Source organism: Lycium barbarum, chromosome 6 (assembly GCF_019175385.1).
Source record: "Lycium barbarum isolate Lr01 chromosome 6, ASM1917538v2, whole genome shotgun sequence".
Classification (NCBI taxonomy): Eukaryota; Viridiplantae; Streptophyta; class Magnoliopsida; order Solanales; family Solanaceae; genus Lycium; species Lycium barbarum.
Window position 1 is genome coordinate 58,391,438 of NC_083342.1, and position 72,089 is coordinate 58,463,526.

Below are 72,089 nucleotides of genomic sequence, written 5' to 3' on the forward strand. Positions count from 1 at the left end.
GAGGAAAATGTTTAAGAATTAGTGGTCCCACTAAGTGTCAGTTGGTAGGGAGGTTGAGGTCTGTCCTTCATATATTGTCGGGTTAAATTGGTCCAGGGGTCTGTTGTCACGACCCAACCCCGTGGGCCGCGACTGGCACCCTAGCTGGGTACCCGTACATACCTACCTGACCGAATTTCGTATCGTACAGATTTTTTTTTTCAAACGGATATTACACAAGTAGGCCGATACAGATACGGCACGCGCGCAAACATATATATATATATACCTGAACATGCAGACTTTTACATATAAGCCGATAAGGCTAACATACAGACGAAACCCGTAACCCACACATCTATCTACAGGCCTCTACAGACATACAAAATCATATGACGGGACAGGGCCCCGCCGTACCCAGAATATCCATACATACAGAGTATACAGAAGACAGAAGATATATACCAAAAGTATACGCTCCGGATCAAAGGAGCTCTTCAAACAGCAGAATTAGAACCCTACGCTGGCGGCGTATCACCTGGTGCGTCTGTACCTGCGGGCATGTAGCGCAGCCCCCGAAGAACGGGGGTCAGTACGGAAAATGTACCGAGTATGTAAAGCAGAAACATAACAGATACAATCATAGTCCGAACCGGAGTCACAGAAACATAACGGACAGAACCATAAATCAGACGGACGGACAGAGTCATGATCCAGACAGACATACAGAATCGTGGTCCATACAGATAAACAGAATTATGGTTCGGACAAACAGACGGAATCATAATCCGGACAGACGAGCAGAATCAGTATCCATACAGACGTACAGAATCGGAACCCATACGGACGTACCAAATCATAATCCATACGGACATACAGAGTCAGAATCCATACGGACATACAGACATAGTCGTAGTTCAGACGGACAGAGAGAAGTATACCTGACAGAATTATGCATGCAGAGTAGTGCAGAGTCATACTGAATCATACAGAATCATAAAGAGGCATGTGCTTATATACATACTGATGGCACATGCATACAGACATACAGATCCTGGCCCTGTCTGGGGGCGTGGTAAACAGAACCCGGCCCTCTTAGTACGGGACGCGGTGGACAGACAGAATTAGATCAGATCAGATCATATCAGATGCCATCCTGGCCGCCATCCCCATACACAGATCAATATATCAAAATCATACAGATATAACAGATCCCGGCCCGTACGCCGAGGGACGCGGTGAACAATGCAGAGAAATATGCACGATAACAGAACCTGGCCCGGGACGCAGTGAAGGAATGCATTGAGACAGCCACGAACAGATCCATGAGTAACCACATACATACAGACTCACATACAGACTCAATCAGACTGAAGGGTGCCAAACGGCAAGTCAAAATCAGAGTATACGGATAGTATGCATAGTACGCGCCTATATCCTACTTGGGAAGGCACGACAGATTATTATCAGAATCAGATTCTCAGATGTTCAGAAATCATTTTGTAAGAATTTCATAAAAATAGTAGTATCATGATCAAAATAATAGTTCAGATGGTTTCTGAGAAAATCGGACAAAACGGAAGTATTTAAAGTATTACAGAAGATATCGGGCCTTGCGGGCCCGCCTCGGACCAACTCGAGGCAACATATGTAAATTATCGCTAATAGACCTTATGAGGTCATCCATAATCGTTTGGAAGTGTTCCGACTCCGTTTAGGGAAGTTTTGTCCAAAAATTCACTTTAAAGGCAATTTGTAAAAAAAATAGCTTCAATTGAATTGAAGGAATTGGAGCGGTTTTCCGTCTTGAATTCCGGGGAACGGAGTCGTAATTAAGGCTCGCGGTAGAGCCTATCACATCCAGAACATGCCTAGGAACAAAGGGAGATGCTTCACATACCTCGATAGCGCCTTACGCTCGCTTGGAGTCGACTTCAATTTCGTCCAAAATCTAGAAATGGTCAAGTTTACCATTTGTTAGTTTCAAACTTTTCAATAATCCAACTTAACACATACTTGCCTACCGAAATTTCGGCAGCATTTCCTCTGTATATAAGACCTCCCCGAGACTTAGCTCGGCTCAATTCATCAACACAAAAACCCAGAATGACATCAAAACAACAATAGACATTAAAACATACACTATGGCATCACTAGCCATCTTTCGACATAACGAAACATCTTTCGTTTCAAACTTACATTTCCAAACCAAACTTATCATTTTCATATTCATCATCCAACAAAACCATTACAACATACGTCGAAGGCATATCATACCATTTTAACACAATATACATAAGATATGGAAACATTCAAACTCTCCATTAAGCCACTACGTTTCCAATTTTTCCTAACCTTCAACATACAAGTTCATTATACATTTCCATCTTCCAAATTCATCAACAATAATCATAATTTGCCTCTTGATAAATTCATTTCCATTTTTACATAAATCATAACAAAGTTGCATACTTTCCTACAACAACTTGATAACCATTTTTCCAAGACAATAAAGATTGTTATCTTTCCATTCACTTCACCATAACATACTTAACATACAAACAAGATCAAATTCATACTCCATCAACACCTAACAATACCACACGGCCACTTCCTACATTCTTCAATTTTCACTAATTCATTCCACTTCCATTTCTAATACAATTTCCACCATACTACAACTAAATTACAACATGAATTCAAATCATCCAAGACATATAATACATGTACATGTATTCGGCCAACAAGCATACTTTTCAACACACAAAATTTCCATGTTTTTCATTCATTCACACATACTACAACATACATATACCTTCCATAACATATCAAAAGCATAAAATCCTTACCTTTCTTCAAGTTCTTCACTTGGCACTAAACTTGTCCTCTTGCCAAACTAATTGTACCAAGTTGTAGAAGACTTTGCACTTAGTAGTATTCCCACAAGAATTGAATTTTAAACTCAAGGATTAGGCTCCAAAATTTTTCTTTCTTTTCTTTCTTTTTCTCCTCTCAAACCCGAAATGGTCTTGTTCTCTTTTTCTTGATTTTTCTTGCTTTCTTGAACCTTCTATGGATATGTATAACCATATATAATATTACCTAATTAAATCATGGACTTGGGCCCTTTTTTTTTTTACATAGCATGGCTGGTTGGGCCTTCCCTTTTGGGCCTTGTTTTATTGTTTTTTTTAAGTCCAACTTGTTAGCTACATATTGCAATCCATAAGGCAAATTTCCAAAATTCCAATTTTTGCCCTTGGCCACCTTTCGTAATTCCACACCATTGTATTCATTACCTACACATTCATGCCAAGTAAGGTCCAATTGTGGCCTTATTCATTGCAAGTCAATTTACCTTGAATTTTCGAATAAGCAAAAATGTCGGATGTAACATCCTCCCCCCCTTTAAAAACATTCGTCCTCGAACGTTAAATCGACCTTATGGGGCGTCATACTACTTCGGGAGGGTTCTCTTTATAGTTGTCCTTTGTTGACCTTCCGACATGGCTTCTTCACCAACATTATGGGGTAATTGTTCACATCACTCATTCAAATGCCTTCATAATATATTTTCTCATACCCCACATAATCATCGAACTATAAGCTATATTCTTGTAATAGACGAACGCTTTCAAGACATCATAGTCAATATCATTTCTTGTTACACTGCTGAGTTCCCTACCACATTATCGTAATCCCTCTTCATACCAGACACTTCATACCAGTAGATTCAGAACTAGGACCGGACGCGTAGAAGAATATCAGACAGATTCGTAATCGGAGACAGACGTACTAAACCATGGCGGACAGATTCGTAGTCGAAGTCAGATGTACAGAAGTATGTCAGACAAATCTGAGATCGGAGTTAGACGTACAGAGAGGTATCAGACAGATTCGAAATCAGAATCAGACGTACAGAAATGTATCATACAGAGTCGTAATTAAAATCAGACATACGGAGATGTATCAGACAAACGCGTGATCAAGATCAGACGTACAGAGGCATATCAGACGGATTCATATCCAGAGTCAGACATACAGAGGTGTGTTAGGCAAATTCGCAATCAGAGTTAATCATACAGAGGTATGTCAACCAGAAACAGATTCAGAATCGGATGTGCGAAGATTTATCAGATGGGAACATAATCGAGTTCAGAAGTACAGAGGCGTAATAGGCGGAGCCTTGTCAGAATCGGAAGTGTAGAAGTATCACAGATAGAATCTGAATTAGAGTCAGATCACTCCTATTAAGGCTCCAGTGATTTATAAAAATTTTCCTTCACTGGAAACTTGTTTGCCAAGTTGTCATACAAATCGTCTTACGTGTCGCTTATCGACTCTTTCAGAGATTCCGCTTATTCACACTTTTTATCTTTCGTCTTTCCTACCATCCATACTCATTTTCTTTCTCGGACATCGTCATACCAGACTGAGTTATAATGGAATAGGGGTTTTTCTAGTCCTTGACAACATTTGTGTCCTCACCCCCGCTTCGTTTCATGTATTCGGTTTGGTAAAACCTTTCGTCTATCACAACGATAGTTGCCGGAACTGGCTCTTGACCCATATGGGCACCACACGAGATCTTATACATACACACACACATACACATACACACATACAGATACATTTACTAATATCTTACTGGCGAACGTCTCTGACTGTTATTCGAATTCGCCCAATTTCCCGAGCGGTATTGCTCCTTTTTACTTTCGCCCATTTAGTCCGCATCAGTCTGCGCGACTTCTGCAAGGGCACTAATTACTCCACACATTCTCTTTTCCTTTAGATTATCCCAAATTTCCATTTATATCTATCATACTTACACTTGTGCAAAACTTTGCATTACTTCCCAGGGGGTCACCCATCCCAGAATTGCTCTGGCTTGAGCACGCTTAACTCTGAAACTTTCATGCATTTTGACGCGTTAGGGCTAATATAATTTCGTCGATTGCCCCGCACGACCTTTGTCACGTAATTTTAGGGCAAATCGGGGTCTTAGCAAATTTTCGGAAATTTTTTTGTAGCGGGTCCCACCCCCGGCTAAGTCGTACAATTACCATGTCGCCTTTCTGAATCTCAAACATTCACTTTCATACACGTATACAGATGATTACGGATAACCCACGGATTTAAGTCTTCGTCCCACGAATTCCGCCTCCAAATAGTCGGTGGAATCTGATAAAATGTCACCGCAAGGTGTTCTCCGGCCACCGACAGAAGAAAACTAAAGTCCGACAAGTATCGCGGGACCTTTTTGTACTTAATCTACATGTTTTCCTCCATATTTCTGGAAAAATTTGGGCAGAGGTTCCTCTGTTTTTTCTTACTATCCAAAACCTGTACACCAGAAATACCAACCCTGTCGCACAGGGCCAACACATATACGCATATATATACATCATATCATGTCGTCTCGTAGCCACACGGGGCTAACAATTACAGATAAAATTATACAGATGTCGAGGCCTACCTCACATGCCCAACTCAAACAACATCGGAGGCTCCTTCCTGTTCACTTTTCTGTTCAATCTTCAACTTTATATTTCTACCACACTTCAAACAACTTCTCCGACACACAGCTTTCATATTACTGCTTACCTGAGTACTGTGCGGCCTCCAATATCATCAGCCATTGCCTTCTGTCGATGCCGTCCTTTGGCTGAAATTAAAAGTTAGTCGAAAGGAATTCATATCCTACAGCTGGCTCTATCGCATGATCTAAGATTCAAGGAAGGGTAACATCCTAGATGCCCTGTAGCTTCCTGTTTATAGATGTGGTGCACAACACATCGATAAACAAGACTCTACTAGACACGGCCTCTAGATATTCCGAGGACTAACCGCTCTGATACCACTTTTGTCACGACCCAACCCCGTGGGCCGCGACTGGCACTCTAGCTGGGTACCCGTACATACCTACCTGACCGAATTTCGTATCGTACAATTTTTTTTTTTCAAACTGATATTACAGAAGTAGGCCGATACAGATACGGCACGCGCGCAAACATATATATATATATACCTGAACATGCAGACTTTTACATATAAGCCGATAAGGCTAACATACAGACGAAACCCGTAACCCACACATCTATCTACAGGCCTCTACAGACATACAAAATCATATGACGGGACAGGGCCCCGCCGTACCCAGAATATCCATACATACAGAGTATACAGAAGACAGAAGATATATACCAAAAGTATACACTCCGGATCAAAGGAGCTCTTCAAACAGCAGAATTAGAACCCTACGCTGGCGGCGTATCACCTGGTGCGTCTGTACCTGCGGGCATGTAGCGCAGCCCCCGAAGAACGGGGGTCAGTACGGAAAATGTACCGAGTATGTAAAGCAGAAACATAACAGATACAATCATAGTCCGAACCGGAGTCACAGAAACATAACGGACAGAACCATAAATCAGACGGACGGACAGAGTCATGATCCAGACAGACATACAGAATCGTGGTCCATACAGATAAACAGAATTATGGTTCGGACAAACAGACGGAATCATAATCCGGACAGACGAGCAGAATCAGTATCCATACAGACGTACAGAATCGGAACCCATACGGACGTACCAAATCAGAATCCATACGGACATACAGAGTCAGAATCCATACGGACATACAGACATAGTCGTAGTTCAGACGGACAGAGAGAAGTATACCTGACAGAATTATGCATGCAGAGTAGTGCAGAGTCATACTGAATCATACAGAATCATAAAGAGGCATGTGCTTATATACATACTGATGGCACATGCATACAGACATACAGATCCTGGCCCTGTCTGGGGGCGTGGTAAACAGAACCCGGCCCTCTTAGTACGGGACGCGGTGGACAGACAGAATTAGATCAGATCAGATCATATCAGATGCCATCCTGGCCGCCATCCCCATACACAGATCAATATATCAAAATCATACAGATATAACAGATCCCGGCCCGTACGCCGAGGGACGCGGTGAACAATGCAGAGAAATATGCACGATAACAGAACCTGGCCCGGGACGCAGTGAAGGAATGCATTGAGACAGCCACGAACAGATCCATGAGTAACCACATACATACAGACTCACATACAGACTCAATCAGACTGAAGGGTGCCAAACGGCAAGTCAAAATCAGAGTATACGGATAGTATGCATAGTACGCGCCTATATCCTACTTGGGAAGGCACGACAGATTATTATCAGAATCAGATTCTCAGATGTTCAGAAATCATTTTGTAAGAATTTCATAAAAATAGTAGTATCATGATCAAAATAATAGTTCAGATGGTTTCTGAGAAAATCGGACAAAACGGAAGTATTTAAAGTATTACAGAAGATATCGGGCCTTGCGGGCCCGCCTCGGACCAACTCGAGGCAACATATGTAAATTATCGCTAATAGACCTTATGAGGTCATCCATAATCGTTTGGAAGTGTTCCGACTCCGTTTAGGGAAGTTTTGTCCAAAAATTCACTTTAAAGGCAATTTGTAAAAAAAATAGCTTCAATTGAATTGAAGGAATTGGAGCGGTTTTCCGGGGAACGGAGTCGTAATTAAGGCTCGCGGTCGAGCCTATCACATCCAGAACATGCCTAGGAACAAAGGGAGATGCTTCACATACCTCGATAGCGCCTTACGCTCGCTTGGCGTCGACTTCAATTTCGTCCAAAATCTAGAAATGGTCAAGTTTACCATTTGTTAGTTTCAAACTTTTCAATAATCCAACTTAACACATACTTGCCTACCGAAATTTCGGCAGCATTTCCTCTGTATATAAGACCTCCCCGAGACTTAGCTCGGCTCAATTCATCAACACAACAACCCAGAATGACATCAAAACAACAATAGACATTAAAACATACACTATGGCATCACAAGCCATCTTTCGACATAACGAAACATCTTTCGTTTCAAACTTACATTTCCAAACCAAACTTATCATTTTCATATTCATCATCCAACAAAACCATTACAACATACGTCGAAGGCATATCATACCATTTTAACACAATATACATAAGATATGGAAACATTCAAACTCTCCATTAAGCCACTACGTTTCCAATTTTTCCTAACCTTCAACATACAAGTTCATTATACATTTCCATCTTCCAAATTCATCAACAATAATCATAATTTGCCTCTTGATAAATTCATTTCCATTTTTACATAAATCATAACAAAGTTGCATACTTTCCTACAACAACTTGATAACCATTTTTCCAAGACAATAAAGATTGTTATCTTTCCATTCACTTCACCATAACATACTTAACATACAAACAAGATCAAATTCATACTCCATCAACACCTAACAATACCACACGGCCACTTCCTACATTCTTCAATTTTCACTAATTCATTCCACTTCCATTTCTAATACAATTTCCACCATACTACAACTAAATTACAACATGAATTCAAATCATCCAAGACATGTAATACATGTACATGTATTCGGCCAACAAGCATACTTTTCAACACACAAAATTTCCATGTTTTTCATTCATTCACACATACTACAACATACATATACCTTCCATAACATATCAAAAGCATAAAATCCTTACCTTTCTTCAAGTTCTTCACTTGGCACTAAACTTGTCCTCTTGCCAAACTAATTGTACCAAGTTGTAGAGGACTTTGCACTTAGTAGTATTCCCACAAGAATTGAATTTTAAACTCAAGGATTAGGCTCCAAAATTTTTCTTTCTTTTCTTTCTTTTTCTCCTCTCAAACCCGAAATGGTCTTGTTCTCTTTTTCTTGATTTTTCTTGCTTTCTTGAACCTTCTATGGATATGTATAACCATATATAATATTACCTAATTAAATCATGGACTTGGGCCCTTTTTTTTTTTACATAGCATGGCTGGTTGGGCCTTCCCTTTTGGGCCTTGTTTTATTGTTTTTTTTTTAAGTCCAACTTGTTAGCTACATATTGCAATCCATAAGGCAAATTTCCAAAATTCCAATTTTTGCCCTTGGCCACCTTTCGTAATTCCACACCATTGTATTCATTACCTACACATTCATGCCAAGTAAGGTCCAATTGTGGCCTTATTCATTGCAAGTCAATTTACCTTGAATTTTCGAATAAGCAAAAATGTCGGATGTAACATCTGTCCTGAATGTAAGTGTTGTTGTCTTTTGGTCCTTACTTCCTAGTGTTGCATTGACATGGTAATGAGATACGAGTATGTTCATGCCAAAACTGTTTAAGTATGGGTAGGACTTAAAAAGGTGTTACGACTGCACCCATTTATTTATTCTGTCTGATTTTATATCGCGTTGCTTGAACTAATCTTAGTCGGCCTATGATGCTTACCAGTACGAGTGGTGTACTGATACTACTTTTGCTACTTCCTTTTTGGGGTGTAGATGTTTTTCAGTTTATTGCTTGAAGGTCTCACTGAGTTGCAGCGGCGAAGATCTTCCTACAACTTCATTGTATCTCGCTCCAAGGCAGAAGTTGTGCCATTTTATTTTAAGTCTATTCCTTTGTATTGTAGAAGCTCTTGTACACGTCTAGACTAGGCCCTGGGAAGTTGTGATTTTCTAAACTTTTAAAGTAAGGCAATTATGTTTTATACTTACTATGTATTATTATCTGTTGTACTTTGTCAAATGATTTATTTAATCGGTTGGTTGGTAAGGGTTCGCTTACTAGGAGATAATCAGGTAGGTACCCGCACAATCCATATATTGGGTTGTGACAGTTTGTATCAGAGCCGAAGGTTACCGGTCTCACGTGTACAAGAGCAATGCCTAGTAAAGTCTCGTGGAGTGGTACGATAACGTTCATACCCATCCACGAGAGGCTATGGGGCATCTAGGAATCTTCCTTTCTTTCTTTCCCATCTTGCTATCTCAGTCAGTTTCATCTCTAAGTAAAATCCAATTGGTATCTACATGGTCCCAATTGGTATCTCGACGAGTCCAATTGGTATCTGTTCGATTCCAATTGGTATCTGGAGGTGTCATCCTATCGATGATCTCTGAATGATGAATATGTGATACGTTTGTATACAATAGTTTCCCATGTTGTACAATCCTGTTGGGCAGTAGAAAAACGCTCACTGACCCAGATCCTTCAGTGCAGCGGTGTACGTACCGTCGCAGCTGGTTCCCCGTAACAGGACTTAGTCCGCTACAACGGACCTTCACGTTTCCAAAATTCTCGCCGTCATGAAGGCTTCCTTGCTATAGCAAATCCGCTATAGCGGAATCCCACCACTCTAGCGGTCAGAAATTTCCAATGACCAGGTCCTCTGTTTTAGAATATCTCAACCTGTGCAATTCATCCAAAAACTCAAAGAAAAACCTGACATTCCAAACACAACAAATTTATAGAAGCACCTAGCCCAATGAGGGCAAGGGCCATTCAGTACCAAAACATAGTTGTCCAAAAACCAAATGCGGAAAAACAAAAGAAATTGTTTGAAACATACAACCAAAAATAACCCAAAATGAAATAAACAATTGTCTTAAACGAAAATCCCTACAAGGGCAAGCGAAATCATGCTGAATGGGGGAAGGGGGGTGTGGAAGAACACTAGGCCACTCCTCTGCTGGTGGCCCCGTCACCTCCGGTACTGGAACCGCTGGAGTCAACACTGTCAACCCTGGACCAGCTTAGAAAGGAGAATTATTGGGCATCATGATTGGTCACCGTAGGGAGTTTCCCACATGGGTTCAAGGTTTTTAGGAGACGTTTGATGCCATTCCACATCTTCGCAAACAACTTTTCCCGAGCTCGCCTCTTCTTCTTCTCCTTATCCAAATCCTCTCGGAACTCCACATGGGCTTGGGAGAGGGAACCATATACATCCGGTAAGGTGTCCACGGACTCCTGTAGCATAGTCTGCATCTCTATATATGCCTTCATCCTATCCTCGGTGAAATAACAAGCATCAGCACCAGCAGAGGTAGTAGACGAACCGACCTCCACGGAAGGTCATGCAAACCCCGCCACCATACTCCACATGGATGCCATGTCGGTCGCTATCTACTCCAAGGGGCCCACAGTGTCACACCCTAATCTTGATCAGGGTGTGATGGGCACCCGACCCTTACTCAGGGCCGAGCGAACCCTCAGACTCTTAGTGCACACATGATCTTCTTAGACTTTTTAAATCAAATAAAGATGGAATACATAGTACATTTTTTTTTCTTTTCAGAAACATTCTTTTTATTATTCCCAAATCAAACAAAATCTGTAATCACATGGCATTTATATCATAACACAAAATGACAGATCGACTGATGGAGCTGCTTACAGACTGACTTCCAAAACCCACTACTCTGTCTGCAAAGACTCTAACTGCGAACAAAACATCATAGCACATATACTCTGACTCGGCAACACTCCAGGAGAAAATGGAGCTTGCCATCTCCGCTGGAACATCTTCTATAACAGCTTCAACTCATCTGGGTGTACCTGCGTGGCATGAAACGCAGCCCCCGAAGAAAGGGGGTCAGTACGGAATATGTACTGAGCATGTAAGGCATGGCATACAGAAAACAGAACCATAACCGGAACCAGCAACACAAAAATAGGTACTTTACTCAGAATACCAAATGCTTACTTTCCAAACATAATTCTTGTATGCCGAAGTCATATGTCAGAGGAAATACAGAAGGTGAATAGCTTATCCAGAATATCAGAAGGCTTACTTTTGAAACACAAATGATGCACATTAGTATCATATAGCGTACCCGGCCCGTTATGGGACTCGGTGGATAAAATTATGTCATCATACTCTCATATCATCGTGCATGCATATACATATACATATATATAGCGTACCCGGCTCCCTCTAGTGAGGGACTCGGTGAATGAAGTCATACCGTACACGGCCCATTAAGGGACTCGGTAAATGAAATCATGTGCACATATACCGTACCCGGCCCATCATGGGACTCGGTGCCATAATCATATCATCATATATATATACTATACCCAGCTCGGTGAACAATGCAGAGGAATACGCACGATAACATATCCTGGCCCGGGCTCAGTGAAGGACATACTGAGGCTTGCACGAACAGAGTAGTGGGAAACCATATTCACGTAAATCAAGACTCGATAGACAAGTATACTTATCGACATCTGAAGGCTCAAAAACAAGTTTCGGGTCAATCCGATTTAGTATGCGAAAGTTATGAGCGTTTAAAGTACAGAACCTTCTACGAACGTTTCAGAAGCCATTTTTGGAAAACCAAAGCCATGATCATGTCAAGTATCTTTCGGGTATCGTTATGGATCAAATCAAATGGAGCTTTTGGGACCATGTATACATATCAAATTATATCAAAGACTCGATGGAATAATCGAACGAACTATTATTTGAGAATCAAGACATTTGTCGTACCGAATATCTTTCGAATGCCACTCAGAAACATATCAAACATCATAAGCACCTCAAGAGCCATAGGGATCATAGTCATATATCAAACCGATCCGAGACCATATACCAAAGTTAGGGACATTGATACTTACAGAATTCTTTTAGGAACAGAAACTCTTTGAACGCTTCAGAAGCTTTCTTTGGAGAATCAAAACAATAGTCATATCAGGAGCTTTTCGAATCTCATTATGGATCAAATCAGATAGGTCTTTTTGGAACCATACATATGTATCAAAACATAACAGACTGTTTTCAAAAGTCAAGCACATTAATTCTTACAGAACTCTTTTAAGAACATATCAAAAGTGCATACGAATCATAAACAAGCTCGGAATCCCAGAATAGAGTAACCCTAATGTGCATATCGACATCATACCTTACTTGGCTCTAGGACATGCCAAAGAAAGAAAGGGTAAGCCTTACATACCTGTTCCACGTCCAATTAACTACGCTTATTTGTCCAAACCTGCTAATCTACATTCAAGAGAATTGACATAATCATAATCATTAGACTCGTTGACATACACTTGTCTTAGTCTTTCAAATGAATTCATTTATAGTCTACCGAAATTTCAGCAGCACTTCCCCTGTAAATACACCATCCCCGAGAATCTAACTCGGCCAAAAATACAACAACAAATCCGAGAATTTAACTCGGCCAAAATATCAACAACACTACCAACAATCATTCTAACAATATCAACAATCAATTCAAAACGCATTCTAACATTAACAACTTCTTTCTACAAACTTCGACGACGTTCCATTTATGTTCAATTCACGATTGCTCACATATTCAAGTATTAATCCGAAACCATTCAAATAATATTTAAGAACACTTCAACAATCCACTCTACATTCCAAACGGCCAAACCAACATACTACCCGAAACCTTCCAAATTCAACAAGAACAATGACAATACATTTTCTTCTTCCAACGACATGAACTATACCAACAATTCACATGCTAGCAACATTGTTTTTCATAATTACAAGAAATAATACTATAGTCACATTGACTTCTATAACCACTCTCCAAAACTTACAACTTCAACTAGAATCACCAAACTTTCATTATCAACATGGAATCCATAACAACAACCAAAACACTAGGTAAAATTGGTCCCTTAATCCTACACAACACACACAGCCACAATACTATATTTTCGTCCACAACATAACATCCATGTTTTTCATGATTTTCATTCATTTCTACATACTACAACATACAATAACCATCCATAACATATAAAAGAAGATTAAATCCTACCTTTTCCACTTAGCTTCTCACTTTGCTAGATTTTGTAGCTTGCTAAATGTTCTACTTGCTCCAATGACCGCTTCATCTAGGGACCTCCCAATTAGTAGAAAGTAATTTTTGAGAAATTATTTTCCAAGGTTCTTGCTCTCCCAAGCTTGGCCGAATGGCCTTGTAGCTCTTTCTCCTCTCAAAGTTTCTTGAACCTTCTTGTGTTGAAAACAAGAATTATGATTAATTAATCATCTTTTAAACATCCATATGGGCTAAAGCGCACCTATGCTTGGCCGGCCACTTTGGCCCATTCATTAAGCCCACCTTTTTTTTTGAATCTAGTCTTGCAATTCATGAAAAATAATTTTCCAAAATTCTGAATTTGCCCGTAGCCTTCCATCCATATTTCCATGAGTCATCTTGCGTATTTTCCTCTCTATCCCTAGCCTTTCCTAGCCTTTACTTTAAGCTCACAAATCCGCTTCCTTTCTAAGTCATCCTTTTAGGAAAACACTTCCATGTCCGAGGAAATCATAGTAATGCGGCTGCACATTTATTCCTTTATATACCTTTCGAGGGTCTAAATCTCTTAACATTGTCACAAGGCTTTATCATTCTTTCTCTTTCTTCACGTTCCTTGTCATAGTCACTATTCTTTTAGCCCCACTTATTAAAATTGGTTCTCGAACCTCACACATTCCTCTTTTGTTCCATATTACCACACTTTTCCCTTTTCACGTGCCTATCCTCGAATTCTTATCCAAATGGTCTCATGCTTTGCCCGTCGTTCCTTTTGGAGGCTTTGCTCAATCGTGTTTCTTACTTTCCACTTTTTCTGACATCTTGATCTCCTTGCCTTCCATTTACTCACTCTTTTTCTCTTCCAAATATCGTCGTATTAGAATTCACCAATCATAACCTATAGGGAAAATAACATCAACTTACCTTGTGACACTTGTACCATATATTTTGTTGTCACTCGAACCTCAGTATCCTTACTTGATTAATTCCTTCTTCACCGTAACGCCGGTTGCTGGAACCCACATGTCCTCCGATACAATCACATATGAGATATCATACACATTCATTTATATATATATATATAATTATTATCAGCTAGCCCACAAAATACTTCCAAACGCTATTCAAGCCTATCCAAATTCCAGAACTGTGACGCACTTTCTGTCTCTTCTCCAGTCTAGCCTGTCTCGTCCTATGTGGCCTTTTATAGTCTCCAACCATCCCGTACACTCTAGTTTCACTTAGGCTACTCTAGCTTTTCATTTGTCTCTTATGTCTAAATCCATGGGATTTCTTGCACACTTCCCAAGGGGTCACCCATCCTAAGATTTCCCCCACCTTAGCACGCTTAACCTCGAAACTTTGACGGAATCCGGTGCCTTAATACTGATATAATCGCGTCCACTTCCTCGCATGACCTTTATTACATAATCTGGAGTAAGTCGAGGTCTTACAGACTCCGAGGCATTTTCGTAACACGTCCTTCTCCTTTACAATTACTACTTTACCCTTTTCAATTCCCAGTGTTCACCTTTTACCTTCGCGTATAACTACCTTTCGTCCTAGATTCCCAGATTCCCGATGGTAGTAAGTATACCTTCGTCGCCATTTCTTATGAGTACTTCGGGTATCAGCCTGTTCGGATTTCCACTCACCATTCTTATATCATAATCTACAGCAAAACGGCTTGTCAACTTTCTTTGAATCCTCCAACAAGCCTGGTTCCCCTTGTACTGTTCTTTCCTTTTAAAATCTTTACACAACAAATATCAACAATGTCTCACAAAGCATACGGCTATATATCACATTCTAGCCATCCGGAACTACAAATTTCAGGTAACCGAACAGGTATATCAGGACTTACCTTTAGGACTTTCCATATCATTACTTACCTCCTTCCGTCGTATGTAAGGCTTACATAAGGAATTTTATTTTCCAATGACTTGCTTCTATCGCACGATCTAAGACAGAAAGAAGGTCAACAATCCCTAGATGCCCTGTAGCCTCCTGTTTATAAATGTGGCACGCTTCACACCATAAAAAGGACTCTACCGGACACGACTTTGCAGACAACCCCTAGGCAAACCTGCTCTGATACCACTTTGTCACACCCTAATCTTGATCAGGGTGTGATGGGCACCCGACCCTTACTCAGGGCCGAGCGAACCCTCAGACTCTTAGTGCACACATGATCTTCTTAGACTTTTTAAATCAAATAATGATGGAATACATAGTACATTTTTTTTTCTTTTCAGAAACATTCTTTTTATTATTTCCAAATCAAACAAAATCTGTAATCACATGACATTTATATCATAACACAAAATGACACATCGGCTGATGAAGCCGCTTACAGACTGACTTCCAATACCCATTACTCTGTCTGCAAAGTCTCTAACTGCGAACAAAACATCATAGCACATATACTCTGACTCGGCAACACTCCAGGAGCAAATGGAGCTTGCCATCTCCGCTGCAACATCTTCTATAATAGCTTCAACTCATCTGGGTATACCTGTGTGGCATGAAACGCAGCCCCCGAAGAAAGGGGGTCAGTACGGAATATGTACTGAGCATGTAAGGCATGGCATACAGAAAACAGAACCATAACAGGAACCAGCAACACAAAAATAGGTACTTTACTCAGGATACCAAATGCTTACTTTCCAAACATAATTCTTGTATGCCGAAGTCATATGTCAGAGGAAATACAGAAGGTGAATAGCTTATCCAGAATATCAGAAGGCTTACTTTTGAAACACAAATGATGCACATTAGTATCATATAGCGTACCCGGCCCGTTATGGGACACGGTGGATAAAATCATATATATAGCGTACCCGGCCCTCTAGTGAGGGACTCGGTGAATGAAGTCATACCGTACACGGCCCATTAAGGGACTCGGTAAATGAAATCATGTGCACATATACCGTACCCGGCCCATCATGGGACTCGGTGCCATAATCATATCATCATATACATATACTATACCCGACCCTCTAACGAGGGACTCGGTGAACAATGCAGAGGAATACGCACGATAACATATCCTAGCCCGGGCTCAGTGAAGGACATACTGAGGCTTGCACGAACAGAGTATTTCGAAACCATATGCACGTAAATCAAGACTCGATAGACAAGTATACTTATCGTCATCTGAAGGCTCAAAAACAAGTTTCGGGTCAATCCGATTTAGTATGCGAAAGTTATGAGCGTTTAAAGTACAGAACCTTCTACGAACGTTTCAGAAGCCATTTTTGGAAAATCAAAGCCATGATCATGTCAAGTATCTTTCGGGTATCGTTATGGATCAAATCAAATGGAGCTTTTGGGACCATGTATACATATCAAATTATATCAAAGACTCGCTGGAATAATCGAACGAACTATTATTTGAGAATCAAGACATTTGTCGTACCGAATATCTTTTGAATGCCACTCAGAAACATATCAAACATCATAAGCACCTCAAGAGCCATAGGGATTGTTATATCCCGCGTTTTGTGCAATCGGACAATTCAAGACAATCGCGGGGAGACAACAAGCATAGCAATATTTTATGTGTTTGACACATGAGTTGTTTATGAAAAAACATTTAGAAGTAAAGACAATGAGAATGGTTAAGAGAATAAAGGGGAATTCACAAAATGACTTGTGGTAATAATGAGAAGAGTCGAGGGGCAAAATGGGAATTTCACAAAAGTTTCGAAAGTTTATAAAAATTTCCATGTTGGTTGTGTGGCATAAGTATATGCCCACATTGCTTTGGGGGCCAAAGTGTATCAATAAAAACATTTGGTCTTCTTTGACCAAATAAAACAATCCAAAAAAAAAGGGAAGAAAAATCAAGAAAATTGGGGAGTTTTCTAGAGAGGGGCATGTGCCCCTCACATGCTTGGGATATATATATATATATATATGTATGTATTATCTTCCAATTCAAGACAAGAAAAGGATAAAAACAAAAACAAAAGAATAGAAGAAAGAAAAAGAAGGAGGGGTTCGGCCAACCCTTGGAAATTCAAGATCAAATTGGAGCCATCAAAAAATTAGTTTCTTGGTGCAAACTTGCTAATTGAAAGGTTCTTGTTAACGTGGGAGTGTTGTTAGAAGCGTTGGATTGATCGTTTTCTCTATCTACCACTTTAGGCAAGTTGAGGAGTTGAAGAAGAAAGGTGAGTTTTAATCTTGTTTTATGTGTTATGGAGGTTTATATGTGTTGTAGTATGTTAAAATGAATGAAATTCATGAAGGAAATAAATATAGCATGTTGGCCGTGAGGTAGCATATATATGTATGTGTAGGAATCATATTTCAATCATGTTGTCTAGTGTTTGGTTGTGAATGATATGTAGAAAATGGAAATTGAATGAGTTTGGAGAAATTGTAGTGTACATGTATGTTGGAGCCGTGAGTATGCATGGTGTATATGGTATATGTAGCCGTGTATGGGTTGAATTGTTGAAGAATAACGAGCAAGTTATATTTAATGTTTTAGTCGTTGTGTTGTAGATTACATATCGCAAGTAAAGACTTGATAAGTTTTGCGAAGCATTGGTGATTGGAAGATTATGTAAATTAAATGTTATGTTCTTGCATGTATGAAGTATAATGATAGTAGAATGGTGTTGTTGGAATATGTCATAAGATTGCTATCGTGTTCATTGGAGTCGGAAGGTTTGAAGAAAATAGTAAATTGAAGTCGTGTGTCTTGATTGGAATGTGTGAATTCCTAGTATGATTGTGGAATTTTGTTAATAGTTTGGCCGGGTTAGAATTCCCGGATTGTGTTTGATGAGAATTTGGCCATGTTGAATGTCGAGGATGGTACATTTATAGAGGAAATGCTGCCGAAATTTCGGTAGCAAAGTGTTTCCTTAAGGTTCTAACTCAAAGTACACTAATGAAAGTTTTGGTAAAAATGACCAATTCGCAGATTTTGACGAGATTGCCACGCGAATTTGGAATAGCTAAAGGAGCGGAAAGAGGTATGTAAGGCTTCACCCTTCTTTCTATGGCATGTCTTAGATATAATAAGTCGGGTACGAACCTCGGGGACAACCCTAATCCCCGGAATCCGCACCTAAAGTTTTCAACTTTTCGTTCAATTGAATTGAAGTAGAAAGTGTGCAAAATGATGAAAAGACCTTCTAGACCCCTATAACTTGCCTAAGTGGGACCCGATCACCTTAAGACCCATACAAGTAACGCTATGACACGTAATATGGGTAAATTGTATACGCTACCTCGTCCGGCCCGAGGTGGGCCCGTTACTCTCAGATTTTCCTATAATCTTGGTTAACGTACTTGAAGTGAATCAAAAGGGGGCCTTTGATCCCGATTTCGTCACCAAGTGATAAGTACTATGACTACTCCAGCGGGAGTGTTTCTAAGATGATAATGATAATGACAATGTCGGACAAGAGAATGTAGCTATGATAAGTACGACCGGAACGACTCTACGGCTAAGCCAAGTACCTAATATAAACATGAAAGCGATAAACTAATTTTTGAATCATATCTATATTTTCTAGTTATAACTTTATTTTCTAAGATTCCAAAACCTATGACTGTCATCTAAAATGCTTAAGATTTCGTTTTCGGTTACTGTAACACTATTCTCCGTTGATAGTCTCGCCTTAAAATACTTGTTCCTTCAAGGTGAGACGAAGCTATCACTAGCATTCCGTAATGTAATCGGAGGTCTCCGACCTTATGTCACTCCGAGGGATATATGATTTTCCTTGGCTCTCTTGTGTGCTTATATGATATAGGTACATAAAATGGGTATACGTGTATGGGTATGTATATATATATGGTAAAGTAAATGTATATAAGACATGTATATGCATAAAAGATGAGTATATGTATATGTATGTGTATGTGGGGAAAAAGGGAAGGGCCACTGTTATATCACCACCTGATTCAGCTGGATTCCATCCTGGACGCGGGATGCCCGGATGCGGGATATGGGATGAACCGTACGCGGCGTCTGTATATATATATATATATATATATATATATATATATATATATATATATATATATATATATATATATATATATATAATGTGTGATACATATGTGATGTAATATGTTGGGTCATCGTTGGGGAGGGGGTTGGCAGAGCCGATTGTATTCGGCGTCTGTAAATGTAAATGAAAGATACTGTCTACTGAATTGTACTGTTTTCTGTATACATGAATAAGGGACACCGAGGGGGTTGGGAGAGCCGATTGTATTCGGCGTCTGTAAATGTGAGCAAAAGATACCGATACTGAAATGTACTGTTTTCTGTACACGAGAATAAGTAATATAAAATTGTTGACTCCTATGCCTATGACAAGAAATGTTTCAAAGACGAAAAGGCAAGCCTATACGATAGCCAGCCTGAAAAGGGGCCTCCCTATGTACAGGTTACGTTCTTGCCTCGTTATACGCCCTATGGCTCCGTGATATTATTATTGATCGCACTCTATGTTACTGCTTGCATTGTTTTCCATGCGTTACATACTCGGTACATTATTCGTACTGACGTCCCTTCTTGTGGACGCTGCGTTCATGCCGCGCAGGTCAGCAGGTATACGGACCGGGTTTCTAGGGCTCTATCTGCAGCATTGGGCAGCGCTCCAGTCGTTCCGGAGCCTCGTACCATTGGTACTATTTTGTGTATGTATTTTCGGGCGCGACAGTACTCGGCCCTTTCTCTGTATTAATGTACTATGTCTAGAGGTTCGTAGACAGATATACACAGTCAGCTATGTACAGTTTAGTGTATTGTATTCTGATGGTTCGCATTCCGGTGTAACGCGATACTAGAAAGTTTACCGCTAATGTTAATGTGCAAAAAAAAAAAGATGGCACTGTTTATACAGGATAGCTAAGGGGTACTCGGTACAAGTATCGGGTACTCGTCACGGCCCCTAGTTGGGTCGTGACAGGGATCACAGTCATATATATCAAACCGATCCGAGACCATATACCAAAGTTAGGGACATTGATTCTTACGGAATTCTTTTAGGAACAGAAACTCTTTGAACGCTTCAGAAGATTTCTTTGGAGAATCAAAACAATAGTCATATCAGGAGACCATACATACGTATCAAAACATAACAGACTGTTTTCAAAAGTCGAGCACATTAATTCTTACAGAACTCTTTTAAGAACATATCAAAAGTGCATACGAATCATAAACAAGCTCGGAATCACAGAATAGAGTAACCCCAATATGCATATCGACATCATACCTTACTTGGCTCTAGGACATGCCAAAGAAAGAAAGGGTAAGCCTTACATACCTGTTCCACGTCCAATTAACTACGCTTATTTGTCCAAACCTGCTAATCTACATTCAAGAGAATTGACATAATCATAATCATTAGACTCGTTGACATACAGTTGTCTTAGTCTTTCAAATGAATTCATTTATAGTCTACCGAAATTTCAGCAGCACTTCCCCTGTAAATACACCATCCCCGAGAATCTAACTCGGCCAAAAATACAACAACAAATCCGAGAATTTAACTCGGCCAAAATATCAACAACACTACCAACAATCATTCTAACAATATCAACAATCAATTCAAAACGCATTCTTAACAATTTCTTTCTACAAACTTCGACGACGTTCCATTTATGTTCAATTCACGATTGCTCACATATTCAAGTATTAATCCGAAACCATTCAAATAATATTCAAGAACACTTCAACAATCCACTCTACATTCCAAACGGCCAAACCAACATACTACCCGAAACCTTCCAAATTCAACAAGAACAATGACAATACATTTTCTTCTTCCAACGACATGAACTATACCAACAATTCACATGCTAGCAACATTGTTTTTCATAATTACAAGAAATAATATTATAGTCACATTGACTTCTATAACCACTCTCCAAAACTTACAACTTCAACTAGAATCACCAAACTTTCATTATCAACATGGAATCCATAACAACAACCAAAACACTAAGTAAAATTGGTCCCTTAATCCTACACAACACACACAACCACAATACTATATTTTCGGCCACAACATAACATCCATGTTTTTCATGATTTTCATTCATTTCTACATACTACAACATACAATAACCATCCATAACATATAAAAGAAGATTAAATCTTACCTTTTCCACTTAGCTTCTCACTTTGCTAGATTTTGTAGCTTGCTAAATGTTCTACTTGCTCCAATGACCGCTTCATCTTGCTAGGGACCTCCCAATTAGTAGAAAGTAATTTTTGAGAAATTGTTTTCCAAGGTTCTTGCTCTCCCAAGCTTGGCCGAATGGCCTTGTAGCTCTTTCTCGTCTCAAAGTTTCTTGAACCTTCTTGTGTTGAAAATAAGAATTATGATTAATTAATCATCTTTTAAACATCCATATGGGCTAAAGCGCACCTATGCTTGGCCGGCCACTTTGGCCCATTCATTAAGCCCACCTTTTTTTTTTGAATCTAGTCTTGCAATTCCTGAAAAATAATTTTCCAAAATTCCGAATTTGCCCTTAGCCTTCCATCCATATTTCCATGAGTCATCTTGCGTATTTTCCTCTCTATCCCTAGTCTTTCCTAATATTTCCACTTCAAAAATTTTGTGAACCACCTATGTGCCAAACAAGATAAAAAATATAGGCTTGCTCTTAATTTCCCGCAATTATCTTAAATTATCCGAATACGCAAAATGCGGGATATAACATCCTCCTGCCCTTTAGAACATTCGTCCTCGAATGTTCAACTATCCTTATGGGGTGTCATGATACTTCGGGAGGGTCCCTTTTTATAGTTGTCCTTTGCTTCCTGCCCATTCCTTATCCTTCACCCTATTTCCTTTATAATCGAACTTCTTGGTCTTTACCAGAGTCTTCATTCCGTGTCATGGGTTTTCTAACCCACTACGCCAACTTATTATCCTGTTATTGTTTCGTCACAATACCTTAACAAAATCCATATCTTTTGTACGCAATCTTCACTTAATGATCCAATATAGTCACAGGCTGTTCCTTGCTCTCATTTGATCTACAGTATTACCGTCTCACTTATCATGCTATAATTATCCATCGGTCTTTTGGTGTTCCCTTTTCTTCGCCCCCTGTTTCTTTACGTCTTTTTCACTATCCCTTTTAATCTATCATTCCAAATATTCATCCAAAAATGTATGTACGAAATGTTTCCTTATTTATTATCCTTCGCAGTCCAGTTACATATATGGTAACTTATGATCCGAGTTCACTTAACTTCTTAATTCGCAACATCTCTAAGTTCTTATTACAACTTTTTCATTGCTTCCTTCCCTCACATTTCTCGACACGAGTATACTTGTCTTTGGTTCCTTTGTATTGGCGCTCATTTCATCCATCGTTATATTTTGTTGACTCTCCGGTGTGGATTCCTTACAAATGTGATCGCGCATCGCTTCGCCTCGACGGTTCATATGATTTCATAGCGTATATCTTCATGTTCTATATAATTAAAGGTCCATGATTTATTTTCTAGTATCCGGCGACCTCTTTTATTTCACTCACAGGCACCGCGTTCTTTCTTTCCTTCAGAAATTCCCAGATTACCAATTGTGGATACTCTCGTCATAGTCGTCGTTGCTGTCCGAAATATCTTTTGGATCTTATCATTTTCTCCCTTATTCTTTGTGCACTTAGCTTGTAGGCCTTTCTTGCTCTCTTTGTTACCCTTTAAAACACATCACTGCGTACTTAGGTACAATGCCAGTTTGCCCGGTAGGAAAGATTCAAATCACGGTCTAAACATATCATAATCCGAGTTGGCAAGAAGTATTCTCTTAAGGTGTCTTCCATCCTTTCCCTTCATGTCAATCTCATGGTACCCTCATCGTCAATTTGTTTCTACTTCTTCCATGTATCCTTTTGATATGCCGACATGTTTCGAACTCTGGTCCTGAGCTAATAAATTTCTTTTCTTGGCGCTTGAAAATGTTGTGATTCCCTTTAAGCCTAACATAATATGGTCTCCCCCCCCCCCCCCTTTAAGGGGCTCCCTATATGCCAACAATCCTTTTATGAAGTCTCCGTTCATATTGTCCTTCTCAATATTCCCATACCTTTAATTTTCAAATCAACAGTGTCGACCCATTATCCTTATTTTTCCTACTTTCATCCTTAACCTTCCTTAGGTTCCTTCCTCCTCGAACACTTTTCTCCTGTTGCCGTTTGTGGCATTGACTCTGAGGTTCGCGAAATATTTACTTTAAGCTCACAAATCCGCTTCCTTTCTAAGTCATCCTTTTAGGAAAACACTTCCATGTCCGAGGCAATCATAGTAATGCGGCTGCACATTTATTCCTTTATATACCTTTCGAGGGTCTAAATCTCTTAACATTGTCACAAGGCTTTATCATTCTTTCTCTTTTTCACGTTCCTTGTCATAGTCACTATTCTTTTAGCCCCACTTATTAAAATTGGTTCTCGAACCTCACACATTCCTCTTTTGTTCCATATTACCACACTTTACCCTTTTCACGTGCCTATCCTCGAATTCTTATCCAAATTGTCTCATGCTTTGCCCGTCGTTCCTTTTGGAGGCTTTGCTCAATCGTGTTTCTTACTTTCCACTTTTTCTGACATCTTGATCTCCTTGCCTTCCATTTACTCACTCTTTTTCTCTTCCAAATATCGTCGTATTAGAATTCACCAATCATAACCTATAGGGAAAATAACATCAACTTACCTTGTGACACTTGTACCATATATTTTGTTGTCACTCGAACCTCAGTATCCTTACTTGATTAATTCCTTCTTCACCGTAACGCCAGTTGCTGGGACCCACATGTCCTCCGATACAATCACATATGAGATATCATACACATTCACGTATATATATATATATATATATATATATATATATATATATATATATATATATATAATTATTATCAGCTAGCCCACAAAATACTTCCAAACGCTATTCAAGCCTATCCAAATTCCAGAACTGTGACGCACTTTCTGTCTCTTCTCCAGTCTAGCCTGTCTCGTCCTATGTGGCCTTTTATAGTCTCCAACCATCCCGTACACTCTAGTTTCACTTAGGCTACTCTAGCTTTTCATTTGTCTCTTATGTCTAAATCCATGGGATTTCTTGCACACTTCCCAAGGGGTCACCCATCCTAAGATTTCCCCCACCTTAGCACGCTTAACCTCGAAACTTTGACGGAATCCGGTGCCTTAATACTGATATAATCGTGTCCACGTCCTCGCATGACCTTTATTACATAATCTGGAGTAAGTCGAGGTCTTACAGACTCCGAGGCATTTTCGTAACACGTCCTTCTCCTTTACAATTACTACTTTACCCTTTTCAATTCCCAGTGTTCACCTTTTACCTTCGCGTATAACTACCTTTCGTCCTAGATTCCCAGATTCCCGATGGTAGTAAGTATACCTTCGTCGCCATTTCTTATGAGTACTTCGGGTATCAGCCTGTTCAGATTTCCACTCACCATTCTTATATCATAATCTACAGCAAAACGACTTGTCAACTTTCTTTGAATCCTCCAACAAGCCTGGTTCCCCTTGTACTGTTCTTTCCTTTCAAAATCTTTACACAACAAATATCAACAATGTCTCACAAAGCATACGACTATATATCACATTCTAGCCATCCGGAACTACCAATTTTAGGTAACCGAATAGGTATATCAGGACTTACCTTTAGGACTTTCCATATCATCACTTACCTCCTTCCGTCGTATGTAAGGCTTACATAAGGAATTTTATTTTCCAATGACTTGCTTCTATCGCACGATCTAAGACAGAAAGAAGGTCAACAATCCCTAGATGCCCTGTAGCCTCCTGTTTATAAATGTGGCACGCTTCACACCATAAAAAGGACTCTACCGGACACGACTTTGCAGACAACCCCTAGGACAAACCTGCTCTGATACCACTTTGTCACACCCTAATCTTGATCAGGGTGTGATGGGCACCCGACCCTTACTCAGGGTCGAGCGAACCCTCAGACTCTTAGTGCACACATGATCTTCTTAGACTTTTTAAATCAAATAATGATGGAATACATAGTACATTTTTTTTTTCTTTTCAGAATCATTCTTTTTATTATTTCCAAATCAAACAAAATCTGTAAGCACATGGCATTTATATCATAACACAAAATGACACATCGGCTGATGAAGCCGCTTACAGACTGACTTCCAATACCCATTACTCTGTCTGCAAAGTCTCTAACTGCGAACAAAACATCATAGCACATATACTCTGACTCGGCAACACTCCAGGAGCAAATGGAGCTTGCCATCTCCGCTGCAACATCTTCTATAATAGCTTCAACTCATCTGGGTGTACCTGCGTGGCATGAAACGCAGCCCCCGAAGAAAGGGGGTCAGTACGGAATATGTACTGAGCATGTAAGGCATGGCATACAGAAAAACAGAACCATAACCGGAACCAGCAACACAAAAATAGGTACTTTACTCAGAATACCAAATGCTGACTTTCCAAACATAATTCTTGTATGCCGAAGTCATATGTCAGAGGAAATACAGAAGGTGAATAGCTTATCCAGAATATCAGAAGGCTTACTTTTGAAACACAAATGATGCACATTAGTATCATATAGCGTACCCGGCCCATTATGGGACTCGGTGGATAAAATCATGTCATCATACTCTCATATCATCGTACATGCATATACATATACATATATATAGCGTACCCGGCTCCCTCTAGTGAGGGACTCGGTGAATGAAGTCATACCTTACACAGCCCATTAAGGGACTCGGTAAATGAAATCATGTGCACATATACCGTACCCGGCCCATCATGGGACTCGGTGCCATAATCATATCATCATATATATATACTATACCCGACCCTCTAACGAGGGACTCGGTGAACAATGCAGAGGAATACGCACGATAACATATCCTGGCCCGGGCTCAGTGAAGGACATACTGAGGCTTGCACGAACAGAGTAGTGCGAAACCATATTCACGTAAATGAAGACTCGATAGACAAGTATACTTATCCTCATCTGAAGGCTCAAAAACAAGTTTCGGGTCAATCCGATTTAGTATGCGAAAGTTATGAGCGTTTAAAGTACAGAACCTTCTACGAACGTTTCAGAAGCCATTTTTGGAAAATCAAATCCATGATCATGTCAAGTATCTTTCGGGTATCGTTATGGATCAAATCAAATGGAGCTTTTGGGACCATGTATACATATCAAATTATATCAAAGACTCGATGGAATAATCGAACGAACTATTATTTGAGAATCAAGACATTTGTCGTACCAAATATCTTTTGAATGTCACTCAGAAACATATCAAACATCATAAGCACCTCAAGAGCCATAGGGATCATAGTCATATATATCAAACCGATCTGAGACCATATACCAAAGTTAGGGACATTGATTCTTACGGAATTCTTTTAGGAACAGAAACTCTTTGAACGCTTCAGAAGATTTCTTCTGAGAATCAAAACAATAGTCATATCAGGAGACCATACATACGTATCAAAACATAACAGACTGTTTTCAAAAGTCGAGCACATCCGAGAATTTAACTCGGCCAAAATATCAACAACAAATCCGAGAATTTAACTCGGCCAAAATATCAACAACACTACCAACAATCATTCTAACAATATCAACAATCAATTCAAAATGCATTCTAACATTAACAACTTCTTTCTACAAACTTCGACGACGTTCCATTTATGTTCAATTCACGATTGCTCACATATTCAAGTATTAATCCGAAACCATTCAAATAATATTCAAGAACACTTCAACAATCCGCTCTACATTCCAAACGGCCAAACCAACATACTACCCGAAACCTTCCAAATTCAACAAGAACAATGACAATACATTTTCTTCTTCCAACGACATGAACTATACCAACAATACACATACTAGCAACATTGTTTTTCATAATTACAAGAAATAATATTATAGTCACATTGACTTCTATAACCACTCTCCAACACTTACAACTTCAAATAGAGTCACCAAACATTCATTATCAACATGGTATCCATAACAACAACCAAAACACTAAGTAATATTGGTCCCTTAATCCTACACAACACACACAGCCACAATACTATATTTTCGGCCACAACATAACATCCATGTTTTTCATCATTTTCATTCATTTCTACATACTACAACATACAATAACCATCCATAACATATAAAAGAAGATTAAATCTTACCTTTTCCACTTAGCTTCTCACTTGGCTAGAATTTGTAGCTTGCTAAATGTTCTACTTGCTCCAATGACCGCTTCATCTTGCTAGGGACCTTCCAATTAGTAGAAAATAATTTTTGAGAAATTATTTTCCAAGGTTCTTGCTCTCCCAAGCTTGGCCGAATGGCCTTGTAGCTCTTTCTCCACTCAAAGTTTCTTGAACCTTCTTGTGTTGAAAATAAGAATTATGATGAATTAATCATCTTTTAAACATCCATGTGGGCTAAAGCCCACCTATGCTTGGCCGACCACTTTGGCCCATTCATTAAGCCCACCTTTTTTTTTGTATCTAGTCTTGCAATTCATGAAAAATAATTTTCCAAAATTCCAAATTTGCCCTTAGCCTTCCATCCATATTTCCATGAGTCATCTTGCGTATTTTCCTCTCTACCCCTAGCCTTTCCTAATATTTCCACTTCTAAAATTTTGTGAACCACCTATGTGCCAAACAAGATCAAAAATATAGGCTTGCTCTTAACTTCCTGCAATTATCTTAAATTATCCGAATACGCAAAATGCGGGATATAACACGCGGGTTGCGAAGGGCTAGCATAATCTCCTCCTCCTTTCTGTCCCACACTATCCTCATCATCTGAGTCTACCTTCCTCTTCTTGCTGCAAGTCCGCAAACCGTTTACCCTCAACGGGTCAAATTCCACATCACACTCAACCATCTGGTACACAGGCTCAGTAGGCACATTTTCCCGCCAGCACAAGGAAGTAATAAGGGAGGGGAACATCAAACTCGGGCCGCCCTTAATCGTAAAACCCCACCACTCCTCGATCACTTGCTTACCCACATTTACAGGCAAACCTTCCATTAGGCAAGTAATCACAAGGGCCCGGGGGTAGGTGACACTAGTAGTGTAACTCTAGGGGTGAACCCTCCAGGAAACTAGGTTCAGCCACATTCGAGCATCGGTAGTGATGTAGGTACTCTTGATCCTGGTCTGGCTAATAGCCCAACTGACCTTATGCTTCTTTTCTCCTTAACCAGTATATATACGAACCAAAGGCCATTACCACCTTGGCCCCTAGCAAACATATCATCCGCAGGAGGATTGGGCAGCCCATAAATTTCATTGATCACCTCCGCCCGGACCCTCACTTGGACGCCCCGAATCGTGATCTCCGGGTCCGTAAAGGACTAAACAACAGTGGGAAGCATGGCATAAAACTCCCTGACCCAGTTGGCATTGTAATTGTCGGAGTCCTGGACCAACCTATTCCACCCAATCTCCTACAAAAGGTTGTAGAATTTCGAGGCAAGCTCATCTACCTGATCCATAATAAAACCCCTCTCATGTAACAACCTCTTGCTTTGCTGCTTCATGTACCACCTTCTGCAATGAGGGCTGACGAACCCGGCATAGACGAGAGTTGCTTTTTGTTGTTGTTGTTGTCCAGCCATGACATAGTAAGACTGTGCACCTATAACGAGGATACCACGTTAGTGCAATGTTACACAAAGTTAAGTTAGCTATAAGGCATGTACAGCCAAGGAAGACCAGCAAAACTCAACCTGGATCAGAGATCGCTAATAATCAGGACTCTGCCCTGAGTAGCCTTCGCTACAACGGTTGTATAACCGCGGTAACGAGGTCGCGCCAGCGAAGCGGGATCCGCTGCATCTTCCCCAACGAGAAAACCCTTTTTCATCAAAAATAGTGGACTAAAAATTTGACCAAAGTTCTACAAAGACATAGATCGGGTAATATGTTTGCATGCATGTCGTTTACACCCCATGAAACACCTTTTTAACAACAAATAGACCGAAAATTCAAGCATTATCAAAAAAATACTTCTACCAAATACACCCACTACCCCAACAAGATTTCACCCCTATTTTCAAGCAGATCCTAAGTAATCAGTGGTGCTAAGACTTCTAAACGTTGAAATAACATGCCATAATTCGAAATCTCTTTTCCTCAAGGTATCAAGAACCCTTGTCCCAAAACCCTAACATTTTACACCATCTGACATTTAAGCAAGTAAAATTTTGAAATAAGAGGGCTAACAATGACATAGTGTAGCAGAAGAGTATTCAAACCCTAAGTTGGCCAAAGATTTGCAAGATTTTTGCTCCAGCAATCTGACCCTTGCTATTTCAACAAAATTTCTACCTTTTTCCTTTGTGTTTCGAAGTGTGTAGGGAGTTTAAAAGCGGAAGAGGGGGAATGTTAGGAGTCTAGGAGAGTGAATGAGGGGAGAAAAATTGTAGGGAATGGAGAGGATTTTCGATTAAGGGAGAGGTCTGGAAGTGGGAAGGTGAAATATCACCCTCCCTCATTTTTAATTCTGTTTGGGTAATCCTGTTGTAGTGGCCCTCAATCCACTGTAGTGGTACCGCTATAGCGGGGAATCCAACCGTTGTAGAGGCCCTTAATTTCTTTTCGTTCTCGAGCCGCAACAAGTCGTGGTTCCGCCCTTTCACGACCCAACCTAGGGCCATGACGAGTGACCGAGCTTATCCTGTCCGATAACCCAACTTATGTTACCTGTTCTCAAATATGGCATGCAACAGGTTTTTTTTTTAACTAAGTCCGAAAGCTGTAAATGGAATACCGAAGTCGACCTGTAACACAAACATCCCAAAACGTACTTATATATACATACATACATATGACAAGGTAAGGCAACGAGGCTACCAACACCTTTGTACAACAAAACAATGGCCGACAAGGCCAAACAGTAATCCCGACACCCACGCTGTTCGCAGACTTCTAAAGAGTATGACCCACAATATATATACACAAAATTATACAAAAATAGGAACAGTCTCCAAAGCAAGTGGAGCTGTCTAACTCCCAGTGCTGACTCCTCCTAGGTGGCTGGATTGCCGAGCCGCGTCCCTGAACCTACGGGCATGAAACGCAGCCCCCGAAGAAAGGGGGTAAGTACGGAATATGTAAAGCATTACTGAATCATAAACAAGAAGAAGCATAATAGTAAACAAGTTTAGAAGCAACCCGGGAGTAACCTGGAACGACATTTTAAATCGTGCCCTGTAGTGCCTTACACCACCTCCAGCATACGCAAAATAAATACGGCATACACAAATTCTAGAATACTCAATCTAAATTTAGTATCACAATAGTCCCTTCGGACGGCTGCTTCCGGCATAGTAATAATGATGGACCCTTCGGGCATGCTGCTTCCGGCATAGTAATAATGATGGCCCCTTCGGGCATGCTGCTTCCGGCATAATAATAATAGTCCTGGCCCCTTCGGGCATGCCGCTTCCAGCATAATAATAATGATGGCTCCTTCGGGCATGCCGCTTGAGACATTAATAATACTAGCCCTGGCCCCTTCGGGCATGCCGTTGCGACATTAACAATAATGATGGCCTCTTCGGGCATGCCGGTTCCGACATAATACTACCATGGCCCCTTCGGGCATGCCGGTTCTGACATAATACTACCCTGGCCCCTTCGGGCATGCCGGTCCCGACATAATAATAGTGATGGCCCCTTCGGGCATGCCGGTTCCGACATAATAATAATGATCCCATGGAATGTAAACATGAGTCGTATATAGAATAAAATAGTACAACCTCGCACCCCCTTCGGAGTGGTTTTGAAAATTTAATTAGTAAATCTCACCTTGTGTTTCCTTTAGTATAAAACAAATTTTCTCGAAATCGTTAGTAAAATCATATACATATAAATCAATTTTAAGACTCGATGGACAAGTATACTTATCGACACCTGAAGCTCAGAAAGAAGTTTCGGGTCAATCCGATTTAGTATAAGAAAGTTATGAGCGTTTGAAGTACAGGACCTTTTACGAACGTTTCAAAAGCCATTTTTGGAAAATCGAAGCAACAATCATGTTAGGAACGTCATTCATTATAGAAACCTCGACGAACATTTCTAAGACAATCCGAGACCATCTACAAAAGTTAGGGATGTTACTACTTACAGAACTTTAAAAAAAAAAACAAGAACTCTTTATGCTTTGCTTGTTATTTAATCGTACAATAAGCTCGACTATACTAAGTATACTCATATCAAGAAGTGAATAAGAATCATTAACAAGCTCGGAATCAAGAATGGAGTTACCCCGAGATACGTATCATAACTTACTTAGCTCTAGGACATGCCAAAGGAAAGAAAGGTTATTACATACCTTGTCTGCTTCCTAAGCTAGTTCGAACTTAAGTCTTGTCTTTCGTAAGATCTACAACAATGTCAAAAAATATCAAACATTAGCTATGGACACTTAAGAGTCCAATCCTAAACTAACATTTTGTTTACAGAAATTTCGGCAGCACCTCCCTTGTAAATACAACCAACCCCGAGAATTCAACTCGGCCAAACATACAACAACAAATCTGAGAATTTAACTCGGCCAACTTAGCAACAACAATGCCAACAGTTATTCCAACAATATCGACAATCAATTCAAAACACATTCCAACGTTAACAACTTCTTTCTACAAACTTCGACGGCGTTCCATTTATGTTATATTCATAATTGCTTACATATTTAAGCTCTAATCCGCAACCATTCAAACAATATTCAAGTATACTTTAAACAGTCCGTACAATATTCACAACAATCCAACCCATATGCTATGCCACCCGAAACCTTCCAAACGGAACAAGAACAATAACAACACATTTCCTTCCTTCAATTTCATGAACTTCACCAACAATTCACACACTAACAACATTATTTTCCATAATTACAAGAAGACCATATTCAAATCACGTTAACTTCTAAAACAACTCTCCAACCCTCACAACTTCACTAGAATCATTAGGCTTTCATTTTTCATCATAGATTCCATTACAACAACAATCAAAATACTAGATAAAATTAGTTCATCATCCCTACGCAATACAACACATACACGGCCACATACACGGCCACATACACACACTACATATACACGGCCACCACTCAACTTCCATATCTTCATGATTTTCATCCACTTTTACATACTACAACATACATAATCATCCATAACATATAAAAGAAGATTAATTCTTACCTTTTCGACTTATCTTCTTTCTTGGCTAAAGTTGCTCCTTGCAAGAATAGATGTTTTTCTGCTCCAATAATTTCTTCACTTTTCTAAGGACCTTGCAATTGGTAGCAAATAATTTTTGAGAAATTTTTTTCTAAGGTTCTTGTCCCACTAAGCTTGGCCGAATGGCCTCTTATCTTTTTCCTCTTCTCCAAATTTCTTGAATCTTCTTATGTGGAAGATGAAAATGATAATGGACCACACTTTTTATTCACTTGTATTAAGTCTCCATATGGGCCTTGGCCCATTTATTTTTTTGGACGGCCAAATGGCCCCTTAAGTTCGAGCCCACTTTTTTTTTGTTTTGTAATTCATGAAAAATTATTCTCCAAATTCCAATTTTGCCCTTAGCCTTCCTCCGTATTTCTATGAGTCATCTTGCGAATTTTCCTTTTTACCCCTAGCCTTTCTTAATATTTCCACATCAATAACTTTCATAAACAACTTGGGTGATAAACAAGATCAAAATATAGCATTACCCTTAACTTATCGCGATCACCTTAAAATATCCGAATATACAAATTACGGGATATAACATCCTCCCCCCCTTTAGAACATTCGTCCTCGAATGTTGAATTGGTCCCGCAAGGTTCTATCAAAGGTAGTCTTTTATTTGCTTATCCTAATTCAAATTTATAGCTATGGTCTTGCTATGCTATGGGCAGTTTCCCTCTTAATGTTTCAACTAAGTGTCTCACGAAATCTCTTGTCTCGATTTACCCTGTTAACCGCTATACTCGTATTCTCACGTATGTTGTGATACATCATGTCATAATGATAAGGGACGGTTCGGATGTAGTTTAAATTCACCAATAAATTATCTGAAGAAGGGTATACCTGATGGTGCATCCTGCGGTGTCTCTGGACCCGGTCTCCCACCTAGAGCGTAGATACGATATGGCCCCGCACTGGAACTAGATGCTCTACCTCCGCCCCTACCTCGGCCAGAAGAAGTCTGGACTCCTGTCTCGGGGGCTCTCACTGAGGGTGACGACGCTGCTACCGAATTCCCAGGAACAATACTACCCACTCTTTGTGGGCAATCTCTAGCATAGTGCCACGGGTCACCACAAGTATAGCATACACCCTGACGACATCGTCCTACATGACATCTCCCGCAAGACGCACATCGGGGAGGGGGCATCACCTCCTGCCCTGACCTCACCTGCTGCTGAGGTCCACGAAACTGCAAAGGTGCACTATACTAGGGTCTGCTCTCTCTAGTGGGACCCCTATTCTAAACCTCTGACCTGGCCCTCTTGGGCTGACTACTACTCTGCTCCGAGATAGCCTCTCATTGGTGCCTACAATCCTCTGACTCTTGAGCATACGCCTGAATACGAGCTATATTCATACCTGGCTGCATTGCTACTGCCATACAAGACTCCTGCAATCCTGGCTCTAATCCATCACATATCGGTGAACTCTATCTTCCATGTCCTGCACAATAGAAGGGGCATATCTGGCTAAAGAATCAAACTCCACACTATACTCTCTAACAGACATGCTACCTTACCGCAGGTTAAGGAACCTGTGAACCCTCGCCCGCCTCGATTCGGGTGGCATATAATGGCGCAAGAAGGCATCCAAAAATTCCTGCCAAGTCGGCGGAAGAGCGTCCCTACCCCTCGATAATCTCCATGACTGATACCAATTAATTGCTATACCCTGCAACCTATAAGCAGCTAACTCAATAGATTTTGTAGCTGACGCCTTCATTACATCTAAGGTATGCTGCATGCCGTTTATGAACTCCTGAGGGTCAGCATTAGGGTCCATGCCCTTAAATTCTGGAGGATTTAATGTAAGAAAATCTCAAGCCCTGGCACTAGCGGCCCTATCTGGATACTCATGACCCCTATCCTGCCGTCCAGCCTGGGTAGCAAGTATCTGAGTCAACAAATGTATAGCATCTTTCATCTCTCTTATCTCCTGTATCTGAGCATCCGGCTGAAGGACTGGTGGCACTGGTGTTGGTGTTGGTGCTGGAGCTGGATCAGGTGCCCCTCTGAGCTCCTCCGAAGATGGGGAAGTAGGAGGACTCTGGGACTGAATGTGTATTCCAGCGTAAGTCTGAGCTCTGGTAGACCTAGGGGCTCGGCTAACTGCCTCATCCACAACTGGTTTGCCCTTCTGGGCTGCTGTCGCTTTACCCTTCTTAGTCATCACTGAAATCATACAAGGTCATTAGATTAGGGACTTCATTTACGACACAGCTCTATTCGCACGATCTTCACCATGAAAGAGAGAATGACACCCTATTAATGTCTCGTAGCCTCCTGTTTATAGATGTGGTACACAACACACCGATAAACAAGACTCTACTAGACACCGTCTGCGAACATGCCGAAGATTGAACCGCTCTGATACCACTTTTGTCATGACCCAACCTAGGGCCATGACGAGTGACCGAGCTTATCCTGCCCGATAACCCAACTTATGTTACCTGTTCTCAAATATGGCATGCAACAGGTTTTTTTTTTCCTCTTTTTTTTTTTAACTAAGTCCGAAAGCTGTAAATGGAATACCGAAGTCGACCTGTAACTCAAACATCCCAAAGCATACTTATATATACATACATACATACATATGACAAGGTAAGCCAACGAGGCTACCAACACCTTTGTACAACAAAACAATGGCCGCCAAGGCCAAACAGTAATCCCGACACCCACGCTGTTCGCAGACTTCTAAAGAGTATGACCCACAATATATACACAAAATTATACCAAAACAGGAACAGTCCCCGAAGCAAGTGGAGCTGTCTGACTCCCAGTGCTGACTCTTCCTAGGTGGCTGGATTGCCGAGCCGTGTCCTTGAACCTGCGGGCATGAAACGCAGCCCCTGAAGAAAGGGGATCAGTACGGAATATGTACTGAATATGTAAAGCATTACTGAATCATAAACAAGAAGAAGCATAACAGAAAACAAGTTTAGAAGCAACCCGGGAGTAACCTGGAACAACATTTTAAATCGTGCCCTGTAGTGCCTTACACCACCTCCAGCATAGGCAATATAAATACGGCATACACAAATTCTAGAATACTCAATCTAAATTTAGTATCACAATAGTACCATCGGACGGCCGCTTCCGGCATAGTAAAAATGATGGGCCCTTCGAGCATGCTGCTTCCGGCATAATAATAATAGGCCTGGCCCCTTCGGGCATGCCGCTTCCAGCATAATAATAATGATAGCCCCTTCGGGCATGCCGCTTGCGACATTAATAATACTAGCCCTGGCCCCTTCGGGCATGCCGTTGCGACATTAACAATAATGATGGCCCCTTCGGGCATGCCGGTTCCGACATAATACTACCATGGCCCCTTCGGGCATGCCGGTTCTGACATAATACTACCCTGGCCCCTTCGGGCATGCCGGTCCCGACATTATAATAGTGATGGCACCTTCGGGCATGCTGGTTCCGACATAATACTACCCTGGCTCCTTCGGGCATGCCGGTCCCGACATAATAATAATGATGCCATGAAATGTAAACATGAGTCGTATATGGAATGAAATAGTACAACCTCGCACCCCCTTCGGAGTGGTTTTGAAAATTTAATTAGTAAATCTCACCTTGTGTTTCCTTTAGTATAAAACAAATTTTCTCGAAATCGTTAGTAAAATCATATACATATAAATCAATTTTAAGACTCAATGGACAAGTATACTTACCAACACCTGAAGGCTCAGAAACAAGTTTCGGGTCAATCCGATTTAGTATAAGAAAGTTATGAGCGTTTGAAGTACAAGACCTTTTACGAACGTTTTAGAAGCCATTTTTGGAAAATCGAAGCAACAATCATGTTAGGAACGTCATTCATTATAGAAACCTCTACGAACATTTCTAAGACAATCCGAGACCATCTACAAAAGTTAGGGACGTTACAACTTACAGAACTCTTTTTAAAAAAAACAAAAACTATTTATGCTTTGCTTGTTATTTAATCGTACAATAAGCTCGACTATACTATGTATACTCATATCAAGGAGTGAATAAGAATCATTAACAAGCTCGGAATCAAGAATGGAGTTACCCAAAGTTACGTATCATAACTTACTTAGCTCTAGGACATGCCAAAGGAAAGAAAGGTTAGGCTTTACATTGCTTGTCTGCTTCCTAAGCTAGTTCGAACTTAAGTCTCGTCTTTCGTAAGATCTACAACAATGTCAAAAGATATCAAACATTAGTTATGGACACTTAAGAGTCCAATCCTAAACTAACACTTTGTTTACAGAAATTTCGGTAGCACCTCCACTGTAAATACAACCAACCCCGAGAATTCAACTCGGCCAAACATACAACAACAAATCCGAGAATTTAACTCGGCCAACTTAGCAACAACAATGCCAACAGTTATTCCAACAATATCGACAATCAATTCAAAACACATTCCAACGTTAACAACTTCTTTCTACAAACTTCGACGACGTTCTATTTATGTTATATTAATAATTGCTTACATATTTAAGTTCTAATCCGCAAACATTCAAACAATATTCAAGAATACTTTAAACAGTCCATACAATATTCACAACAATCCAACCCATATGCTATGCCACCCGAAACCTTCCAAATGGAACAAGAACAATAACAACACATTTCCTTCCTTCAATTTCATGAACTTCACCAACAATTCACACACTAACAACATTATTTTCCATAATTACAACAAGACTATTCAAATCACGTTAACTTCTAAAACAACTCTCCAACCCTCACAACTTCACTAGAATCATTAGGCTTTCATAGCTATGGACACTTAAGAGTCCAATCCTAAACTAACACTTTGTTTACAGAAATTTTGGATAACACCTCCCCTGTAAATACAACCAACCCCGAGAATTCAACTTGGCCAAACATGCAACAACAAATCTGAGAATTTAACTCGGCCAACTTAGCAACAACAATGCCAACAGTTATTCCAACAATATCGACAATCAATTCAAAACACATTCCAATGTTAACAACTTCTTTCTACAAACTTCGACGGCGTTCCATTTATGTTATATTCAGAATTGCTTACATATTTAAGTTCTAATCCGCAACCATTCAAACAATATTCAAGAATACTTTAAACAGTCCGTACAGTATTCACAACAGTCCAACCTATATGCTATGCCACCCGAAACCTTCCAAATGGAACAAGAACAATAACAACACATTTCCTTCCTTCAATTTCATGAACTTCACCAACAATTCACACACTAACAACATTAATTTCCATAATTACAAGAATACTATATTCAAATCACGTTATCTTCTAAAACAACCCTCACAACTTCACTAAAATGATAATGGACCACCCTTTTTATTCACTTGTATTAAGTCTCCATATGGGCCTTGGCCCATTTATTTTTTTGGACGGCCAAATGGCCCCTTAAGTTCAAGCCCACTTTTTTTTTTTGTTTTGTAATTCATGAAAAATTATTCTCCAAATTCCAATTTTGCCCTTAGCCTTCCTCCGTATTTCTATGAGTCATCTTGTGAATTTCTCTTTTTACCCCTAGCCTTTCTTAATATTTCCACATCAATAACTTTCATAAACAACTTGGGTGATAAACAAGATCAAAATATAGCCTTACCCTTAACTTATCGCGATCACCTTGAAATATCCGAATATACAAAATACGGGATATAACACACCCATTCCATTCATAGGGATTTTAATCGCGTATGAGTCCTAGGTCCTCAGTTGTTCTGATTTCTGTCACGACCCGACTCGGGGCCGCGACGAGCACCCGGTGCTAACCCACCCGAGCACCCTCTTATCTTACTCTTATACTTACATCTAGGTGAGCCACATAATTATACATACATTTCCATTCATTCGTCAACTAGTCCCATTTGGACAACGGTACATTTATATCACCATAGGCATCTATGCCACATCAATGTACGTGGGCCAACGTGGCCGACAAAATGATATACAAAACATAGGCCGACAAGGCCGAACATGTCTAACCATATGCACATGACTACGAGCCTCTAGGAAGAGTATAACACATCACATGAGCGGGACAGGACCCCGCTATGCCCATAATTATACACAAAAGAATAAGTACCCAAAAGCTATGGCTCCAAAGGAAATAGAGCTCCGCTATGTAATCTCTGAATAAGCAGCTATGGATCAAGTCTGTCTCCCTATGCACCTGCGGGCATGACGCAACGTCCACAAATAAAAAGACGTCAGTACGAAGAATGTACTGAGTATGTAAAACATGATCAACATCAATGTAGAAGCATCATAGACAATATATGAAGTGGAATAGGAGGGAAAACAATAATATTATCATCATGGCACTTACCTGCCTTTCATAGGAACTTTTCATTTCTCATGCGTATTTCATAATAGGGCTCGTATTCGTATACATAGTCTTTTCACATTCATATTCATATTATATACATAGCCATACACTTATATACATACATAGCGTACCCGACCATAAGGTTCGGTGTTTCATACGTACTTGGCCAACCAAGGCTCAATGTTATTTCTACCTGGCCCTACCAAGGCTTCAGGGTTATCCATACCATCTGCAGATGTGTGTGCGCGTTACGTAATCATATACATACTTATATATATATATATACATCCATATACATATATTCTACCCGGCATTATAAGCTCGGGGTGTCATTATAGCCCTTCATAGGCACATGTGAATATAATAGCCCGTAGGCACCTTTAGCATCATTATTATCATCATCGTCATCATTATCATCATCGTTTTCGCTACATCTCTATCTTATTCTTACTCGTCAATGGGGTGCGTAGTACATTCGTAGCACGTATCGAGGGTCGTGAGCTTATGAGCCCGGAGTGTCAGTCACTTGAATACAACATACTCATATAGTGGATTTAAGAGTTTGGCCAAGGAACCATGCCTTATGAAAGAAGGGTTAGCCTTACATACCTTTTCGTCGGACTATTCTACACTTGCACGCTTCCTTCCAATGCTAGCGTCTATACCTTCATTAATATCATAACAATGGCCATTAGTCATTCACGTTATCCACATTATTTAGATCCCTTAATTTGCCTCTAATTCACCCATATTCATGGTCATAACATCCAACTTCGTCCATTCGTCTAAAGTGTCTAGTTCATGATCTTAATACCATTTATAATGCATTCATATCAGAACACAACAACATTCACGATTCAATTCAAACTATTCCTCAAAAAGCCACTATTCATCATTCATGACCTACTTGACCATATTTTCTACAATCCATGTATTTCAACTCTTTAATACCTTAAACATCATGTAAAATTCATAAATCTTACCTTAGAAGTTGTAGGAACAAGCTTTGATTGATAATACTTCACTTTGAGAAAAAACCTAGTTTTTCTCCATTTGCATTTCTTGACTTTAATGGTATTTAATGGCTTGCTTACACTTGATTCACTTGTTTATGTTGTTGGTGACTTATAATCCTTGAAAACTTATGAAATAAATGTAGAGAGATAATTCTAGAGAGAAGTGGTGTAATGTAGAAATGAAATAAACCAAGTCTTGGTCCTCATATTTAATGAATTGAAAATCTGTGCTGAGGTGAACAGTGGTCGTCCATGGAGGTTTACGGTCCGTATTCCAGTTTACGGACCGTCCCTTGTGGTCGTCTTTAACCTTAAGCAGAACCAGAAACTTTGGCTGCATGCATGGTGATTTACGACCATGGTTTAAGGGCCTTAAATCACTTTACGGTCCGTCCACCAGGTCATATTTTACCACTTCTCAACTGGGCAGAAAGTTGAAGCCTTGAATGGTAGTTTACGACCGCCAGTTTACGGACCGTATTCCATTTTATGGTCTGTATTTTGCACCTTACGACCACTGGGCAGTTTTGCCAACTTTCAACTTTTCACATTTCTCGACTTTTCATTCTAATCATTCTCGTCCATTTACGCACATTGCTCATGAAACATTATACACTCGCACTCCTCGTACACATCACTAGTTCGTTTACTTGCGTACCAACGGGAAATTTTTCCGAGGTGTAACATTCTTCCCCCCTTAGGAACATTCGTCCTCGAATGTTAAAGTCTCGGGGAATTCTACAAAATTTCGCCAGAGTTTCCTTTGTAATGTGGCATTACCATCCTGTCACAACAACCCACAATAGCAATGCCTCACAGGGAAACAACACAATAGCAAATAGAAATTTGGTCACACACGACCTAAATGCATAAAAAGGAATCATACATACCTCATGATCTCGACGTCTCAACATGGACTTCTCCCAATGGCTGAAATAAATGTGGGTATTTGGATCGCATATTCTCTTCCGCTTCCCATGTCATTTCCTCTCGATTGTTATTTCTCCACAGAACTTTAATTGAGGCCACTTCTTTGTTTCTAAGCCTCCGTACATGCCTATCTAATATGGCAATGGGTATTTCATCATAAGTTAACTTTTCTATCACTTGAATATCATTCACTGGGACGATCCTCGTAGGATCTCCAACACACTTCTGAAGCATCGAGACATTAAATACTGGATGGACTGACTCCAAATCTGGAGGTAAATCTAGGTCATAGGCCACTTTGCCTATTTTGCGCACAATCTCATAGGGTCCGATATACCGGGGACTGAGCTTCCCCTTTTTGACAAATCTCATAACACCTTTCATTGGCGACACTTTCAAGAATACCCAATCCTTAACTTGGAACTCTAAGTCCCTTCGACGATTATCCGCATAGGACTTCTGGCGACTTTGAGCCGCTAACAACCGATCTTGTATGAGCTTGACTTTCTCTATAGATTGCTGGACCAAATCTGGCCCTATCAACTTGGCCTCTCCAGTTTCAAACCACCCAATCGGGGATCTACACTTTCGCCCATATAAAGCCTCATACGGTGCCATTTGAATGCTAGAATGATAACTGTTATTGTAAGCAAACTCAATGAGTGGCAAATGGTCATCCCAATTTCCTCCAAAATCTATCATACATGCCCGTAACATATCTTCAAGAGTCTGAATAGTACGTTCAGCTTGCCCATCGGTCTGGGGGTGAAATGTCGTGCTAAGGCACACTTGGGTCCCTAAACCCTCTTGGAAAGACCTCCAAAATTTGGCTGTAAACTGAGTTCCCCTATCGGAGATAATAGATACTGGAACACCGTGGAGTCTCACTATCTCTTTAAGATAAAGCTTTGCGTAATATTCAGCCACATAGGTCGTCCTGACCGGTAAGAAATGAGCTGATTTAGTGAGTCTATCCACGATCACCCATATGGAATCATATTTACGTCGAGAACGGGGTAAGCCTGAAATGAAATCCATATTAATCACTCCCCACTTCCACGTCGGGATTTCTATAGCTTGCAATAATCCACCCGGCTTTTGGTGCTCGATTTTCACCTGTTGACAATTAGGACATTGAGCCACGAATTCCGCTATATCTTTCTTCATACCATTCCACCAATATACGGACTTAAGATCATGATACATTTTCGTCGCTCCAGGGTGAATGGAGTAACGGGAACAATGAGGTTCTCTCAAAATCTGGTGGCGTAGACCTGCCACATCGGGAACACATAATCTACCCCGGCATCGGAGAACTCCGTCTCCTGAAATATCAAACGATGACTCTTCTTTCTGAGGGAGTGCATCTCTGTACTGCATTAGCGTGGGATCCTCATACTGTCGCTCTTTTACTTCCGCTACTAGCGATGAAACTGCTGAATTATGAATAGCAGCTCCGCTGCTACCTGAGTCCACCACTTGGACTCCTAGGCTAGCTAACTGCTGAAGATCACGGGCCATCTCTTTCTTTTCTGGTCGTACATCACATAGACTTCCCATCGACCTACGGCTAAGAGCATCAGCCACAATATTTGCCTTTCCGGGGTGGTACAGGATTTCAACATCATAGTCTTTTAGCAACTCTAGCCATTGTCGTTGCCGCAAATTCAACTCTTTCTGCTTGAAGATGTACTGGAGACTCTTATGATCTGTATAAATATCCACGTGGACACCATATAAGTAATGTCTCCATATCTTTAATGCATGGACCACCGCAGCCAATTCTAAGTCATGGGTAGGATAATTCTCCTCATGTTTCCGTAACTGCCTGGAAGCATACGCAACCAACTTGCCATGTTGCATCAATACACAGCCTAGCCCAACACCTGAAGCATCGCAATAAACAACGTATCCTTCCAATCCCTCTGGAAGTGATAGAACTGGGGCACAAGTCAATCGACCCTTTAACTCTTGGAAACTACGTTCACAAGCGTCTGTCCATTGAAACTTGACTGACTTCTGAGTCAACTTTGTAAGCGGTGCAGAAATAGAAGAGAAACCCTCAACAAATCTTCTGTAATAACCTGCTAAGACCAAAAAGCTACGAACCTCCGTAGAGGTCGTGGGCCTTGGCCAAGTCTTCACTGCCTCAATCTTTTGGCTATCCACTCTAATACCGTCAGCTGCAACAATGTGGCACAGAAATGCCACTGAGTTCAACCAAAACTCGCATTTGGAAAACTTCGCGATTAACTCTCGAGTTCGAAGAACTCCAAGGACAATACGCAAGTGATCCGCATGTTCTGCCTCGGATCTAGAATACACTAGGATATCATCGATGAATACAATCACGAATAGATCCAGAAAAGGCCTGAATACATTGTTCATTAAGTCCCTAAACATTGCCGGTGCATTAGTTAACCCAAACGACATCACTCGGAACTCAAAATGACCGTATCTTGTTCTGAAAGTTGTCTTAGGGATATCTTTCTCCCTAACTCTTACTTGGTGATACCCGGACCTCAAATCGATCTTTGAAAACCACTTGGCACCTTGCAATTGATCAAATAGATCATCAATCCTCGGAAGAGGATATTTGTTCTTAATCGTCACCTTATTTAATTGTCGATAATCAATGCACATATCAAGGAGCCATCCTTCTTTCGGACAAACAATACAGGGGCTCCCCACGGGGATGAACTGGGCCTAATGAAACCTTTATCAAGCAAGTATTTCAATTGCTCCTTCAACTCTTTCAGTTCTGCGGGCGCCATTCTGTAGGGAGGAATAGATATGGGTTTAGTGTGTGGCAACACATCCATCACAAAATCAATCTCCCGCTTGGGAGGAAGGCCTGGAAGCTCTTCCGGGAACACATCCGGAAATTCATTCACTACTGGAACTGACTGAAGAGTCGGCGACTCAGCTTCAACATCTTGAACTCGCACTAAGTGATAGATACACCCTTTCGTGATCATCTTCCTTTCCTTTAGATAGGAAATAAACCTACCTTTTGGTGACGCCGTATTTCCTTTCAATTTTAAAACTAGTTCTCCCGGAAACTGGAAGCGAACCATTTTCATTCTACAATCGACATTGGCGTAGCAAGAAGCCAACCAATCCATGCCCATAATGACATCAAAATCTACCATCTTTAGGTCATGCAAGTCAGCTATAGTACGGCGGTCACATATCACGACTACACAATCTCTATACACTCGGCTAGCTATCACCGATTCGCCAACGGACGTAGACACTTCAAAAGGTTTGATCGACTCCGGCTCGACTATAAATCGACCCGCAATATATGGAGTAACATATGATAATGTGGAGCCCGGATCAATCAAAGCATATACATCATGAGAGAGTACCGATAATATACCAGTGACCACATCAGGAGAAGACTCAAGATCTTGGCGTCCAGCCAAAGCATAAATACGATGCTGAGGACCGCTAGTACTGGGAGCTCTGCCTCTACCTCTACCATGGCCGACTGGCGCATGTGAAACTGGCCCCGTAGGGCGTACAGATGCTGATGATCCGGCTGCTGACCCTGCTGGCTGGGGCCTACCTCTACCCTGTACTGAGGGGCAATCACGCATGATATGGCCTGGTTGACCACATGAATAGCAGCCATCCGAGCCCAATCGGCATCGACCCCAATGCAACTTCCCACACTGGGAACATCGTGGTACAGGTGGCCTTGAATGGCCTGAATCATCTCTAAACTGAGACCCCGAGTAACCCTGACTCGGCCCGGAAAGAGTAGATCTGTCAATTCTCTGCCCCGTAAACTGTGGAGGTGTACTGGTCGTAGGATAGCCTGAATGCCTGGGGAACTGTCACGACCCAGCTAGGGGTCACGACGGGTACCCGGAGCTAGTTACCGAGCACCGCTCATTCTACTGCTTATCTTTCTCATTTAATACTCTTTTATCAATTTTACATACCAATTGTAGGAAAATCATATTTAATCGAAACATAAATACTTTATATACATTTGCCTCTCGGCCATCAAAATAATACCCATACATATGAAAACATCTTATGAGACCATCTAACCCACACTGCGTATCTACAGGCCTCTACTAACATAATGAATACATGGACGGAACAAGACTCCTTCATGCCCAAAATATGCATATATGAATGTAGATCAAAAGAATAGTCATAAGCACCTCCGAACAATGGAGTGCTATCTATCAGCTGACAGCTACTGAGGACCTGGGCCAAGCTCTCCTCCCTGTCTACCTGTGGGCATGAACACAGCGTCCGCAGAAAGGACGTCAGTACTAATATTGTACCGAATATGAGAGGCATACATAATGAAAGGAGACATCAGTAATATGAGAATAACATCAACATGAGACATATGTATCTGACTGATAATCATAAATGAAGTAATGTATGCTATCTTACTCATACTCATTATCATAACATGTATGCATCATATGCAAGCTGCCCGTCCATGTCGGAACGGTGTGATAATCAATAATATTAGCCCGCGTCCGGGGTACCATCTCATGCCGCCCACTAGTGGTGTCTGCCCACGCCCGTAGGTCGTGGTGTATCCGTATCGCCGCCCGCTGAAGCGGTGTCTGCCCGGCCAACTAGGCCCGGTGTGAAATGCTCATGACATGCTCAATGTAAATGCTCATAGTAATATGCTTATCATAAAATACTTATCTTATCATAATGCGTATATTAGACTCATGATCAACTTTACTCTATCGGGGTGACGTAAGGTCGTGATTCCCCGATTACATTATGGAACAATTATGGACATTCTGCCTCACCTTGAAAGGACTAGTACATAAGGTGAGTGTAGGCAAGGAATAACATCATCATCATTCTAGTGTCATCATATTGTATAACTTATCTCATATAGACATTCATAGGTATAAGCTTTTAACTTCTTGGAATGCAAGAACTCATGAAGGGAATAGGGATTCAAGCTAAAAGATTCATGCCTTTAGAAAGAAGGACTAGCCTCACATACCTTGGTCGTTTAGCTAAGATATCGCTCACTTGTTCTCCGTTGATATCACGTCGTTACCTTCATAAGAGAATTCGTATCAACATTAGTAACTAACTATAAGAACGTGTCGCTAATTCTAGGAGAAGTCGGACAACGCTTCCTTCGCTCATACTACTTTTCTCACGTTCTATATCAACTCCCAATATTCATAATATTATTCGCAATATCATAATCGACAATCGTCATTTACGTGCGTTTGGCAAAATCCACCATTTTCCTCCAATTTTCCCTTATTTCTACTTCTAGCTCATCCTTGTGTTTTCATACATTTAATGCTTGTTTCATGATATAAACATCATTTATAACGTATTTGTATTCACAACACTTCAATATTCATAGTTCAATTCCACTATCATTCAATTATGTCACTATTCACTCAGTAATGACCCATTTCTATGTTCTTCTACATTTCAAGTGTCTAAGCTTTCCAATACTTCAAACTACATGGAATAATCATAAGACTTACCTTGGGTGATATTTGAACAATCCTTAAGTTGGAATACTTCAATTAGCCAAAACCCTAGTCCCACCTTCTTGGGAATTTCTTCACTTAGATGATCCTTTATTGAGTTCTTACCCTTGATTCCATGAAATTAGTGTTGTTGGTCTTGATATTCCCTTTAATTCTCTTGAATTCTTGTGGAGGAATTATTTGGAGAGTTCTAGAATGTCTCTTGAGGTGTATGGATGAAAATGAAGTGAAATGAAGCTTAAGTCCCTTTTAAAAATCACAAAATCTGATTTTTAATGAATTCATGTCGGGGTGAACAGTGGTCGTAAACCACCATATACGGACCGTATTTTGATTTACGGTCCGTCCACTGTGCGCGTTTTTAAGCATTCCAAAAACAGAAAGTTTGGCTGGTGGACATGGCAGTTTACGACCTAGTTTAAGGTCCGTAAACCAGTCTACGGGCCGTAAACTGGGTCGTATTTAACCATATTCAACATTTACAGAAAGTTGAGATTTTTGACAAGCTGGAGGACGACTGCACTATACGGTCCGTAAATCACTTTACGGACGGTATAGTTGTTATAGCCCGTATCTTGTGTGTTTGGAAATTCCAAAGTCATCGTGGAAAGTTAAGGGCGAGACCATTTTCAAAAATTATTTTAATGTACAAGTTGGTTATGGATATTATTTATGTATATTATTGTATGGAAATATTGAGAAAGGTTAAGGGTAAAAAGAGAAAGTCACAAAATGGTAAATGGTAATATCAAGGAAAGTCGGAGGGCAAGACGGGAATGTCACAAAAATTTCATGAAGGTTCTTGAAAGGCCATGTTGGCCGTGTGACTTGTGTGGAATATGTGCACATTTGTAATTAATTGGGACTAAGGTGTACACAAGAAGACACTTAGTCTTCTTTCTTTAATTTCAAGAAAAAGGTGGGAAAAGTCAAGAAATTTCTAGAGAGGGTCATGTGCCCCTCACATGCTTGGAGATATATATATATATATATATATGAGTTTACCTTCTAATTCAAGACAAAAAGAAGAACAAAAAAAAAATGAGGAGAGTGGAGAAAAAGAGAGGGTTTCGGCCATGGCTAGGGGATTTTGACCCCTTGAAATCTTGTTCCAAAAAATTATTTCTTCTAGTATTCCTACTAAGTTGAAGGGCCTCTTTAACATGGTGCAAGTGTTGGAGCAATAAATCCCCTCCTTGGTGCAAGTTCATAGCTATAGTCAAGTGGGAAGTTGAAGGAAAAAGGTAAGAACTAATCTTCCTTTATATGTTATGGATGCTTGGTACATGTTGTGATATGGATAAATGCATGAAAAACATGAAATCAATGATGTTGAAGTGTGGCCGTGCATGTATGGTATTGGCCGTGTGTTGTGTGGTGTTGTGTTGTGTTGGAATGATTTTATGTAGTATGTTGTTTGTTGTTATAATGTATAAAAAGGATGAGAATTCATAGAAATATGCATGAAGTGTATGTAGCATGTTGGTTGTCATTGGAATATTAAGAAATGAATGAAAAATTTATGGAAATATGCATGGAAGTGGTGATAGTAGAATGTGATGAATTAGTTTTATTTAGCAATTGGATTGTTATGGATTATGTGATATAGAATGAAGGTTGTTGTTAAAGTAAGTGCACATGAATTATGATGACGTGCATGGTTGTTGTTGAATTGGAAGGTTTCGGTAAAGTAATATGTTGATTGTGTTGTTGAAAGATTGTGTGAATTGAATTGGATTGAGTTGGATATTGAAATGTTGCTAGAAAAATTGTTGGTATTGTTGATTGTTTGGCCGGGTTGAATTCCCGGATTGTTGTTGATTGAAATTGGCCAAGATAGATTCTTGGGGACGATGTATTTACAGGGGAAATGCTGCCGAAATTTCGGTAGAAAAATGTTACTTTAAAATCCCACTTCTAAATGCTCTAATTAAGGTTTGGTAAATGTGACCAATTTGTAGATTTTGGTGAATTTGGAGCTTGAGTTTGGAGAAGCAAAAGGAGCGGAAAAGGTATGTAAGGCTTCACCCTTCCTTCTTTGGCATGTCTTAGACATAACAGGTCGAATACGAGCCTCGGGGACAACTCTATTCTCCGGAATCCGCGCCTAAAGTTTTCTCTTTTTCAATCAGTAGAATTGAACTAAAAAGTGTGCAAAAATGTTGGAAGAATTTCCTAAACCTCTAGAACTCGCATAAATAGGACCCGACTACCCTAAAACCCTCACAAGTAACGCCATGACATGTAACATATGTAAATTTGGTACGCCGCCTCATTTGACCCGAGGTGGGCCCATGGTCCCCGAATTTTCCTTATTGTTCCGTTTGATTTATTTTGAAGCAGAATCCAAAGAAACCCTTGATCCGTATTCCGTTCACCGAATGACAAGTACTGTAACTATGCTAACGAAGATACTCCTATGATGACAATGATAATGATGATGTTGAGAAAGAGAATATGCCTACGATAAGTACGACAAGAATGATTCCATGACTAAGAGTCTTGAGCTAAGAGTCCTATATGAATATGAAAGTGTTATACTAGTTCTTGAACCTCAATTCTATTCCTTAGCTATGACACTAGTTTCTAAAAGACTTCAAAGCATATTAGTTGGCGGTTATAATGTCTATGATTTCATTCTATGCTCTCTCTTAAAGCTATTTTCCGTTGGTAGTCTCGCCTTAAAATACTCGTTCCTTCAAGGTGAGACAAAGTGACCATGATTATTCCATAATGTAATCGGAGGTCACCGACCTTACGTCACTCCGATGGACACATGACCTTCTTTGGGCTCTCATGCATGCCAATTGTATGACATATGTATATGAATGTGAATATGTATATCTATATGTATATGAGGAAAAGGGGAAGGGCCACTGTTACATCACCACCTGATTCAGCTAGATTTCGTCCCGGACGCGGGATATGGGAGAGCCGGATACGGCGTCTGTATATGTTATATATATTTATATATGATATGTTGGGACACTGTTGGGGAGGGGGGTGGGAGAGCCGATGTACTCGGCGTCTGTAAATGTGAATAAAGGATACCGTTTTCTGAAACGTTCTGTTTTCTGTACATGTAAATAAGAAGTACTGTTTTCTGGAAAAAAAGACTAAGCATGCATGGCATCTGCCTGAAAGGCATTCATATGTACAGGTTATTTCTGTCCCAAGATAAGCTCCATATGTCTACTCCGTTATTATTCATACTGTATATTCCTTTATTATGTCACTATTCATGCCTTACATACTCAGTACATTACTCGTACTGACCCCCCTTCTTCGGGGGCTGCGTTCATGCCGCGCAGGTACACCAGCTGAGCCACAGTTATCATAGAAGATGTTCCAGCGGAGTTGGCGGGCTCCACTTGTTCTGGAGTGCTGCCGAGTCAGAGTATATGAGCTATGGTGTCTATTCAATGTTAGAGACTTTGCAGACAGAGTCATGAGTATAGAGTGTCAGCTTGGTAGACGGCTTCAACCGTCACAATGTTATTACGTTTCATGTCGCGGGTCCCATATGATGATAGACATTACTTATGAAAAACAAATATTGGAGGGCTTACCATGTATTTATTTCTTAATTGATACAAGAGTTTATCAATGTAATAAGAGTCAGCAGGTTCGCTCGGCTCCAGATATGGGGTCGGGTGCCCATCACACCCTAGTAAAGTCGGGGTGTGACAATAGTGCCATATACGACCATTGTGCTGAAAATTTTTCCGCGACTTTCTTATTTCCAAAAATTCTTAATTAGCCATTCCAGACTTAATAAAACATCATTCACTCAATTCTCATCAATCCACTCACCATACAAGTACGGAGAAATTTCCGAGGTGTAACATTCTTCCCCCCTTTTGGAACATTCGTCCTCGAATGATCGACACTAGGGGATTCTGGAAAAATTTTGCCAGAGTTTCCTTTGTAAGTTGGATACTACCTTTCCATTACAACACCCACAATATCTTTGCCTCACAAGGCTATATCACAATATCAACACATTTATGTCCACACACGGCCAAAAACACAAAACTAAAACATACGTACCTTACACCATCGACGTCTCGTCTTGAATCTCTTCTGGGGATGGGAACAAATGGGGGTACATAGATTTCATCTTCTCCTCCGCTTCCCAAGTCATTTCTTCCCTATTATTGTTCCGCCATAGAACTTTGACTGCAGCAACCTCTTTATTCCGAAGCCTTCGCTCTTGTCTATCCAAAATGGCAATGGGCATCTCCTCGTATGTTAGCTCCTCTGTTACTTGCACATCATCAATCGGGACTATTCTTGTTGGGTCTCCAATACACTTGCGGAGCATCGAAACATGGAATACTGGATGCACGAATTCGAGCTCTGAAAGGAAAGTCCAATTCGTAGGCTACTCGACCCACCTTGCGAATGATTTGGTAGGGTCCGATATATCTGGGACTTAGCTTTCCTTTCTTGCCAAATCTCGTCACTCCCTTCATCGGCGATATCTTCAGGAACACCCAATCGCCCACCTCAAATTCCAAATCTCGCCGGCGATTATCTGGATAAGACTTTTGGCGACTTTGAGCTGTTAACAGTCGGTCTCGAATCACTTTAACCTTTTCAACTGCTTGTTGGATCAAGTCGGGGCCTATCAATTGTACTTCTCCGGTTTCAAACCATCCAATTGGAGATCTGCATTTTCTTCCATATAAGGCTTCATACGGGGCCATTTAAATGCTGGAATGATAGCTGTTATTATAGGAAAATTAAATAAGAGGCAAATGCTCATCCCAACTACCGCCAAAGTCCAATACACATGCCCGTAGCATATCCTCTAAGGTCTGAATAGTGCGCTCGTCTTGTCCGTCAGTCTGCGGATGGAACGCCGTACTGAGCTTAACTTGGGTACCTAGACCTTCTTGAAAGGACTTCCAGAACTTGGCTGTGAACTGTGCCCCTCTGTCTGTGATAATGGCCAAAGGAATACCGTGAAGTCGTACAATCTCCTTGAGATACAATTTAGCATAATCTTCCGTTGAATATATGGTCCTAACAGGGAGAAAATGAGCTGCTTTCGTGAGTCTATCCACGATCACCCATATAGAATCATACTTCCCTCGCATACGGGGTAATCCTACCACAAAATCCATGTTAATTTCTTCCCATTTCCATGTAGGAATTTCCATTGCTTGCAATAACCCTCCTGGCTTTTGATGCTCGGCCTTCATTTGCTGGCAATTCGGACACTGTGCTACAAATTCTGCTATGTCTCGCTTCATGCCATCCCACCAGTATACCAATTTGAGATCGTGGTACATCTTGGTTGCACCTGGATGAATAGAATACCGGGAATAATGTGCTTCCTCTAAAATCCGTTGGCGCAAGTTTGCCACATTCGGTACACATAGCCGGCCTCGGTATCTAAGAACCCCTTCTACGGAAACTTCGAATGGAGACTCTTCCTTTTCCTGAGATAGATCTCGATAGTGGCTTAACTGAGGATCTTCATTTTGCCGTTCCTTCACTTCTAGATTCAAGGATGAAATTGTGGGGTCATTGATGGTAATACCTGCATTTCCTGAATCAATGGGCCGTACGCCGAGACTTGCTAACCGATGGACTTCACGAACCATTTCTCGCTTTTCCGAAGGAACTCCACATAAACTACCCATCGATCGGCGGCTAAGTGCATCTGCTACTACATTCGCCTTCCCTGGATGATATAGAATGTTCACATCATAATCCTTCAGTAATTCTAACCATCTCCTTTGCCGCAGGTTCAACTCCTTCTGTTTGAAAATATATTGAAGGCTTTTGTGATCCGTATAGATGTCCACATGCACACCATATAAGTAGTGTCTCCATATTTTCAATGCATGAATGACCGCAGCTAGCTTAAGATCATGAGTGGGGTAATTCTGTTCATGTTTTCGCAACTGTCTCGAAGCATAAGCAATAAATTTTCCATTCTGCATCAACACACATCCTAATCCCACACCGGAGGCGTCACAATATACTACATAGCCATCTGATCCTTCTGGAAGTGTTAGCACTGGCGCTGAGGTCAGCCTGTTTTTCAACTCTTGGAAGCTACACTTATAGGCATCACTCCACTGGAATTTAGCCGACTTTTGGGTTAACTTTGTCAATGGGGCTGAAATAGATGAGAAGCCCTCTACGAATTTTCGATAATAACCTGCCAAACCTAGAAAACTACGAACTTCTGTGGGCGTCGTAGGCCTTGGGAAAGTCTTCACAGCTTCTATTTTCTGAGTGTCAACTCGAACACCATCATCTGAAATAACATGACCCAGGAATGCAACAGAATTAAGCCAAAACTCGCACTTCGAAAACTTTGCATACAATTCTCGATCTCAAAGAACGCCAAGAACAATTCTTAGATGATCTGCATGTTCTGATTCTGTGCAAGAGTACACCAAAATATCGTCGATGAACACTATCACAAAAAGGTCCAAGAACGGCCTGAACACATTATTCATTAAATTCATGAACACCGCCGGGGCATTCGTCAACCCGAACGACATTTCTCGAAACTTGTAGTGACCATATCTTGTCCTGAAGGCGGTCTTGGGAATATCTGCTTCCCTAATTCTCACCTGATGATAACCCGGTCTCAGATCTATCTTGGAAAACCATTTAGCACCTTGCAACTGATCGAACAAGTCGTCAATTCTAGGAAGGGGATATCTATTCTTCACCGTCACTTTGTTCAACTGCCTGTAGTCGATGCACATTCGTAGCGATCCGTCTTTCTTCCTTACGAACAAGACTGGTGCTCCCCATGGCTAGGAACTAGGCCTTATAAACCCCTTCTCAAGTAAATCCTTTAGCTATGCTTTTAGCTCGTTCAGTTCTGCTGGAGCCATCCGATACGGAGGAATAGAAATAGGCTCGGTGTCTGGTAGTACATCAATAGAAAATTCGATCTCCCTTTCTGGAGGAAGGCCTGGTAACTCGTCGGGAAACACATCTGGGAATTCATTCACTACCGGGACAGACTGGAAAGTTGGCACTCCCGCTTCCGTGTCATGAACCCGAACTAGATGACAAATATAACCCTTGGCTATCATCTTCCTCGCCTTAAGGTAGGAAATAAACCTACCCTTTGGGGAAACGGTATTACCCTTCCACTCGAGTATGGGTTCTCCCGGAAATTGGAATCGAACTGCCTTTGTCCGGCAACAAACATTAGCATAGCATGATGCCAACCAGTCCATACCCATAATTACGTCAAAATCTATCATCTCAAGTTCAATTAGATCAGCCCTTGTCTGACGATCACCTATAGTGACTACACAGTTCTGATAAACTTGCCTCGCTATTACAGGATCACCAACCGGAGTGAATACCTCGAAAGGTTTAATTAGCTCAGGTCGTACCCCAACACAATCAGCGATATACGGAGTAATATATGAGAAGGTAGAACCTGGATCAATCAGAGCATATACGTCAGAGAAAAATATTGTCAAGGTACCTGTGACAACATCTGGGGAAGACTCAAGATCCTGTCGCCCAGCTAGAGCATACACACGGTGCTGAACAGCACCTGAAGTAGATGCTCCCCCTCTACCTCTGCCTCTACCTGCTGTAGTCTGAGGAGTTTGTGTTGTCGGGCGTGCTGAAGAAGAACCCGCTGCTGAACCTGTAGGCTGAGTCCCAGCTCTATCTCTTGCTGAGGGGCAATCTCTCATCATGTGACCGACTTGCCCGCAAGCATAACAAGCATCCGAACCCTGACGACACTGTCCGGAATGTAATTTGCCACACTGGCTACACCACGACACTGGAGGTCTCCCCTGGACTGCGAATCTGAGGCCCTCGAACTCTGCCCTTGGCCTGACTGAGTAGAACGATCAACCCTCCTATCTGAGAATCTAGGAGGTGCACTAGTCACTGACTGACCTGAGTGCCTAGAATATGTCTGTCTCGGTCCCCCTCGGTACTCACTGCTCTCCCCCAGAGATCTAGCCCTCTTACCTTGTCTTCTGTCACCCTCACGATCACTTCTCTACTGTCGTTGTCGTTCCTCGAGGTTCTGACCATGGGCCTGTATCCGAGAAATATCCATCCCGTCTTGCAAAGAGGCTGTCAGGCAATCTCTGAACAAGTGTGGTCCTAAACCACTCACAAATCTATAGACTCGGTCCCCCATGTCAGCCACCATAGTCGGAGCATACCGGGCCAATGAGTTGAATTTCATACTATACTCTCGGCCACTCATGCTTCCTTGTTTCAAATTCAAGAACCTGTCCGCTCGAGCTCGGCGGACTTTAGGTGGCACGTAATGACGAATAAAGGCATCTAAAAACTCTTGCCACACAGGAGGTGGTGCATTCTCCCCTCTTGTTATCACCCAATTCTTATACCATAGTACCGCCACGTCGCGAAGTCTATATGAGGCCAACTGTACAGATTCAGTCTCAGAAGCATGCATAAGTGTTAACGCCCTCAGCATTTCATCGATAAAACCTTGTGGGTCCTCATCCAGCTTCGACCCAAAAAATTCTGGAGGATTTAGAGTAAGGAAATCACGGGCTCTTGTACTAGCTGAACGATCACTTGAGCCCGCATTCTGTCGTTATGCCTGAGCGGCAACCAACTGCGTCAATAAATGTATAGCCTCGGACACTTGTTGACCCAAAGCACCCAGTGGAGGAATCGGAGCTGAGGCTCCTCCCTGCTCTTCTACATTAGGCACGGCCTCACTTTGCGATTCGCTTTCCTCTACCCCCGCCGGAGGCTCCCTTTCTGCACGCTTCTTCGTCGTAGCTTTGCCTTTCTGGGCAGCTGTAGCTTTTCCTTTCGGCGGTATTTTTCTGAAACCATAACGCACTTTTAGGAATGATATAATCCTAGACATGGCTCTATCACACGATTCATGAGAAGAAGGATGGTCATTTTCCTAAATGCCCTGTAGCCACTTGTTTATTAGTGTGGCGCGCAACACACCATAAACAAGACTCTACTAGACACGGATCGTAGACACTTCCTAGGGCGAACTGCTCTGATACCACTTCTGTCACGACCCAGCTAGGGGCCACGACGGGTACCCGGAGCTAGTTACCGAGCACCGCTCATTCTACTGCTTATCTTGCTCATTTAATACTCTTTTATCAATTTTACATACCAATTGTAGGAAAATCATATTTAATCGAAACATAAATACTTTATATACATTTGCCTCTCGGCCATCAAAATAATACCCATACATATGAAAACATCTTGTGAGACCATCTAACCCATACTGTGTATCTACGAGCCTCTACTAACATAGTGAATACATGGACGGAACAAGACTCCGTCATGCCCAAAATATGCATATATGAATGTACATCAAAAGAATAGTCATAAGAACCTCCGAACAATGGACTGCTATCTATCAGCTTATAACTACTGAGGACCTGGGCCAAGATCTCCTCCCTGTCTACCTGTGGGCATGAACACTACGTCCGCAGAAAGGACGTCAGTACGAATATTGTACCGAGTATGAGAGGCATACATAATGAAAGAAGACATCAGTAATATGGGAATAACATCAACATGAGACATATGGATCTGACTGATAATCATAAATGAAGTAATGCATGCTATCTTACTCATACTCATTATCATAACATGTATGCATCAAATGCAAGCTGCCCGTCCATGTCGGAACGGTGTGATAATCAATAATATTAGCCCGCGTCCAGGCCTCTCGCGTCCGGGGTACCATCTCATGCCGCCCACTCGTGGTGTCTGCCCAAGCCCGTAGGTCGTGGTGTATCCGTATCGCCGCCAGCCGAAGCAGTGTCTGCCCGGCCAACTAGGCCCGGTGTGAAATGGTCATGACATGCTCAATGTAAACGCTCATAGTAATATGCTTATCATAAAATACTTATCTTATCATAATGCGTATATTAGACTCATGATCAACTTTACTCTATCGGGGTGACATAAGGTCGTGATTCCCCGATTACATTATGGAACCATTATGGACATTCTGCCACACCTTGAAAGGACTAGTACATAGGGTGAGTGTAGGCAAGGAATAACATCATCATCATTCTAGTGTCATCATATTGTATAACTTATCTCATATAGACATTCATAAGTATAAGCTTTTAACTTCTTGGAATGCAAGAACTCATGAAGGGAATAGGGATTCAAGCTAAAAGATTCATGCCTTTAGAAAGAAGGACTAGCCTCACATACCTTGGTCGTTTAGCTAAGATATCGCTCACTTGTTCTCCGTTGATATCACGTCGTTACCTTCATAAGAGAATTCGTATCAACATTAGTAACTAACTATAAGAACGTGTCGCTAATTCTAGGAGAAGTCGGACAACGCTTCCTTCGCTCATACTACTTTTCTCACGTTCTATATCAACTCCCAATATTCATAATATTATTCGCAATATCATAATCGACAATCGTCATTTACGTGCGTTTGGCAAACTCCACCATTTTCCTCCAATTTTCCCTTATTTCTACTTCTAGCTCATCCTTGCGTTTTCATACATTTAATGCTTGTTTCATGATATAAACATCATTTATAACGTATTTGTATTCATAACACTTCAATATTCATAGTTCAATTCCACTATCATTCAATTATGTCACTATTCACTCAGTAATGACCCATTTCTATGTTCTTCTACATTTCAAGTGTCTAAGCTTTCCAATACTTCAAACTACATGGAATAATCATAAGACTTACCTTGGGTGATAGTTGAACAATCCTTAAGTTGGAATACTTCAATTAGCCAAAACCCTAGTCCCACCTTCTTGGGAAATTCTTCACTTAGATGATCCTTTATTGAGTTCTTACCCTTGATTCCATGAAATTAGTGTTGTTGGTCTTGATATTCCCTTTAATTCTCTTGAATTCTTGTGGAGGAATTATTTGGAGAGTTCTAGAATGTCTCTTGAGGTGTATGGATGAAAATGAAGTGAAATGAGGCTTAAGTCCCTTTTAAAAATCACAAAATCTGATTTTTAATGAATTCTTGTCGGGGTGAACAGTGGTCGTAAACCACCATATATGGACCGTATTTTGATTTACGGTCCGTCCACTGTGGTCGTTTTTAAGCATTCCAAAAACAGAAAGTTTGGCTGGTGGACATGGCAGTTTAGGACCTGGTTTACAGTCCGTAAACAAGTTTACGGGCCGTAAACTGGGTCGTATTTAACCATATTAAACATTTACAGAAAGTTGAGATTTTTGACAAGCTGGACGATGACTGCACTATACGTACGGTCCGTCCACTGTGGTCGTTTTTAAGCATTCCAAAAACAGAAAGTTTGGCTGGTGGACATGGCGGTTTAGGACCTGGTTTACGGTCCGTAAACAAGTTTACGGGCCGTAAACTGGGTCGTATTTAACCATATTCAACATTTACAGAAAGTTGAGATTTTTGACAAGCTGGACGATGACTGCACTATACGGTCCGTAAATCACTTTACGGGTCGTATAGTGCCATATACGACCATTGTGCTGAAAAATTTTCCGCGACTTTCTTATTTCCAAAAATTCTTAATTAGCCATTCCCGACTTAATAAAACATCATTCACTCAATTCTCATCATTCCACTCACCATACATGTACGGAGAAATTTCCGAGGTGTAACAGGAACTGTTGTCTGTGCCCGCCCCTGGACTCACTTATCGAACCCGAAGGTTTAGCCCTCTTGCTATGTCCCCTGTCTCGCTCACGTTCATTTCTCCGCTGCTGTAGGTGTTCCTCTAATTCCTGAGCATGTGCCTGAATGCGTGCAATATCCATGCCATCCTAAAGGGACGGAGTCAAGCATTTATCCATTAAGTGTGGCCCTAGGCCTTTCACGAACCGGTGCACCCGATCGCCCATATCCGCTACCATGGCCGAAGCATACCTGGCCAAGGAGTTGAAGCGGAGGCTATACTCTAGGGCACTCATACTACCTTGCCTCAAATTTAAGAATTTATCGGCCCTTGCTCGCCGAACTTATGGAGGAATATAGTGACGGAGGAAAGCATCGACAAACTCTTGCCATACCGGGGGAGGTGCATTTGCTCCCCGTGAAGCCATCCATACCATATACCACTGGATCGAGACATCTCTCAATCTATATGACGCTAGCTCTACCGACTCGGTATCTGAAGCATGTATTAACCGGAGCGTCCTTAGCATACCATCAATAAAGTCCTGGGGATCCTCCTTCGGCTTTGACCCAAAGAATTCCGGGGGGTTCAAAGTAATGAAATCATGGGCCCTTGCACTAACAACCCTATCACCATACCCTGAACCTTGCCTCTGAGCCTGGGCCGCAACCAACTGGGTCAACAAATGAATGGCCTCTTTCACATCTTGGCCCGAAGCATCTGGTGGAGGAGCTAGAGGTGCTGGAGCTGGGGCTGAGGCTCCCTTACGCTCCTCACTAATAGGCACTGTCTGGGAGGACTGAGATTGAGCCGCACTCTGGGACTCACCTTCCTCTACTACCGGTGGTGGTGCTTTCTTAGCCCGCTTCTCTGCCACCGTCTTGCCCTTTTGGGCTGCCGTAGGCTTTCCCTTTTTAGGCATCTCTGAAATACACAACACATGATTTAGGAGCAAGAAATTCCTACATCATAGCTCTATCGCACGATTCTTATGAAGAAAGAAGGTCATTTATTCCTAAAATGTCCGCAGCTTCTTGATTATAAGTGTGGCGCGCAACACACCCATAACCAAGACTCTACTAGACACGGCTCGTAGACACACCCTAGGACTGAACTGCTCTGATACCACTTTTGTCACGACCCGACTCGGGGCCGCGACGAGCACCCGGTGCTAACCCACCCGAGCACCCTCTTAGCTTACTCTTATACTTATATCTAGGTGAGCCACATAATTATACATACATTTCCATTCATTCGTCAACTAGTCCCATTTGGACAACGGTACATTTATATCACCATAGGCATCTATGCCACATCAATGTACGTGGGCCAACGTGGCCGACAAAATGATATACAAAACATAGGCCGGACATGTCTAGCCATATACACATGACTACGAGCCTCTAGGAAGAGTATAACACATCACATGAGCGGGACAGGACCCCGCTATGCCCATAATTATTCACAAAAGAATAAGTACCCAAAAGCTATGGCTCCGAAGGAAATGGAGCTCCGCTATGTAATCTCTGAACAAGCAGCTATGGACCAAGTCTGTCTCCCTGTGCACCTGCGGGCATGACGCAGCGCCCACAAATAAAAGGGTGTCAGTACGAAGAATGTACTGAGTATGTAAAACATGATCAACATCAATATAGAAGCATCATAGACAATATATGAAGTGGCATAGGAGGGAAGACAATAATATCATCATCATGGCACTTACCTGCCTTTCATAGGAACTTTCCATTTCTCATGCGTATTTCATAATAGGGCTCGTATTCGTATACATAGTCTTTTCACATTCATATTCATATTATATACATAGCCATACACTTATATACATACATAGTGTACCCGACCATAAGGTTCAGTGTTTCATACGTACTTGGCCAACCAAGGCTCAATGTTACTTCTACCTGGCCCTACCAAGGCTTCAGGGTTATCCGTACCATCTGCAGATGTGTGTGCGCGTTACGTAATCATATACATACATATATATATACATCCATATACATATATTCTACCCGGCATTATAAGCTCGGGGTGTCATTATAGCCCTTCATAGGCACATGTGAATATAATAGCCCGTAGGCACCTTTAGCATCATTATTATCATCATCGTCATCACTATCATCATCATTTTCGCTACATCTCTATCTTATGCTTACTCGTCAATGGGGTGCGTAGTACATTCGTAGCACGTATCGAGGGTCGTGAGCTTATGAGCCCGGAGTGTCAGTCACTTGAATACAACATACTCATATAGAGGATTTAAGAGTTTGGCCAAGGAACCATGCCTTATGAAAGAAGGGTTAGCCTTACATACCTTTTCGTCGGACTATTCTACACTTGCACGCTTCCTTCCAATGCTAGCGCCTATACCTTCATTAATATCATAACAATGGCCATTAGTCATTCACGTTATCCACATTATTTAGATCCCTTAATTTGTCTCTAATTCATCCATATTCATGGTCATAACATCCAACTTCGTCCATTCGTCTAAAGTGTCTAGTTCATGATCTTAATACCATTTATAATGCATTCATATCACAACACAACAACATTCATGATTCAATTCAAACTATTCCTCAAAATGCCACTATTTATCATTCATGACATACTTGACCATATTTTCTACAATCCATGTATTTCAACTCTTCAATACCTTAAACATCATGTAAAAATCATGAATCTTACCTTAGAAGTTGTAGGAACAAGCTTTGATTGATTATTTCACTTTGAGCAAAACCCTAGTTTTTCTCCATTTGCATTTCTTGACTTGAATGGTATTTAATGGCTTGCTTACACTTTATTCACTTGTTTATGTTGTTGGTGACATATAATCCTTGAAAACTTATGAAATAAATGTAGAGATATGATTCTAGAGAGAAGTGGTGTAATGTAGAAATGAAATAAACCAAGTCTTGGTCCTCATATTTAATGAATTAAAAATCTGTGCTGAGGTGAACAGTGGTCGTCCATGGAGGTTTACGGTCCGTATTTCAGTTTACGGACCGTCCCTCGTGGTCGTCTTTAACCTTAAGCAGAACTGGAAACTTTGGCTGCATGCATGGTGATTCACGACCATGGTTTACGGGCCGTAAATCACTTTACGACCGTCCACCAGGTCGTATTTTACCACTTCTCAACTGGGCAAAAAGTTGAAGCCTTGAATGGCAGTTTACGACTGCCAGTTTACGGACCGTATTCCATTTTACGGTCCGTATTTTGCACTTTACGACCACTGGGCAGTTTTGCCAACTTTCAACTTTTCACATTTCTCGACTTTTCATTCTAATCATTCTCGTCCATTTACGCAGATTGCTCTTGAAACATTATACACTCGCACTCCTCGCACACATCACTAGTTCGTTTACTTGCGTACCAACGGGAAATTTTTCCGAGGTGTAACAATTTCGCAGACTAAGGTTTTCAAAGTACGGTGCCTTGTCCCTTCGTTAGTACGGCCGTTCTAATGACGTGTGTTCCATATGGTAGAGTTATTGATACCCAGCGGCAAGTGAGATCGCGTTAGGAGTTAAAACTTGCGATTTGGTATGAGGTGCGTAAATTTATAACGTCCAGTATAATATAACCTTGCGACCCATCTCCGCCCTATATTGTTTGGAGACGAACGGTTGTTTAATTGGTATCTGATGTAATGACCCGCCTGGTCGTTATTGGACCTTCTGCCGCCCGTGTATGAAAACCAAGTGTATCATCATAAGATTGGTCCACGGGGGATTTTTAAGTGTAATATTTAATCGTAATTGAATTAGATGAGAGTTAAAGATTTGTGGGCCCGGGAAGGATGTCTTCGCCGCAGCGGGTGAACGACCGCTATAGCGAGCCCACTGTAGCGAATGAGCAGTCCGTTGCAGCGGTATATGCGGACCAATACCCACGTTTAATGACTTTATTACGGGATTTGACCCTTTTTATCCACAAAGCCCCTCTTTTAAGTTGTTATTAGGGTATTCCCAGAGTAAAACACTTTTTGAATAGGGAAAGGTAGCCCTCCAAACATCATTCGCGTTGTCTTCCTTAAAGATTTCTCTATCACGGCTTCCGGCTCAAAGACTGGATGGTGGATATTCTATGAGCGTTCGTGATTGCTGCTCGACAACGAAGTAGGTTATGTTTTACATGAGTTAGACTTTCATTAGTAAATCGTATATATGTTATAGAATTTACAGGAGAAAGCATGGTTAGGTCTTCAGACATGGAGTTCGATTGAATATTGTTTAGGTTAAGATAAATGCTGATTTTTGTGGGCATCATGCCATTAAGTGAATAAGTGAACCAAGATGCATAGTTGATAGGCCAAAAAAGGGAAGCAAAGTAGTGAATATGGTTTTTTTCATTGATCTAATTAGCATGGTGGGGTATGTGCAATTACAGAGTTGTCCATAATAGAGTCTTGTTGTACCATTGGTAGGGGGCAACCTATTGCGAAATTATAGGTGTCCTCGTTGGGTATTCATGTTGTTGTTATTCAATGTACTGAGCTTGTGGGAAATGTTAGTATTTACATCCTTGTTGATTCAGAGTGATTCCTTATTCATGTTACGGACGAGTCAAGTCTAGGTATTGGTATAGCTATTGTATGATGACTTGTATTCTTATTGTATGTATCTTCGTGGAGTATCAACATATTTTGGGGGTTGATTTCTTAAGTCTTGTTGTGACTCGTAACATGGTGACTTGTATTCTTGAGATTGATACATTGGTCGTTCATGATCCTTATTGCTTGTCGGAACAGAAATACATTGATATGTGAAAAAACATATATATAAATACGAAAAGGCACATTTGACAGGGGGTGAGGATGTGGCCTAGTTATGGCTCGAGGTCCAAGGATAGTTCCGGAGCGAGTGCTACATGGACACCATGGGTCCTCTGCAGGTCATGGCTATTTGGGTAAAAATTACCATTTAGCATGTGTACGGATGTGATACTAACATTGATTACATTGTACTTGTGTGTTCACAATTGTGACGGTGGCAGAGATGATTCCGATTGGTTGACATATAGTCATGGTTCATTATGGTAAGTTAAATTTGATTCCCTAACGATTGTGGAGATGAGGCATTTACAACTAACCTCGCAATCCGTTGATAAATAAAGAAAGGTAGGTTGAGTTGATCCCATTAGTTTGGCTAAGTGTTTGGGAGTACGTTGATTTGTTATCATTGACTGCATTGCTTTACTTATTCTTACTTGATACTTGATAGGTGGTTTGAGCCGGGTGCCCATTACGGGTTGTGTGTTGATTGATTCTAATCGTCAAATTACAAGTATGTTAATGTAAGGAGGAAAAAGGGTAAGAATTAGTGGTCCCACTGAGAGTCAGTTGGTAGGGAGGTTGAGGTCTGTTATTCATAAATTGTCGGGTTCAATTGGTCTAGGGGTCTGTCCTGAATGTAACTACTATTATCTTTTGATCCTTACATCCTAGTGTTGCATTGAGATGGTAATGGGATACGAGTATGTTCATGCCAGAACTGTTTAAGTATAGGTAGGACTAAAAAAGGTGTTACAACTGCACCCATCTGTTTATTCTGTTTGATTTTATATCGTGTTGCATGAACTAATCTTAGTCGGCCTATGATACTTACCAGTACCTATGGTGTACTGATACTACTCTTGCTACATTCCTTTTTGAGGTGTAGATGTGTTTCAGGTTATTGTTTCGAGGTCTCACTTAGTTGAAGTGGCGAAGATCTTCCTACAGCTTCTGTGTATCGGGCTCCAAGGCAGAAGTTGTATCATTTTATTTTAAGCCTATTCCTCTGTATTGTAGAAGATCTTGTACACATCTAGACTAGGTCCCGGGAAGTTGTAATTTTCTAAACTTTTAAAGAAAGGCAGCTATGTTTTACACGTACTACGTATTACTGTATGTTGCACTTTGTCACACGATTCTTTTAATGGGTTGGTTGGTAAAGTTTCGCCTACTAGGAGATAATTAGGTAGGTGCCCGTACGATCCATAATTTGGGTCATGACAACACTAGTATCCCGAACATAAGACAAATACACTAAACACCCCATCTCGACCATCCAATGTGCCTTAAGGAACAATATTACTTTCTTCGGCGCACGATTGGAATCGCCCTTCCATTCCAACCTAGGGATTCCTGGCATAGCTAAGGTAATTGTCTTGGCATGACAATCCAAGATCGAATGGTATGGAGACAACCAGCTCATACCAAGAATAATATCAAAATCTACCATGTCTATGATCATCAAATCAACCCAAGTATCATACACCAGCAAAGTCACAAAACAAGATCGGTACACCCGATCCGCCACTACGGAATCCCCAACAGGAGTAGAAACACGAACAGGGAAATCAAGCGACTCACACATCATATCCAAACCCGAATCAAAATAAATAGGCACATAGGAATATGTAGAGCCTAGATCAAATAATGCCTTAACTAACCGGCGAAAAACAAAAATAGTACAAGTAATGACTGCATTAGAATCCTCCGCCTCTAGTCTACCTGGAAATGCATAGCAATGAGCACGACCACCCTCGACCTCAGAACCTCCATCACCACTACTACGTCCTGTCTGAGAACCATATCTACTAGAAGAACCACCACGACCACTATGTGCACAACCTCTAGAACCGAAGTGTGGGCCACCCTGCCTAAGTCTAGGGTAATCCCTCACGAGATGCCTAAATTCCTCACACTCATAACTCCCACGGCAATTTATCAGCTACTGAGAGAAACGGGAATAACCTGAATGACCACTTCCACCTTTGGGTTAGGAATAAGAACCATGGGAACCATATGCCAAACTATGAGCACTGCGACCTCAAGACCCAGCAGTAGAAGTCTGAATTGCTGCTTGAACTGGCCTGCTGAACTGGGGGCGATTATCACACCCCAAGCCAGAAGGGTGAGACTAGCACCAACCGTACTGGCGAGGCACCAGCGTACCTAGAAAATGGATAGCTGCTGGGAGAATTGCGACTGATGAATTGCGATGAGCCGCTGATTCCCTTGCCGTTAGATCCGTGCTTCAAGACTCTGCTACTGGGACTTGGTCGGAAGAATCCACTGCAGCCATCTCTACCCACCTTTATGAATTCTAACCTCAACCAGCCATGACAAGGCAACATTTTTCCTAGAACCCGTTGTTGTTTAGAAAGACCGGGCACTGGGAAAGACGCTCACTCATACTGACAGAAGGCATTTTTTCAAGATATCGGACAAGCAGAAGAACAAATACACTGGTTGGTAGCGGGGATTGATAGCTTTCAAGAACTAGTGGAAAGGAAAGACTTCTTCCCTGCATTCCTTCTTTTCCAAAATATTACTCAACTCAAATGAGTCATAGGCCAGAAAGGCCACCATGAAAATTTGCATATCAGAACACAAGGCCCACAAGGCTGCACACACTACTAACCATAGGACACATGTCTGCAAGCCTCTAGGAGTGGCATGACTGCAAGAAGGTTGGGACAGGGCCCCGCCACACTCGTAATGCAAATATACATATATATGTTTTAAAGAGTCACGTAAAATACCATCATCTACACTAACTCCGGGAAGAGCGGATTATGATCTAAACGCTGAGCTGGGGCCGCCTACTCAGAAGATCCTCTTATCTAGCAATCTGGATTTACGGGCACGAAACGCAGCGTCCCAACAAGGGATGTCAGTACAGATAAATGTACGAAGTATGTAAGGCAAAAATATCACGACCCAACTAGAGGGCCACGACGGGCACCCGGAGCTAACCTACCGAGCACCTCCGAACATACATCTCATAATCATTTCTAGGTAGACCATAAAGACAACTCATGGTTATCATAATCTGTAAGGGCATATATCACAATATAAAGACACAAAACTATATAACCATTAGTAACTATGTCCGTAAACATAGGCCAACAAGGCTACCAAAATATAACACAACAATATGAACTGATGACGATATGGGACTTCTAGCTACACATATCTGTCTACGAGCCTCTATGTATAATACAGGAATTGGTGAAGACGGGGCAGGACTCTGTCATGCCCAAGTATATATATACACAAGAGTATTACCAATAATCTGCAGCTCCGAAGTAACTGGAGCGCTTTTGAAACTCCGCTGATAAAGCTCCTAAGGGTCTGGTCCGTTTACCTGCGAGCATGAACGCCGCGTCCACAAGAAAGGACGTCAGTATGAATAATGTACTGAGTATGTAAGGCATAAGATCAACATATACATAAGAATCATGGAAAAACATCTGCGACATGTCAGTGAGTCAGTGAATCTGAATGAATCCGTATGACTGTATATCAGGAAACATATCTATATATATATGCTCTGATACCAAAAGTGATAGGGGGTTACATTTTTTGTTTATTTCAATATAAATGTGGCTAAGAATATGCTCTGATAGGGGGGTTATATTTTTTGTTTCAATATAAATATGGCTAACAATATTGTGTGGTTTTTTGCTAATAGTTTAAAAAATCCTACTCGGTACTCCCTCACCCCTGGATTCCTATTATCATGTAGGTGTATTTCTTATTTTCTGCCTATTCTCCTAATTTTTACAATTTTTACGTTTTTTTTTAACTTTGTTTAGTTATGAATCTTATTACACTGTCCATCTCTTTCTCTTAATCTTGGTTCTTAATATCCCTCTTCTTTAACCACACCCCGATTACCACGGCCAACATTGTCCCTTATCATTTGGACATTAAAACGGCCTTTCAAAAACCTATGAATTGACAGTTTAATCCATCGACTATATTAAGAAATTAAGAGAATAACCATATACTAAGAGTAATAGATTCATAATAATAAGTAAGTAATTATTCAAACATTATCAACATAATATTTTAATTAAACATAGAATAATTTACATTGTAGGGAGATTAGTACAGAAAACATAGATTAAAACTTACATGACTTGAAGATGGAGATAGGTTTCCCTTTCGGGGAATCCGAACACTACTTCACACTAATAGAAAATTACTTGAAGGCTTAATACTAATTTACAAGGAAGTTATATTACAAAAGCTTTTACTGGAAAAAGGAGTTGGGGCATTGTGAAAGGGAAGTGGAATATGGAGTGGTTTTTTGAGAGAAGTGTCAGACGTTCTCTTTTTCTCAATGATTTGCTTCTCCACAAACACTGCTATTTATAGGAGTCTGGCAGACTTCAACTGCGGACTTCAACTTGGTGAAGAATCTTTTGATTTCAGCCGGGTGCTCTTGGGGCCCCATCGTCACGTGAAACTTTTCAACAGATACTTTATAATTTTGTCCGTTTGCTGAGTTGTCCCATTACTTTATAAAGCTACTACTTTATTAAAGCTACTTTAATAAAGTCTGGTCTTCTTTTTCTAAGGTGTCCTTGTCAGCTTTCCACCAAAAGTCTTTCTTTTCTCATGTCATTGTCTTCTTTTTTCTTTCTGAAAGATGATACCAAAAGCCAGTCTTCCTTTTCTAATGTCATTGTCTTATTTTTTCTTTCTGGAAAATGATGCCACTAAAGTCTTCTTCAAATGTCGTTGTTAATGGCTTCTATTTCCTTTCATCTTTCTTAAATGTCTTTCTATCTTTGTTCTCTGTATCACCTTTTTTATTTTTTGTCTTCTTGCTAGACTTATTATTTTCAGCCAATGTCTTCAATCGTTTCTTTTTACTTAGGTTCTATTATTTTCTCCATTAACTGATCTAAGTGTCTAGATTGTGTAGAGCAATTGAATGAAAACTCATGCCTGAGTCTACATCATTTGGATCTTGAGAGTCTTAAAATGCACTGTCTTGGAAATTAATATCATCTCCTTCGAAATCAGAATTATGGACTGGTGACATTCTTTGACTTGGAGATAATTCCGGACTAGGATTTTTAACTATATGTTTATCTTGTTCTTTTGTCTGAATTTTTTTTCTAGTGTCTCTTTTACTATATTTTCTATTTTTTCATTCTTCTTCGTTTTTGCAAGTATGCTTTTCTTTGTAGAAGTTGCTCCTTGCGTAAGTGTCTTTGGTAGTTTCCGTCTTGTTTGGAGAGATGAACATCCCTCATCTTCACTTTTTGGCAAAGTGACAGCCGTTAACAGATTTCATTAGTCTTTACAGGCTACCGTTTGAACCGGACTAGCTGTTTCCTTACCCGATACAGTGGGTTTGACTGCATTAATTGGGGAATGCACACCCGTCTCATCCATTTTTGTCTGAGATGGAGAACTCTGAGATTGCGCTAATTCGAACTTACCCGCTTGTAGTCTTTGTTTTAATGTCTTCACTTGATCCAAAAGTTTTATTTTTTCTTGAACCAATGTCTCTTTCTGCTGGTTTAATCTCTTGACCACTTCAGTTATAGTAGAACAATGATCACAAAAAATCACCTTGTTTGTGTCTTTTTGTATATTGTACTGAGGGGTTCTAGTTGGATTTTGTCTGAGAGCTGGAGAAATATAGTAGTTTGGACCCAACACTCCTCTAGCATAGTCTAATGCTTCAGTGAAATCATTAAAACCTTTAGAACGAGGTTTTCTTATATTTTTAATAGAATCTAAAACTTCTATCCAGGTCTGGAAAAAATACCATTAGTTATGCCATGGATTACAACATAAAATTTAAATTTCTTATCTAGATTTTTGTCTGTAAAATACTGACAAAGTGCATTTAGGGTGGCTACAAAATGACTAGAATCTTTTTTGTTATGTGATATCCATAAATTGTCTACTAAACATGTCTGTTGTTTGTCTATTACATATTCTGGTAATACCTTAAAAGTTAAATTAGATGGCGGAAAAAATACTAAATTATTGGTTCCAAAATGTATTCTTTCTAAGGCGTTTTTGTCTAATGCAAATATAGGTCTAAAATGAAGGTTACCTAATACTGTCTGTCTATATGTGTCTTGGGTTGAGGCTATGCCTTTCCCCTTGTCTACTGTCTGAGAACTGGAAGGTCTTATGCTGTTCAAATAAAAACTTAGTTAGTAGTAATCTTTAGTCTACTTAATTGGTCTGCTAAATTATTATCTTTTCATTTTATATGTTCAAATTTTAAATTGAAATGGTATCTAAAAAATTTAGCCATTGCCTTCTACTACTATGTTTATCATTTATCTTTTGATAGAATTTAACTATAGCTTCGCAGTCTGTTCTAACTAGTATTTCTGGTTTATTTAGGATATATAGTCTAAAACTATTTAATACATATATTACAGCTAAAATCTCTGCATCTATACTACTCATATTTCCTTTTTCTTTATACTTACCACTTTGATAAGCACATATCTTCTCTTCATTTTTATTACTATATTTATTGGGTTTCGCTTTTAGTACTGCTCCCCATCCTTCAAAACTACCGTCTGTTTCGATAATTAAATAGTTTGTTTCTAGGGGCATGTTTAAATCGACAATGTTTTTTATTTTTTCTTTAACTTTTTGTACTAATTTAATGTCTTCAGTATTAAAGTGTTTTTGACCATTAGATCCAGTCTTTGAATATAATGGTCCTGCTATTTTTCCTAAATATTTTATAAAATTTCTAGCATAATTGACTATTCCTAAAAAAAAATTATAATTCTTTAACATGGTCTAACTTATCTGGCATTTCTAAAGCTTTTTTGGCTATATGAGGTTGTAATTTTATTTTACCCTCTCCTAGTACTACTCCTAAAAAGTTAATATAATTTTTACATAATTCCATTTTTTTCTTACTAATTATTATTCCATTTTCTACAGTTAGTCTAAATACCGTTTGTAGGTGTCCTAAGTGTTCATTAATATCTCTACTAAATACTAGTATATCATCTACATATACTAATACAAACCTTTTGTATTCTCCAAATATACTATCCATTTTTCTTTGGAAAATTGGTGGAGCTATCTTTAATCCAAATGGCATTACTAACCATTCAGAATGTCCTTCAGGACTGGTGAATGCAGTCCATTCTATGCTTTCTTTATGCATTCGTACCTGCCAATATCCTGATTTACAATCAAATTTACTAATTTTTTTCTTTCCTTGTATTCTATTTATTAATTCTGTTTTGTCTGGTAACTTATATCCATGTGTCCTAGTATTATCGTTAAGTCTTTTATAGTTTATTACCATTCTCGCTTTTCCTCTTACTATTTCGCTATGATTTCTTACCATAAATGCTGCAGATCTATGTTTAGAAGTAGATCTCCGTATTACTGGATTTATTATATCTAATTTACATACAATCCTATTATTTTTCCAATGTTTTAATGGTTTTTCTCTTATAATTTCTATTTCATCTATATTTTTATGATATTATCTAGGTATTTTTGATTTTTTATTATTCCATTTCTTTCTATTCCTGTTTTAAAATTATATAACTCTATTTCTATGTCTATTAAAGTATAATTTTTTTCTAACGAATCCTTTTCTCCTAGAATTTCTTCTTCTTCTAGAGTTAAATTTTTTTATTTCTGGCTTATCTTTACAATATGTATGTTACACCTCGGAAAAATCCTCCGTTGTTGTCCAAGTGAATGGACCCGCGAGGAGTACGAGTATCCGATGTTTTCATGAGTAAGAAATAACATTTGACGACCCTAAGTAAGATTCCGAAGGCAATTGCAATAAGAGATAGGTTATGCTCCATAATGAATAATTATAGGTTTTGGAAATGTGAAAAGTTGCAGGTTTGCATTCTGGCCAGTTGGTCGTAAAGTGAAATACGGACCGTAATGTGGTATACGGTCCGTAAACTTCCATGTCGTATTTTAGCTTCCAAAACTTCAACTTTCTGCCAAATGATCAAATGGTTAAATACGACCTAAAATACGGACCGTAAAGCGGTTTACGGCCCGTAAACCATGATCGTAAATCACCATGTTTCAGCCTGAGTTTTTGGTTCTGATATGATTAATACGACCACGAAGGACGGTCCGTAAACTGAAATACGGACCGTAAACCAAGTTTACGACCACTGTGCACTTCAAATAAGATTTTTAAGTCATTAAATAAGGGGACCAAGGATTATTTCATTTCACTTCTACATCATACCCCTTCTCTCTAGAACATCTCTCTACATATATTCCACAAGAATTCATGGATATTTGGTGATCAACAACATAAATCAAGGGAATCAAGTGTAAGAAAACCAGCAAGATCATCCAAGGTCAAGAAATCCAAATGGAGATAAACTAGGGTTTTGCTCAAAGTGGAGTATTATCAACTAAAGTTTGTTCCTACAACATCTAAGGTAAGATTCATGATATTTCTATGTTGTTTAAGGTAGTTAAGAGTTGAAATACTTGGATTGGAGAAGAGTATAGAAAAATGAGTCATGAATATGGAATAGTGTCATTTTGAGAAATAGTATGAATTGAGCTATGGGTCTTGATGTATTGTGATGTAAATACGATATAAATGATGTTGAGAACATGAGATGAACAATGTATGTAAATGGACGTCGTGTGTGTTATGGCCATGGTTATGGATGAATTGAATGTAAGTCTATAAATATGGATAATGTGAATGAGTAATGACTATTGTTATGGCATTGTGAATTTATTATTGACGTTTGGGAGTTGAGATACGTTATGGAGCAGATGCTGTCCGATTTTCTCTAGCTTTAGTCATATATGCTAGCTATCGATTCTAATGATAGTATGACTTCAATGAAGGTAGAAACTCTAGCATTGGAGGAGAACGTGCAAGTGTAGAATAGTGCAACGGAAAGGTATGTAAGGCTAACCCTTCTTTCATGAGGCATGGTTCTTTGGCCAATCATCA